The sequence below is a fragment of the Monodon monoceros genome, unplaced genomic scaffold, assembly GCF_005190385.1.
Source record: "Monodon monoceros isolate NGI ecotype Baffin Bay Population unplaced genomic scaffold, NGI_Narwhal_1 Super_Scaffold_20, whole genome shotgun sequence".
In the NCBI taxonomy this organism is placed as follows: Eukaryota; Metazoa; Chordata; class Mammalia; order Artiodactyla; family Monodontidae; genus Monodon; species Monodon monoceros.
Genome location: NW_021703777.1, coordinates 85,687,086 through 85,756,674, shown reverse-complemented (window position 1 = coordinate 85,756,674; position 69,589 = coordinate 85,687,086). Strand labels below are relative to the sequence as shown.

At 38.4% G+C, this 69,589-nt stretch overlaps 1 protein-coding gene across 3 annotated transcripts; it reads left to right on the top strand.

Annotated features, from left to right (window-relative positions):
- The first annotated feature begins 16,201 nt into the window (after positions 1–16,201).
- Positions 16,202–64,124, top strand: ZCCHC4 (zinc finger CCHC-type containing 4). 3 transcript variants are annotated; one of them, XM_029235936.1, is made up of 13 exons: positions 16,202–16,343; positions 17,124–17,242; positions 18,206–18,288; positions 34,339–34,614; positions 35,140–35,220; positions 43,186–43,258; positions 47,448–47,598; positions 49,161–49,261; positions 56,487–56,608; positions 56,854–56,929; positions 58,383–58,434; positions 58,945–59,089; positions 63,466–64,124. In XM_029235936.1, exons 1-13 carry the CDS (start codon positions 16,217–16,219, stop codon positions 63,599–63,601), a joined length of 1,542 nt encoding a protein of 513 aa, XP_029091769.1. In that variant the 5' UTR covers positions 16,202–16,216; the 3' UTR covers positions 63,602–64,124. The 3 variants fall into 3 exon arrangements, with proteins under 3 accessions (XP_029091769.1, XP_029091770.1, XP_029091771.1); XM_029235937.1 differs by lacking the exon at positions 35,140–35,220 and having other exon boundaries at positions 16,217–16,343; XM_029235938.1 differs by lacking the exon at positions 17,124–17,242 and having other exon boundaries at positions 16,253–16,343.
- The last annotated feature ends 5,465 nt before the right edge of the window (positions 64,125–69,589 follow it).

Below are 69,589 nucleotides of genomic sequence, written 5' to 3'. Positions count from 1 at the left end.
AGGGCAACCTGGTCTTCAGGGTTCGCGGAAGTAGCTGGTGAGAGCACATAGACCTGCCCTGAGAGAAGCTACTGGATATAGAATAGACATTGACGAGGGAAGGACCCTGGGGATAAAGGAGACAAGGTTCTGATACAGATAGAAGAGGGGACCAGATGAGACAATTCAGAAAGTACTAAGAAGGTTCATGAAAAACCATGTCATCTGGGAATTCCCTGGCGGTCCAGTGGTTAGGACTCAGCACCTGCACTGCTGGGCCCAGGTTCCATCCCTGGTCCAGGAACTAAGATACGGCAGGCCGAGCGGCACGGTCGAATAAATAAGTAAGAATAAAATATCAGCTATTACAAAAAGAATAATAAAAATAAAAGTTATCTTAAAAAAAAATGTTATCTAATACTCTGTAGTAACTACAGAAGAGGGAACCCTAGAACTACACAGCCAGGAAACTCCAGGCCTACCTCACCACCTACCCAGGAATCTTCTGAAAATATAGGAGGAAAGTATGACAAAGTCCATCTCACTTAAACATGACCACATCATACAATATGCTTTAAGAAAACAGGATAACAGCGTGTATCACATACCCACAGGAAATGAAGATATCCTAGAAACTTTTACAAAGCAGAAGAAAACAGTAATATTTGTTAAAATGCTGAAGAAATTCAAGAAATGATAGAACCTGAGAAAGAACAATATAACATCAAAATCAGGAAAGCTCAAAAGTTAGATGGACAAGCAACAGGAGGAAATAAAATGAGAGCTGACAGAGCTCAGAGGAAATATTGGAGTTAACAGTATGTTTCAGAAATAAACTAGAAGGAACCCAAGGGCAAATAGACAACATCCGCAGGAACTCTACAGCAAACATCATACTTAGTGCTGGAAAATCTAAAGCTTTCTATATTTGTTTTCTGTTGCTGCTGTAATAAATTACCACAAACGTTAGTGTTTTAAACAACACAAATTCATTATCTGACAGTTCTGCAGGTTAGAAGCCTGATACAGGTGTCACTGGACTAAAATCAGGGTGTCAGCAGGGCTGTGTTTCTTTCTGGAGGCTCTAGGGGGGAATCTGTTCCCTTGTCCTTTCTAGTATCGAGGAGCCTCACACATCCCTTGGCTTGTAGCCCTCTCCCTCCATCTCCAAAGCCAGCAACAGCAGGCTGAATACCTTTCTCATCACATCATTCTGACATTGACCCTTCTGCCTCCCTCTTGCACTTTTAAGGACACTTGTTATTACACTGGGCCCACCCGGGTAATCTAGAATAATCTCCCTATGTTAAGGCCTGCTTATATGTAACCTTAATTCCATCTTCAACTTTAATTCCCCTTTGCCGTGTAATATATTCAAAAATTCTGGAGATTAGGACATGGACATCTTTGGGGGCCAGTATTCTGCCTTCTGCACTTTCTCTCTGAGATCAGTAATGTGACAAGGGTGCCTACTTTCACAATTCATATTCAGTATTGTACTGGAGAGCATAACCAGTGCAGTAAAGGCAGGGAAGAGGTGAAAGGAATGAGGTTCAGAAAGAAAGAAAGAAAATTGTCATTATTTATAGATGACATAATTATGCATGTAGAAAATTTAAAAGAATCTACCAATAGCTATTAGAATTGATAAGTGAATTTTGCAAGGTTTATATACCAGCAACATTAGTTAGAAAAAGAAAATTTTAAAAGATACCATTTATAGCAGCAGCAAAACACATCAGATTTCTAGGGATAAGTCCAACCAAAGATGTGTAAGCTCTCTATACCAACTATAAAAAGAGTATTGAGAAAAATTCAAGATTTAAATAAATGGAGGGCAATACCACGCTTATGTATAAATAGTATTAGGATGTTGATGCTCCCAAGTTTGTCTATAGTTTCAACACAATCAAATCCCATCAGGATTTTTTTAAAAATTGACAAGCTAATTCTAAAATGTATATGGAAATGTTCTGGCCAACCTATGAGACAAGAGCAAAAGTTGGAGGACTTACACGCTACCTGGTCTCAGAACTCAAAAAGCTACAGCAATCAAAACAGTGGTAATTGGGGTAAAGGTAGACATAAGATCAAGGACACAGAAAAGAGAATCCAGAAATAAACCCTACATACATGGTAAACTGATTTTCAACAAAGGTGCCAAGGCATTTCAATAGAAAGGGAAGTCTTTTCAACTAATGATACTGTAATAGACACACATACAGTGAACTTTCACTTTCACCCCATACAGAGACCTAAGTATGAGAGCTAAAACTTATAGAAGAAAACAGGAGAAAATCTTAGTGACCTTGTTTTTACAGAGATTTCTTAGAGCACAAATGGCACAAACCATTAAAGAAAAAATTGATAAATTGGTCTTCATCAAAACTAAAAACTTTTGCTCTTCAAAAGGCACTTCAGAAAATAAAATTTCTAGTCACAAACTGGGAGAAAATATTTGACAAATACATCTGATAAAGAATTCCAGAATATATAAAGAGATTGCACAACTCAAGAATAAGAAGTAAAATAACCCATTTAAGAAATGAACATAGGGGCAGGACAGGAATAAAGATGCATACGTAGAGAATGGACTTGAAGACATGGGGAGGGGGAAGGGTAAGCTGGGACGGAGAGAGAGAGAGAGAGAGAGAGAGAGAGAGAGGCATGGACATATATACATTAACAAATGTAAAATAGATAGCTAGTGGGAAGCAGCCACATAGCACAGGGAGGTCAGCTCGGTGCTTTGTGTCCACCTAGAGGGGTGGGATAGGGAGGGTGGGAGGGAGACACAAAAGGGAGGAGATATGGGGATGTACGTATACATATAGCTGATTCACTTTGTTATAAAGCAGCAACTAACACAACACTCTAAAGCAATTATACTCCAATAAAGATGTTACAAAAAAGAAGAACAAAATATTTTACAGACACTTCACAAAATAAGATAAATGAATGGCCAATAAGCACATGAAAAGATGCTCAACATTACCACTAGGGAAATGCAAATAAAACCCACAATGAGTAAAGTTAAACTTACACCTATCGCACACCCAGCCATTCCTTTTCTTTTACCCACCCAAGAGAAATGAAAGCAAACGGCTACATAGAAATGTTCACAGCAACCTTTTTTGTAATACCCTAAATTGGGCACAACCCAAGTTCACCAACAAGTGAATGGATAAGCAAAAAATACATCCATACAGTGAAAAGGAAAAGTCTATGTGCTGGGCTTCCCTGGTGGCGCAGTGGTTGGGAATCCACCTGCCGATGCAGGGGATACGGGTTCGTGCCCCGGTCTGGGAAGATCCCACATGCCGCGGAGCGGCTGGGCCCGTGAGCCATGGCCGCTGAGTCTGCGCGTCTGGAGCCTGTGCTCCGCAACGGGAGAGGCCACAACAGTGAGAGGCCCACGTACTGCAAAAAAAAAAAAAAAAAGTCTGTGTGCTGATAAGCCCAACAACATGGATGAATCTCAAAACGATTATGCTAACTGAAAGAAGCCAAACACAAAGAGAATGTACCATGTGGTTCCTTTTATATAAAATTTTCTAAAATAAAAACTAATCCATTGTTAAAACAGTCCAGTGATTGCTTGGGGACTGAGGTGGATTATTGTGGGGGGGATGGTTAACTAGGGTGGCATTGTAAACAATGCTTTGCATGGGGGTCTGAGGAAATTTCAAGGGATGATGGAAATACTTTGTGTCTTGAGTGTGGTTCTGATTGCACAGGTGAGTACATTTATCAAAGATCATCAGATTGCACAGCTCATTGTATGTAAAGTATTCTTCATGAAACAATAAACAATGAGTTACCACTTCAAACCTATCAGATTCAGGCAAAAGTAAAAGCCTGACAGTTGGTAGAATCATTTTGGAGAGCAGTCTCTAGTAAAATTGGAGATGCAAGTACCTGGTAGTATGTGCATTCAAGGAAACATATACAAGATTGGTCAATGCTATAGTGTTTATAGTACTGAAAAATTGAAAACAACCTGATATTAGCAGGAAATGGATAAATTGTGGTATACCCATACAATAGAAGACCACAGAGCACTAAAAATCAACTGTAGCCACATGTATTGAAATGTACACATAAACTTGAAAACAACGTTGAAGGAAAACAACACTAAGTTGCAAAAGTATTTACACATCTCATTTATGTAAATACAAAACAGTACTACGATACTTTTTTATAGTTGCTTTTTGACATATGCATACATGTAAGTATATTAAAAAGTGGACAGGAATGTCCTTCTCCAGCTTCAGAATAGGAGGTAAGGAGGTTATAGAAGCAGATTTAAAGGTTACCAAGTACACTTTAAGTATAAAATTTTATCTCTTTAAAAAGTATCTGAAGCAAATATGACCAGATGGCCACATTTGTTAAAATCTGGGTGTTAGGTGAGTTGTCATATGTTATTCTCTGTTATTTTCCGTATGCTTCAATTATTTCATTTTTTAAAATAAGCTTTTACATGGGAGCACATTTATGTGAATACTTTGTCACCTTTCTTAATTTGCTATGGCTGTCAGGAAAAAATATCACAGAGTGGCTTTAAACAATGGAAATATATTTTCTCACAGTTCTGAAGGCTGGGAGTCCAAGATCAAGACGCCAGCAGGGTTTTCTGGTGAGGACTTTCTCCTGGCTTACAAATCACTGCCTTATTGTGTCCTCACATGGCCTTTTCTTATTGCACTCACATCCTGAGGACACGGTTCTATTGAATTGGGGCCCACCTCATTTAACTGTAATTACCTCTTTAAAGGCTGTATCTCCAAATATAGTCACATGGGGGCTAGAGCTTCAGCATATGAATTTGGGGGAGGGGACACATAGCACTACCCAAACTAAAAAACTATTAGGCACCTCCATATGCATTAGGCTCTCCGATTGCGGCCAGGCTCAGCCTCGACCTTGGCCACTGCTGCAGTCCCAGCCACCTCCTTAGTCATATCCTCAGTGGAACACTGAAATAATAAGAACACCCATCTGTAAATATTTTCTGAAGTGAAGTCTGAGAGGCTTTCTTCTTAATAATGTGTAGGACTTTTCAACCTGGATTTGTAATAATTATTTTTACAACTGAAATAAATGTCATGCTTACTGCCTCGCTCCTGGTTCTGTTCTGCATAGTTGTGAACCAGAACAGCTCCGTTTCTCAATCACGGCAGATACATGAATTTGCTTTAGCTTTTCTCATTTGCTAAAATCCCAACACCTGTATGGGCAACAGTTTGTACGATAGAAGTCACTCACCGAATTCAACCAACATTTATGGGTACTCACTGTACGCCAGATTCTCCAAAAGGCAGTAGGAAGACAGAAATCAGTAATATACAGCTTCAGCTCTCGGATTCACTCTTCAGATACTGCTCAAAGGCAGAAGGAAAACCGGAAAACGGTGATAGGTCTAAAATGAAGTATTTTTGAGGGAATAAGGTCTTAATCTTTGATCGTGTGTGCACATCTCTACCTTTGCCTCTTAGACTGTAAATTCTTTGCCTACAGGGGAGGGAAATGAAATGCTTTGTAAACAAAATGCTTCACTGGCTTTGACCTGAGCTGTCAACATTTTTCTTATTTATTAATAGAAGCATATTTTCAATGTCTAGGCTTGTCTTGTGGAGAGCGTGGCTTTCATTCAACATCTCAATATATTTAATCCGTTCTTTGGAGGTAAGGGAGTAGATAGTCCCCAAAGATGGCTGTCATCACTTCCTTCCCTCTTTGCAAGCATGTACTTTTCCACCCAAGAGGAAGTAGAATCTACCTCTCCCCCATTTCTATCTGGGCTGGGCTTGCAACTTGCTTTAATCATCAGAATGTAACAAAAGTGCAACTATGCCAGTTTGGGCTTAGTCTTTAAGAAGGCTGGCAGCCTCCACTCACCCTGGGAAATCAGCTGCCATGTAAGAAGTCAAATGGGACTTCCCTGGCGGTCCAGTGGTTAAGACTCCATGCTTCCACTGCAAGGGGCATGGGTTTGATCCCTGGCCAGGGAGCTAAGATCCCGCACACCATGTGGCACGGCCAAAAAAAAAAAAAAAAGTCCAACTACCCAGAGTCCGCCATGCTGTGAGGAAACCCAAGCTAGTCATGTAGAAAGACTACAATGAAAGAGAGGAGAATAAGACCATTCTACTTACCATAACATCATCTCTCCTAAATTAACAAAAAATTCCTGTTATCTGTTATATAGACCGTATCCATATATCTTTAATTATTCACCAAATATATATTTTATAGCTAGGTTTCTTTGAATCGAGATCCAATCAAGTTGTATACATTGCATCTGTTGTTCTAGCTTTTAATCTAAAACAGTTCCTTCACTTTCCCCATGACATTAACTTTTGGGATATTCCCCATACTGGATCTGTCTCATTGTTTAACTTGATTCTCTATCCCCTGTATTTCCTATAAATTGGAAATGAGATCCAAAAGCTTGAATAGGTTCAGGTTAAACATTTTTGGCAAGAATATTTCACACATGATTCTGTGTACTTCATATTGCATTTAGATCAGGAGTTAGAAAAGAGAGATTTAATTTTTATCAACGAATTCATCATGTTAGGAGAGGAAATCCCAAAAAAAGCCAGAGAGCTGTGGCAGCAGGAACTCTTTTAACAAATCAAAACATATTCTTGTGTATGGAGTGTGGTTAGATTTCCTCCTACCCCCATTTCTTTGAAAACGTAACTCTTGTCCCATCTTTTTCTGTCCATGAGTTTTTCTTACTTAGCTCTCTTTTTTGATGATGATAATGATGGTGAGTTGGTTTCCGTCAAGCAAGTCTACTAATCTGTCATAATATCAAAAAAATATTGTCATGAATGGTAGTAATTAAGCATAAAATCTGAGGAACAGAATACATAACTTGGAACAAAGTCGTGTATGACTTCTGAGAGCTTTTATTCATTGCCGCGAGCTATCTCGCTTTTACTCAGTGTTTCTCATCTGAAGATCCCTAAACGTTAAGTGGGCCCATGGATTGAACTGTGAAAGTATATAACGAAGATACATTTATCTAACAAAGCGCATTATTAACCAGCATCACCTTATCCAGTAAATTTTAACCTGCTTCAGATTCCATGTAAAGAGTTCTCTGAGAAAACAAATCCTTAAGCTTTGAAGTTTTTATTCTAAAGCCAAATAATACAATAGATTTAACGTTTGTCTTTTTGAAATACTGCAAACTTACGTATGTTCTAATATTGCATATCTTCAATAAGTAGAAGATAGGCCACAATTCCCTTTTGGCTGAGTCTGAGATTGGAATAGACCTGTATTTAAGTCCTGGCTCTGCTCATGAGCTCCATGCCCCTGGGCAGATCTTACAATCTCCCAGACCAGCTTTCTCTCGACCTGTAAAATACATGAGCTAACGCTAACTTCAAAGTTTTGTAACAAAGATGACATATAATGTCATTTCGCGTATTTTGTGAAAAGTGTGGTACAAATTCTGTTATGGATTCAGTTTTTACCGGAGCAGCTGTCTGTGTGTGTTAGTGGTACTTTTGGATTTTGGGTTTTAGATGATGAAGTAAAGCATACATCTGTGTTTATAGGTTTGGATTATTGCATAAAGTTTTAGATTGGATATCATCTTTCCTGGAGCATGGTGACAGATTTGGAACCAAAGCCTATTTTAAAGTTTTCTGTTGTGTGACACCCGGGGTTGATCTGGGGTTGAGAGGAAAAGGCACCTGAGGTCACTGGGTAATAGTGAGAGATTTGTCCGAACCTGACTCCCTGAGAAACTAAGCGACATTTCAAAAAGGTATTTGTGCAGAATCCTGACATCTGGTTCCAGCTGGTGAAATGCTAATCTGGCAGCCGGTGGCTGGTACCTCTGCAGGTCGCCTTGTGGGTTTTTTAAGACCTGAAAATGGAAAGCGTGTGATATTAAAAAGAAGCAGCTAATCTACTCTGTATGCAAAGAGATGTGTTTATTTTTCCTTTGACTCCAGGAACCCTGGCTGCTCCTTACCTCTGGTTACACAACTCCCACCTGACTGTTAAGACTTCTGAAACTATTGAAGCTTTCAGCAACAGTAGAAAAATCAGGTAGCCTTGCCTTTCCCAGGAGTCAGAAAGTTGTGTAAACATTTAGGGCTGATCCCCCGGCTGCCGGAACTGGTTTAACCAGGTTCAGCGATGCTTGTGCCCAAACGCCTGTCAGGGTGAAATAAGACTGCCTTTAATCTCAGTGTGGCTTTGGGAACAATCCGGAAAACTATTCTACCCTTCAAGTGTTTGTTTTAAATTGCAGCACTTACAGGTAACTGTATTTCAACCAAGGCACCGGTTTAGACCAAGGTCGCCACTGCCCTGGCATAGTTTCTAAGCAATGTAATATTCAGCTACGCTTACTCTTCATGCTGTAGATGAGGAATTGGATATGCTTAATTCCCTGAATCTCTCGCTTAAATGCTGCTCAATTACTGGGACAACATCCCCCTTAATATGTTTTGAGGGCAAATATTACTATCTTTATTTTAAAGTTTCGAAAGTCTGTGGCTCAGAGAGGGCAAGTTGTCATTGCTGACGTGGAAATTTGATATAATCTATAAAGGAATGCAGTAGAAAAAGCCTTTGAACGAAGAGACGGAAAGGTAGCAGAATATGCCACTTTGGTTTAAGGATGATTTGGAGCTCAAGGCAATTGAGAATCAGCAGATATAAGAAAAGCTCTTTGCCTTCCCCTTATTTGCCTAAATGCAGAACATAATTTGTAAAGATGCCCTCTTCCCCGCCACCTCCCCTCTCTATCAAGAAGAACAGAAATAAATCACCATAGACAATTCTAGACCCTTATTTACCATTAGTTTCCCCATCTCCTCACCTTCCCACAATTTGCCACCTGTAGGAGCTCAAAGTCCTTCTCATGTCATGTCTCTAAAAATATACTGTTCTTTTGTCAAGATGCTGTGTAAGCCTAGGTTCTAACGACCTCTTTGAGATACTCACCTCTAAGTGCTCCCATGTGTATGCTTGACACATGTTTATAAACGTCTGCTTGTTTTTTCTCTTATTAATCTGTTTTTTTGTTAGTTTAATTTGTAGGGCCTCAGCCAGAGAACCCAAGATGGGTAGAGGAAAGAGATTGTTTTTCCTTCCCTACAAGATCAACTAGATTCTAGTGGAGGTTCTATTCATACTTTGGGGAGATTTTTTGAGTTTCCCCTGTATGTATGTGTATGTGTATGTGTATGTGTATATGTATATGTATGTGTGTGGGTGTGTTTACTTATTTAGTTAACTGTGCTACCACTTATAAAGTTCTTACTTTGCCATGTACTGTGTAATCTTACTTTTCATGCTGCATAATCATCCTCTTTTTTTCTCCTCCAGATTTGCTCCCCACTTTCCCCTTCTGCTCTATGCTCTGGGAGGCTGACCTTTATGGACGCCATCAAAAGGCACTTCCACATCTCATCTCTGGCTGTTTTGTTTGTTTTGTTTTCCAGTAGGAGACACTGACAGATGAAAGATCTGAGGGCCAAAGGAGGAGACTGAGGCTGGATATTTATCCCCCCAGCTTCTTCCCTGTGGGCCTGTCATGGTTGGCTGAGGCCCTCTGCTGAAGGCCATCGCTCTGTAGGGCTGTTCCTCCCGTATAATTATTCTCTTTGGGTTTCAAGTAACTTCCTTGGCCCTGTAGACCTGGGGTGGAAATAACTTCCTGCTAGTAATAGCCCTAAGGGAATGCACTTTCCCTGGGTAGTTTAACTTAACTCTGCCCACAACCTGGTAAACAGCCCCCTTATGAAGCTTCCTTCAATTACCCCACGTGAATGTGCCATCTGTTTCCTGCCAGGATCCTGAATGTCACACATGTGCGTTCATTTCGTTCTTTCCGCAACCCAGAAGCCACGTGTATTATTACACATAGTACACCTGAGAAAGGCTCAGAGATGTGAAACAACTTGCCTGAAGTGACATAATTAATCTGTGAAGGGTAGAGCAGGATTCAAAGTGGGGGTGTGTATGGCTCAGCTACCCCCCTCATCAGGCTGAGCTGTACTGGATTACCTCTATGGTCCCAACCTTTTCCCCTTGTCCTCTTCTCGTAAAAAATACTTTGCCGACCCTCTTGACCCTCTTAAAATGAAATTCATAGACAATGTAATCTAACTAAACACCTAATTTCAAATAAAATACACAAAATACTTTAAATTTATTTATCTTTGGTGGTGTTGGGTCTTTGTTGCTGCACGCAGGCTTCCTCTAGTTGCGGTGCGCAGGCTTCTCACTGTGGTGGCTTTTCTTGTTGTGGAGCACGGGCTCTAGGCGCACAACCTTCAGGAGTTGTGGCTCATGGGCTCTGGAGCGCAGGCTCAGCAGTTGTGGCACACAGGCCCAGCTACTCCGCGGCATGTGGCATCCTCCCGGGCCAGGGCTCGAACCCATGTCTCCTGCATTGGCAGGCGGATTCTTAACCACTGCGCCACCAGGGAAGCCCACAAAATATTTTAAAATAAAAGGATGGTTACTTACAATAAAATGTGTGTCTCACACGTAAATGCTCAGCAAGACCACACTGTTACTTTATAATGAAGTTGTCAGGTGCACGTGCTTTCTTATAATGAATACACTTAGGTTCAAGATAAGTAAGACAAAACTGAATTTTTCTTTATATATGACATTTTGAAATCAGAGGTAAATTAGGATATTTGTGTAAAATCACTGAGGTGGATTAGATTTTGCTCAAAAATATTCACTCTGCCCTCCACCTCCATGGGAAGAGTGTACTTTTACTTTTCCACCCCTTGATTTTGGGCTTGCCAGTGTGGCCTGCTTTGGCCAAGTGGGAGAGTCAGGCAAGACTGAAGTAAGGCGTGAAATGTGCTGTGCAGTGGGACTTGCCCTCTTGTGCCTCTGCCATTATCATGAGAAGAACTGCTCCCAGGTGTCTGCTGCCCCTCCAGCCTGGGCCCACGATGAGACACAGTGAGCAGACCTGAGCCCAACGCAAGCTGGGAGCAGGCTCAGCTGACCAAGTGTGAAGGAGGACCACTCCACTGAGCCCAGCCAAATCAGCCAACTCCCAGCTAACCCACAGATGTATGCAAGAGAATGACTTGTTTTAAGCCACTATGTTTTAGAATAGCTTATTATACAGAAATTGCTGACAGACAAGCAATGAAGGTAACAGATTTAAAGGCAGATACAGATGGGGTGTACTGGGAATTCGGATTACTTGAGCCATGTTGTTGATCATGTGAGTTTTCCAGAGTGGTGAAGAATTTTTTTTTTCTGGACAAAGCAAAGTATAATTGACCCCTGATATACACAGTTGTTGCATTCCTGGCATATTCAGATATATTAAAACTGTAAGAAACTACTTTGTGTTTGTGTAAATTAAAGTTGGAGTGTAGATTCAAATAACTATAAACAGGTTGCTCACCTACATAAGTGTCTTTCCAGACTCCAGAGGAAGTTGTGCAGGATTGAGAGTAGTTAATTCTTCATTGCACAGGACTGTCCTAACCATTACAGATCTTTTAGCACAGCCCCTGCCCTCCACATTCCAGTAGCATCCCCCAATCACTGTCACAACCAAAAACACCTCCTGGCGTTTCTAAAATGTGCCCCCTAGGAGGTGACACGGCCCTTGTTGGAATCACTAGATGAGATGACACAATGGCTCCTTCCAACTCAAACATCCTCAGATTTTTAAAGACTGATTTTAGTTGTCACTTAATCAGTAATATGTATTAAATGTCTCTTATGTGCTAGCGCTGTGGATATAAGGATAATATATGATCATTGCTCTCAAAGGGCTTACAGGGTTAAGGGTGGCACAAGCCAGCAATCAGGCAATTAATAATGTAGAGTGATCATCAATACTACTGATGTACATTCAGGATGCTACAAGAGGACATAAGAGGAGCATCTAACCTAATCTTGGGGCTCAGGGAAGGCTCTCCCAGAGGAGGTGATGTCTAAGCAATCATGAGAGCGGACTAGGTGTTAACCTAGGGTGGCCTATCTGCTGCAGTGGTTGCTGAAGGAGCATGAGCCTTGGAGTTGGAGGGATCTTGGTTCAAATCCTGCCTCATCTCTAACCCTGAGCCATTATAATAATTCCTCACTATGTTCTAGGCACTTTGGTAAGTGCACTACATGAATTAGCTCTTTTTATCCTCCCAACAGTACCTCATCCCTCTGTATGCAGAATGAGAAACTGAGGCACAGAAAGGTTAAGTAACTTGCCTAACCTAGCAAGTGGTGGAGTGGGATTAGAACCAAGACCATCTGACTCCAGAGCCAGCTTTCCTCACGGTTGCTCTACACAGCCCAACCTCCGATCCTGTTTCCTCATCTGTAAAGTGTATATAATAGTATAGCTCCCGTGAGCTGATATATAAATGAAACATTTATATATTTAAGCACCAGACATGGTGGTAGAATATTTTTTTAATAGCTATTCAGATTGTAATCCTTCCATTTTCAAAGGAGGAGCATTATAATCTGGAGAGCATATAGTACATGATCTTAGTTACAAATAACATTTTTGAAACCTGAAGTGCCATTACAAAAAAAAAAACCCTATTTTAAAATTAAGTTTGATTATGTATCAGAGAAAACACAAAAAACAAGTGGCTTAAACAGACAAGAATTTATTGTCACATAAAAGGAGTTGAGTTTGATAGTCCAGTTCCTCCTATTTGGACCTCAGGGTCCAAAAATGACTGCTGGAGCTTCCATCACTGTATCTGCATTCCACCAGCAGGGAGGAGTAGGGGGAAAGAATAAGGAGATAAACCTCCCAGCTGAGTTGGTTCCCTTAAGAAGGACTCCTACTTAGTCTGGGCTTGGGACTGACAGATGGCAGGGTACAATAGCCCCCATCGCCCACCAAAGCAGGAAACTCCACGGTGCCGTCATGCACCATAGCTCCCTGTGCATCAGGCTGAGGCTGGACTCTGCCTCACTTCTACCCCTGCCTTCTCCTGCTTCTCTCACTTCCTTACAGGTTTCTCCTTCAAAAAATCAATTGCACAAGAATCTCCAACCTGGGCTCTGCTTCTAGGAACCCCACAGTATGTTCTTTTTCAGCCAAAATCTGCCTCCTCATAATTTCACCCAGGTTCTACCATGTTGAGTAATCCAGAATAAATGGAATTCTCTTCCATAGAGTAGCACCTTTATAGGTTGGAACATAGCTGTAAAAGAGGAACGTAATAATATGTACATATCACTTGGCTGTTGACAAAGAGCTCTTGTGTTCATTTTCTCATGTACTCAAACACTCCCTCTCCTTGACGGTAGATAGTACTATTTTTTTTTAAAATTCATTTTTGGCTGCATTGGGTCTTCGTTGCTGCACACCAGCTTTCTCTAGTTGTGGCGAATGGGGGCTACTCTTCATTGTGGTGCGCGGGCTTCTTATTGCGGCGCACGGGCTTTAGGCATGCCGGCTTCAGTAGTTGTGGCACACGGGCTTTGTTACTCTGCGGCATGTGGGATCTTCCCGGACCAGGGCTCAAACCTGTGTCCCCTGCACTGGCAGGCAGATTCTTAACCACTGCGCCACCAGGGAAGCCCAACAGTGCTATTTTTACAGATGAGAAAACTGAAGCTTAGATAGTGACTTCTCCAGGGTCACCTGGAAAGTAAATAGTGGGGCTCTGAGCAAGAAGGTCTCAAGACCAAGCCTCAGACAAGGTGCGTTAGTTTCCTAGGGCTGCTGTGACACAGTGCCACAAGCCAGGTGACTTCAAACAACAGAAATGTCTTCTCCTACAGCTCTGGAGGCTGGATGTCCGAAATCAAGGGGTCAGCAGGGCCATGTTCCCTCCAAAGTCTCTAGGGGAGGAGGAGACTTTCTTGCCTCTTCCTAGATTCTAGTGGCCCCAGGCGTTTCTTGGCTTGTGCCAGCATAACCCCAATCTCTGTCCACCTCTGTCCTCACGTGGCCTTCTTCTCTATGCCCTCTCCCCTTCTTATAAGGACATTCTCATTGGATTTAGGGCTCACCCTAATCCAGTATGACCTCCTCTTGATCATTAACTAATTACATCTGCAAAGACCCTATTTCCAAATAAGGTCACATTCAAGGTTCTGACTGGACATGGATCCTTTGGGGGACACTATTCAGCCCACTACCCATAGGATTTTAACTTTCAGAAGATTTATTTATCTCCAGGTTTCATTTGTATGTGTAGACAAGGAACAGTCACTTTCACGCACATAAATGCATGCTCTTTTTTGCACCTTGCTCCTGGCTCTCTCACTAGAGGGACATATGCAGGCAGGAAGAAACGTGGAGGGCCAGTCCCTTCAGTGCACTGATGGTATGCCTGCCGGGGTCCATGTCCTCTGGTCTGCATTGGCTTCTTAAAGGCCTCCTCCATAAGGGCTGCTGTCTGTCGTGTCCTGAGATGCATGCCAAGCCCGGCACATCAGAAATGACCAGTGAATCTCAGTAGCTTATTGAAAGGTGTCCTTACTTTCGGGGTGTTTGGTTCAGCAGGGTTGTTGCTGTTTTTCAAAGATGTGTGGAAGGCTACACAAAGCCCCTCTGTGTCCAAGTCCTTCCCCAACCAAGTTGTTACAGTTAAGGCTTTTCAGAGGTGGGGTGAGGTCTGCTCTCAGAATTTAAAGCAGAGATCAGAAGTCAAGGGGCATAATGAGTGTCTTAGTCAGTGCAGGCTGCTACGACAGGATTCTGTAGACTGGGTGCATTAAATATCAGACATTTATTTCTCACAGTGCTGGAGGCTGAGAATTCCAAGATCAAGGTGCCAGAAGATTCAGTTCCTGGTGAGGATACTGTTCCTTGCTTGTGGATGGCCCCCTTCTTACTGTGTCCTCCCTCACATGGCAGAGACAGAGAGAGAGAGAGAGAGAGAGAGAGAGAGAGAGGGAGAGGGAGAGCATGCACATTCTGGTGTCTCTTCTTATGAGGGCACTAATCCCATTTTGGGGGCCTACCTTCATGCCTTCATTTAAACCTAATTATCTTCCAAAGATCCCACCTGTAATACCATCACATTGTGGGGCAGGGCTTCAACATATGAACTTTGAGGGGGACACAATTCAGTCCATAGAAGTGACCCTTTCAGCAGGGGAGTCAGGATCCAGAACAAGAAAGCAGAGACTGACATGGTAAAGTCTTTTGTAGGATTCCTTTCTTGTCACCCCTGACAGTTTTCCCCTTAAAGAGAAGTAGGTCTGTGTGCTGATTTTTGGGCAGCAAGGCAAAAGGCAGCTGAGGAGACTGGGTTCCACCACAAGGGCCAGAAGGGACAGATTGGATGGAGGGGAGCATAGCAGGCAGACTGACAGGGATCGTAGCAGGGAGAATGGAGAGCAGGGTTAGCTGGTCTTGACTGGAAAAGGGAATCCAGGCATATTAATGAACAGGTATATCCATCCAATATTGTGCTGTGACCACAGAGCATTAGCGGACATTCTTGGTTGTGATAGAGCCAACCTCATCTCAAACTGTCTTAAGCAGACAGAGCAGTTTGTGACTCATGTAACTGGAAACTTGAGGCATGGTTGGATCTAGGTGCTCACATGGTATCGTCGTACATTCCTACCTCCTAGTTTTGCTTTCTCCTTATTGTCTTCTTGCTGAGTCAGGTGCTCCTAAAGTGGTGGGAAACGGTACCACCAGACACTTGGTTGTCCCAGTGAAGAGTGCTTTTGTGATAGACTGTGTCATTGGCTCCAATTCTTCACCCCTTTCTGACCTATGCCCTTTGCCATGTAACTCTGCAATGTTTGACCACATGACTTGCTTGAGCCAAAAGAATGAGGTAGAAGTGACAGTGGCAGCTCCGAGCCTAGGCCTTAAGAACCTTGTCTGTTTCTCCTAGTTCTGTTGTGCTTCTGTCATTCCCATGAAAGAAATGTGCCCAGGCTGGCCGGCTGGTTACAGCAGGAGGATGAGAGACACATGGAGCAGAGCTGAGTTACTCTTGCCAAGGTGAACCTAGATCAGCCGGTCACTAGACACATGACTTAGCTCAGGTAAGATTAGAGAGCTGAACCCCTCAGATACATGAGAAATCACTGAGATGACAACATGGAACTCTTACGGCTTCTTTCTCAGACGTTCCAGCAGAAGTTGGGTTTCGGGGCGTGACCTCTGCCCCAGTGGCCGAAGCTCCTCCTAAGCGAGCGGGGGCGCTCTGAGTCACGGCGGGTCATGGCGGCGCTCTTTCTCAGCCTCTTTGGTTCGGACTGAGGCTTTCGGGACGGCGGCGGGAAGATGGCGTCCCTCAGGGAGCGGCTTGGAACCGTAGAGGCAGAGGGGAGCTCGGGTCGCCAGGGGAACTCGGGAGTCGAGGTGGTGGTTTCCTCCGATCCCGCCCCGCCAGCCCCGCTGTGCCCTCACGGTGGGTCCGCGTCTGGGCTGAGCCTGGCTGTCGGGAGCCAAGGGGCGTGGGTGAGCCTGAACGTGCCGTGGGCTTTTAGGACTCTCGGATTCAGATCCTCCCCCCCTCTCTCCCACCGAGTGTGATATCTAGAAAACGCTCCTTCTTCGGGAAGTTGTGGTTTTCCACTTACTTAAGAAACCGTCATAGAAAGTCCCCACTGTTGTGGTTTTGGCTTTACGGCTGTTACATGTTTTTTGAAGGGACGAGGCAGAGGCTAGGCAAAAAGGATATGTGTTATTGAGTAATTCCCGTTGCCAAGTACTTGAAGATTTCATTTGTTGTTTTACTGTCTTTTCCATTAAAATTAAAAAACCGTTAGGGAGCACGATAGAATGAAATCTTGCTTAACTAGACCCAGTTTTTCTTGCGGAGAGAGAGTGCGTCCAACTCTAAAAGCTCAGATTTTCACTGAAAGGATAAGTGAGCGGAGGTGGCAGAGTGCTCGGTTGTTTGGACTCCGTCTTTGTTGTGTCAGGACCCAGGCCGTTCACCATGTGGACTGCAACTGTACTGACAAAAGCATTTTCCTTCTGGAGAGACCAGCTTTCAAAATTTATTTCTTAAGTAGTCTTTGCCTGAATGTTGTGACTTTGGAGGAAAAAAATTATTAAACAGAGTAGTGCATTTAATTGTGACAAATTGTGCGTAAAACTGAAACAAATTTTATTTAAAGGCGATGAAAACTAGGAACTTGAGGTAGATGACTGTTTGACTTATTTTTTCCTATTCTGGAACTAGGACCCACTCTTCTGTTTGTAAAGGTGAACCAAGGGAAAGAAGAAACACGGAGGTTTTATGCCTGCTCAGCTTGTAGAGATAGAAAAGATTGTAATTTTTTTCAATGGGAAGATGAAAAGGTATATCAACTTTTTGGATATATATATATATTTTTTTTTTTTAATTGTTGATGTCTGTGACATTTCATTGAGAATGTATGAGATAAATCTCTTGAGATGAAGATACCATGTTTTTTGGTTTGAGAGACTAGAGTTTATATTTACTCTGAACTTACTCTGATTACTGATGTCTTAAACTACTGTCTCAAAGTCTGAGTTCCCTTTAAAGCTTTCTGAGGTGTTAGTATTGGTTTTGCCAATATAGATTTCTCCCTAAAGAGTGCAGGTTATTATCATTCCAGGAAGTGCTTTAGAAAAACACTTTTTGGGAAGCATTTGCATTGACCATCCCTTATTCCGCTACTGGATGACTGATGAAGGCACTTAGAGATAGTTATGAGCTTGGAATTCTCTTGGACTCAGCTCCAGTTAGAGATTCTGAAAGTTTTTTTTTTTTTTTTTTTTTTTTTTTTTTTTGTGGTACGTGGGCCTCTCACTGTTGTGGCCTCTCCCGTGGCAGAGCACAGGCTCCGGACGTGCAAGTTCAGTGGCCATGGCTCACGGGCCCAGCTGCTCTGTGGCATGTGGGATCCTCGCGGACCGGGGCACGAACCCGTGTCCCCTGCATTGGCAGGCGGACTCTCAACCGCTGCGCCACCAGGGAAGCCCTGAAAGTTTTGACTAGAAAGCTTTCAGCTTTGTTAGGTTTGTTGGAAAACAGTCTGTATGCCACTCTTCTGTAGACTCGTTAAGATCACTATGTGTGAATTAATCCCTCAGTGCTTTAATATGTTGGTTATTGTTTCAAACTGCTCTAGAATTTTCCCAGGTTAATGTGTTTTGTTTTCCCGTGGAATGAATGCTTGTTTAGAGCTTATTAGTTGCTCGAATTTCTGGCCTCTTGATGGCAGAATGCGATACCAGTTTTTCTAGGATAGTAGCAAGTTTGATGGTTTATTAAGTTTATTTTGTGCTCTGTTTCAGTTGTCAGGAGCCAGACTTGCTGCCCGAGAAGCTCATAACCGAAGATGTCAGCCTCCTTTATCCCGTTCGCAGTGTGTGGAAAGGTACTGATGCTGTGTCATTTTCATTTATTATCCTATTGTTGTTTTTTTTCCCTCAGTGCCTTTAATTTTACTTTCAGTAATTAATTTCTTTTTATCATGGTAAAATATATATATAAGATAACATTTGCCAATTCAGTGACATTAATTACATTAACAGTGTTGTGCAACTATCACCACTATCAGTTTCCAAACTTTTTCATCACCCCAAACAACTTCTGCCACCAGTAAGCAATAACTCCCCATTCCACCTTCCTCCCATCCCTGGTAACCTCTAATCTACTTTTTGTCTCTATGATTTGACCATTCTGGGTACCTCAGATAAGCGGAATCATCAATATTTGTCCTTTTGTGTCTGGCTTATTTCACTTAGCGTTGTGTTTTCAAGGCTCATCCCATGTTGTAGCATGTATCAGAACTTCATCCTTTTTATGGCTGAATGATATTCCTTTGTATCCATATACCACATCTTTTTATTTTTATAAATTTATTTATTTATTCATTTATTTTTTGGCTGCATTGGGTCTTCGTTGCTGCGTGCAGGCTTTCTCTAGTTGCGGTGCACAGGCTCTAGGCATGGGGGCTCAGTAGTTTTGGCTTGCGGGCTCTAGAGCGCAGGCTCAGTAGTTGTGACACACGGGCTTAGTTGCTCTGGGGCATGTGGTATCTTCCCAGACCACGGCTCGAACCTCTGTTCCCTGCATTGGCAGGCAGTTTCTTAACTACTGTGCCACCAGGGAAGTCCCTGTACCACATCTTGTTTATCCATTCATCTATCAGTGGACACTCAGATGTTTCCACCTTTTGGCTATTGTGAATAATACTCAACACATGTTGGTGTATAGATATCTGTTTGAGCCCCTGTTTTCATTTCTTTTGCATATATACCTAGGAGTGGAATTACTGGATAATATGATAATACTATGCTTCGTTTTTTGAGGAACTGCCAACCTGTTTTCTTCAGTGGCTGCACCATTTAACATCCCCATCAGCAGTGTATGAGGGTTCCAATTTTTCTATGTCCTTGCCAACGCATATTATCTTCTGTTTTTTTTGATTATAGCCATCCTAGCAGTTGTGAAGTGGTATGTCTGTAGTTTCGATTTTCATTTCCCTCATTATTAATGATGTTGACCATCTTTTCATATGCATTTTGGCCATTTGTATATCTTCTTGGAGAAATGTCTATTCAAGTCCTTTGTCCGTTTTTAATAAGGTCATTTGTCATTTTGTAGTTGAGCTGCAGGAGTTCTTTATACGTTCTAGATATTACACTCTTATCAGATGATTTGAAAATATTTTCTCTCATTCTGTAGATTGTCTTTTCACTTTCTCAATGATGTCCTTTGATACACAAGAGTTTTTAACTTTGATGAAGTCCAGCTTTCAATTTTTTTTTTTCTTTTTTTTTTGCGGTACGCGGGCCTCTCACTGTTGTGGCCTCTCCCGTTGCGGAGCACAGGCTCCGGACGCGCAGGCTCAGCGGCCATGGCTCACGGGCCCAGCTGCTCCTCGGCATGTGGGCTCCTCCTGGACTGGGGCACGAACCCGTGTCCCCTGCATCGGCAGGTGGACTCTCAACCACTGCGCCACCAGGGAAGCCCATATATGGACCATTTTTAAAGTCTTTATTGAATTTGTTACAATATTGCTTCCGTTTTATGTTTTGGTTTTTTGTCTGTGAGGCATGTGGGATCTTAGCTCCCTGACCAGGGATTGAACCTGCACCCCCTGCATTGGAAGGCGAAGTCTTAACCACTGGATTGCCAGGGAAGTCCCTAAAAATCTGCATTTTTAAAATGTTTTATTGGGTAAACTGGAATTGAGTCATAGATTTAATTTTTTGGCAAACTTGTGAAAAGAATTCATCCCTCTCCTTTGTTATAGGCGTTGTGTTTTGTGTGCTGGGAGAGACTTCTTAAGAAGCCTCTGTCTGGGTTGCTGATGACAAATAGGTTTTCACTCTCATGATAACTCCTGCTGGTTACCTGGGCTGCTGTGTTTAGAAGGATTCTGAGGTCATATCTAGGCTAAGTGTAAAGGAATACTGGGATCTGTTAAAAATGTCTTTTTGAGCTTCTTAGTAGCTTTTAAAGTCCTTTGATAGGGGAGGCTTTTCTTGAGATAACTTGATTGCCCCTTAACTGCGGTACTTAATCAGTGATTAAGTCTACTTAATTTATGGGAATTAAATCAACAACAAAAAATGTTGAAAAAGGAATTAATGTAAACTGAGCACCACTGAGCTAGGCACTATGCGAGGTGTTTTCCGTGATATATTGTTTAAATCCTGCCAAGGTGGTTTACTTAGATGAGAAAATTGAGGACTTGGAGAAGTTAAGTAACTTCATCAACTTCATACTATTAGAATGAATGAGCAGTGACTCAAATTTATGTCTCCCAGATTCTAAAACAGTATTTTTAAGCATATGAGCAAATAGTAATTAATATATGATGTATAGTGATTTAATTTAAGGGGATATAAGGATATAAAACAAAGAGTTATATAGAGATATATTATTATGAGATTATTATAATGAGATAGAATATCGAAGATGCAGAAAGTAGAAAAATATCACTATTGGTTTCTCCCTTTGAACCCATCACCTTGGTCATTTTGTAGTCTTCCTTCTGGCCTTTTTTCCTATGCAAAGGTTTGTTGTACAAGATTGTGGTCATAATGTGGACATAGTTTTGTACTCTGCCGTATCACTTTTAGCTGATAAGCATGTACTTCATATTATTACATAAGGATATTGGTGATGTAGTTACACTCTATAAGAAAGTTTAGATGATCTTCTTTCCTTGTGTAATAAGATTTTAATCTGGAGCTAAACCACTGTGCAAGTCTTTGTACTACCAGAGTATGGTTTTTGATACTGAAGAATTTTTGAAATTCACATTTCATGTTAGTTAGAATTTAAAAACACTGGCTAGACTATGGAATATTAAACAATTTTCAAAAGGTTATTTCTTGGGGGCCATAATTTCATCTGTTATTTAGTGCTGATTCTTGAGAGCATGTCTTAATAAAGTCATTTTCAACATCCTAAATCATCTGTGACCCAAAACCTCAGATTTTGTTGTCCAAGCCTCCATCCATTCCATCCGTCCAGTCATTTATTCATTCTTTGTTGAGGGTTCAAAAAGAACTTAAAATGCTAGTAATGGAGTTGAGATATATTTAAACATAATACAGTGCAAAAGAAGAACGTTTTGTGTTGACAGTATTCATAGAAAAGATTGAGTGCTCTGGAAGGTCAGCAGCTTTACAGCTAACTTGTGCCTTAGCGGATCAATTCAGTTTAAGGATATAGTATTCGAGCAGGTTTTGGAGGGTGGGTGAAAGTTTTTGCTTTTGAAATGTAATATCACTGATTACACTGGATCACTTTATAATTGATGCTCTTATGCTTTCTTACATGCTTTCGACAAGAGTGAAAAGTTTGAAATCAGTCATTTCTCAAAATTAAAAATTTTGCCTTTTTAAAACCAAAGGCTTACTAAATTACCTCTTCTATGTTATTAATTACTCTCTTAGTGTGTCTTCAGCTTGAGACTGGCAGATTATTCTTGTGTGTAAATGGATGTAAGGATGACGTACTGTTACTTGAGATTATAATTATTTTCTAATTTAACTTTATACAACTCATTTATGTTATCTTATTAAATACTATATTTGAAAGTGTTAAAATGCATTAAAACATTATACCTATTCTATAAAGCAAACTTTTTATCTGTTACTGTGACGTAGCAATAGCTTTTCATTGACTGATTTAGTTTTGAAATTATTAGAAAGGAATAATGGTAGCTATTGAGATAAATTGACCTTTCTTACTTGATTTTTATTATGGAACTGGCAGTGCTGCACAGACTTCTAGGTTCTACAGAATAGGATTTGATATTCATTTTTCTAATTTCAACCATGCTTTATATTTCATATGTGTTCAGTTGACAGATTTACATTTTGTGTCTGAGACTTGACTTTCCTTATAGTTTTTAGCTGCCTGTCATGCCCTGAAATGTGCTATTCTATTATGTAGTATGTTGACATCTTTATCGCGACTGCTGAAGTCTTAGGGAGGATATATTTTAATGCTAAAATCAGCATTAATTTATGTGCATCCCGATAGTTTTGTTTAGTTGATATTTCATTCGGTTATGTTTTTTTCAGAGCTCATTTAAACTCAGATTTTCAAGGTCTGCTATTAGGGAAATGCCATAAACATAATTTGTCTTCTCCCGGAAAGTCAAATGGAACATCAAATGGAGATCAATAAAAATGACATTTCAAAATGCTAGCCTGCAATTTGTGAGTCATGCTGAGCCATGCAGCAGAATGAATTTCTTCTCCCCCCTGGGTATGTGTAGTAAGTACAAATGAGGAAGGAACACTGAGTAATCCTTAGTTCCTGAGAGTCTCAAGTTCTTCCTACCAAACTTAAGAAAAACCCCTTGTGTCTGAATGTTACGTTTAAAGCCATACAGTTGAATGATAATGATATAATTTTGAATAGAAATATGCACAAGATCTCAGTTGATCTTGTGTCAAGAGAAGGTTAATAAACTAGCAATGGAAGCTTTCTGAAGGACAGTTTTGACCAGGCACAAAATACATCAGTGGAGGTTCATTTAACATTGTTCTTTTTTTCCTTCATTTAAAAATAATTAAACTTAGTGCCTTAAGATAGTCCCATGTAGTGAGTGAATTGCCACACTAGCCCCTCGCTTTGAACTTTCATCTCTTCCTGGTGATTTTGCAGCTTCTGCTGCCTTCAGTTGGCTTCACTCGGTGTGTGATAGGCAGTCCTTCTGACCATATTTGAGTAGCAGAAGCTGGCACAGCGTTATCTATTTGGGGAGCTTCCTTTCTCCTTTTTCCTATAAAGCCCTTGATTGTTTTCATCATTCATTCAATGACAACTATTTACTTCTCTAATATCAAAAGTGTGCTTCTGCTCCATTTCTCTGTTTTGGTCCCTGAGTGCATGTACAATAACTTTGTGTTTTGGCACTGAGTCATAGGATAATAGCAGTGACACTCCACCTACAGTCTGGCTGATGGCAGTTATAAATCATGTCTCAATATCCTAGATGCTAAAATGTGAAAATGTTTGCATCTTAGAGGTGATTGGATTTTGCTTTGTGATCCAATCTGACAGGCTTTCTTTTTTTTTTAATTAATTAATTTATTTGTTTTATTTTTGGCTGCGTTGGGTTTTTGTTGCTGCGCGTGGGCTTTTCTCTAATTGCGGCGAGCAGGGGCTACTGCTGCTACCTCGTTGAAGTGAGTGGGCTTCTCATTGCGGTGGCTTCTCTCATTGTGGAGCACGGGCTCTAGGTGTGTGGGCTTCAGTAGTTGTGGCACGCAGACTCAGTAGTTGTGGCTCGCGGGCTCTAGAGTGCAGGCTCAGTAGTTGTGGCTCACGGGCTTAGTTGCTCCGCGGCATGTGGGGTCTTCCCGGACCAGGGCTCAAAAAATCTGTGTCCCCTGCATTGGCAGGTGGATTCCTAACCACTGTGCCACCAGGGAAGCCCCCAGGCTTTCTTTTAATGGGTGGGTTTAGCCCGTTTTTATAGCGTATATGACAGATATGCTTGGTCTTAGTTTTATTATTTTTATACTTCCTGTTTTTATTGCTTCTTTTTATGCTCTTTCACTCTGTGGTCTGTATTTGTTTTTCTTTTCTTTCTTTTTTTTTTTTTTTGCGGTACACGGGCCTCTCACTGTTGGGGCCTCTCCCATTGCAGGCCACAGGCTCCAGACGCGCAGGCTCAGCGGCCATGACTCACGGGCCCAGCCGCTCCACGGCATGTGGGATCTTCCCGGACCGGGGCACGAACCCGTGTCCCCTGCATCGTCAGGCGGACTCTCAACCACTGCGCCACCAGGGAAGCCCTGTTTTTCTTTAATTTTTTTATTTTTTATTTTTATTTATTTTTGGCTGCGCTGGGTCTTCGTTGCTGTGCACGGGCTTTCTCTAGTTGCGGCGAGTGGGAGCTACTCTTTGTTGCAGTGCGCGGGCTTCTCGTTGCAGTGGTTTCTCTTGTTGCGGAGCACGGGCTCTAGGCGCACAGGCTTCAGTAATTGTGGCGTGCGGGGTCAGTAGTTGTGGCTTGTGGGCTTCAGAGCACAGGCTCAGTAGTTGTGGTGCACAGGCTTAGCTGCTCCGCGGCATGTGGGATCTTCCCGGCCAGGGCTCGAACCTGTGTCCTCTGCATTGACAGGCGGATTCTTAACCACTGTGCCACCAGGGAAGCCCTGTTTTTCTTTTTTTAATGTGTGTTTCTTCTGTATTTTTGTTCTAATGGTTGCCTTTGTAACTTTTTAAACCATATTTAATTCTTTTTATTTTAGATTGCCTTCCTCCATCTAAAAATGAGAAATGATTACTTAATATGTTTCTTCTTCCTCTCTCTTTCCTTCTCTATAATTACTATCTGATTTTTTTTATTAATAATTATTTTTTAAATTTATTTATTTATTTTTATTTTTGGCTGCCTTGGGTCTTTGTTGCTGCGCGCAGGCTTTTCTGTAGTTGTGGCGAGCGGGGGCTACTCTTCCTTGCGGTTCGCGGGCTTCTCATTGGGTGGCTTCTCTTGTTGCAGAGCGCAGGCTCTAGACTCGTGGGCTTCAGTAGTTGTGGCACTCGGGCTCAATTACTCTCTGATTTTAGTTGGTTATTTCTTTTTAGGGTTAACCTTTATGCCTTTGAATATTGCTTATAGCTCTTTTACTTGGTTTTTCAGTTTTAAATTATATCTTTTGGCCGATGGCTCTAAAATATGAGAAAATCAATACACTTTTTGATTTCCCTTTCCCTTCCTCTTCCCATACCTGTTTTATTTGGTTTTATATTATTTACATTTTGTACTCTAACTGTAATTTTTCTGTCTTTAGTCTGTGGTCAAATAGATTTAGTGCTGACTGATAGCCCCTTTGCTGTAGTTTCTTCACTCATCTCCTATTTGGCTGAAATTCATCCTCTAGCAGTTTTAATTTTTTTAAAAAGGCTTTTATTAATCAAAAAAATTTAAATCAAAATATCTGTGTGGCTATTGTATGATTCCATTTATATAAAAATATATAAATCATAATAACTTCTTTCCTACACAGCTTTTTATTTTCCTCCTAGTTAATAACAGTTTTGAATTTATTTGTTGTTATAGTGACTGTTTGCTTAATTATTTATGTGCTTCAGAAATGATTCAACTGCAAACTCTCTGCCTGTTGTCTGAATCCTTTCAGAACATTCAAATGTAGCATAATCTATTGGTTTCATCTTCTTGGAGAAATTTGTCCTAGAGCTTTCAGAAATGTTCCCATCTGTAATGGTTGCCCTTTCTCCTTGGCATCCAGCTGCCCAGCAGGTTCTTCATGAAGGATCCAGGTAATATAACTATATAACCTGAGTTCTTCCAAGTCCAGAAATATTTAATTCCTTTATTCTTTTTTTTTTGAAAATTAGAAATTTGATCTCTTTATTTTTTCTTTTACATATATATTTTTTAAATTGAAGTATTGTTTAATTTACAATGTTGTGTTAGTTTCTGGTGTATAGCAAAGTGATTCGGTTTTCTCTCTCTCTCGCTATATATATATATATATATATATATATATATATATGTTCAGTTATATATTCTTTTTCAGATTCTTCTCCATTATAGTTTATTATAAGATATTGAATATAGTCTCCTGTGCTATACAGTAGGACTTTGTTGTTTCTGTTTTATATACAGTAGTGTGTATCTGCTAATCCCAAACTCCTAATTTATCTCTCCCCACCCACCTTTCCCTTGTGGTAACCATAAGTTTGTTTTTTATGTCTGTGTAACTCCTTTATTCTTGAATGGCACGGTACTTAAGTATAAAATTATTTGGGTGTATGTTTTACTTGGGGACTTTGCAGGATTGCTTCATGTCCTCCAGAGCAGTACTTCTTAAATGATCTGTGTTAAAGGGTCAGTCTTTTGCTTATTTGCTTGTTTTATGTTTTTATTTTTATTTCTAGTCCACTGGGATCAGATACTTCTGTAAATATAATAGAAATAAATAACTAGAAAATAAAATGGAAAAAAAGAGAAGACATACAAAATACAAGCCCGCATTTTTTGTTATTAGATTGAACAGACCTAAAAGTACTCTAATTGGTGTAAAAGTTTCTAAACATGTACTCTGGATGTCTGTCTTTGTCTCATCAGGAACTGGAAACATTTGGCGGCCAGCTCCAGTGCATGGCCCTCTTTGCGGAGCACTGTTCTGGAGTTAAGTAGGTACTGTAGATGTCTGGGGCCAGTTTGATTTTGACCACCCAGCAGTTGGCTTGATCTTTTTCCTGAATGCTTAAAAGGAAGTAAATATTTTGAGATCTTGCATTTCTGAAAATACCTGTATGCGGATACTTGATTTATAACCTATACAGATGATAGAATTCTAGGTTGGGAATATCTTTCCTTCAGGGTTTGGAAGGCAGTGCTCCATTTTCTTCTGTCTTCATTATAGCTGTTGAGAAGTTGAAGTTCAACAAGTTCATTCTTGATCTCTTATGTGTGACCTGTGACTTGTTTAATCCCTCTGTCAGTTTTTTAGAATCTTTTTATTCCTAGGGATGTCACATGTCATGATGATCTATCTGATGTAAGTCTGTTTTATTTTATTTTGCTTGGTGTTAGGTAAATCCTTTCAAACTGGAAACTCATGTTGAGTTCTGAGAAATTTCCCAGATTATGTCCCTATTGCCAAAGAATGAAAAACCAAGTCTCACATGATTTTAGGGCAGAGTACAACCCAGTTCTTGCTTAGTGATCTTCTGGAGTTGTCTTTGTTTTCTTTGAGTTTAACTCTTCCCTTTCCTTTAAAGCACTTCTTAATACCTTTTATTTAGGAAAATTTCAAGCATACGCAAGAGCAGAGAGAACAGTATACTAAGAACCTCCTGCACCCACACCCAGCTTCCTCAGTCATCAGTACGAGGCTAATTTTGTTTCCCCTGTACCCTCTACCCCGACCTCCAATCTGGACATTATATAGTTCTACCTGGAAACACTTCTCTATGTATCTTAAGAGATAAGGCCTTTAAAAAAAACATGATCACGATACTATTAAAATACCTAAAACATAAACAATTTTTTAATATTACGTAGCATGCAGTTAGCGTTCAGCGTTTCTCTGGTTACCTCATAAATGCCAGTTTATAATTCGTCTGTTCAAATCAGGATCCATAGAGGCTTTACACATGGCAATTGGTTGATATCTTTAATCTTTTATTCATTGAAGAAACAGAGTCATTTGTCTGATAGAAATTTCCATATTCTGAATTTGGTTGATTGCATCCTATAGTGTCAGCTAACATTTATTCTATCCCCTGTATTTCTTGGAAAGTAGAGCCGTCCCCAGAATCGAGTTCAGTTTTAGGAGCAACCTCTTCTGTAAGTTGTGTGGTCTGTTTCCTTTTATATCACATCAAAAGGCAGATAATGTCTTGCTGTTCACTTAGTGTGTTATAAGATTGGTTGTGTGTTCAGGTCATACAGGCATAGGCCAGCCTATACCATCCATTATAAAGTTCTATGTCACTGTTTCTTCTAATGATTTCAGCAGTAATTGATGATCATTGCCTAGAGTTATAAGGGTTTACAAATTCCTGTCATCGCTTATGCATTTATTAGCTGCGATTCTTTAAAGAAGAACTTTGTTTCATCAGCTGTTGACTTAACCGTGTTTACGGTTCATCTGGGAAGTCAAGATAAATGTTTAATTCTTCCCCTCTTATTGTTTGTTTTCAGAATAATGATTCGGTACCCCAGCAACTTACAGAGTTGACTTATCAGGGTCATTGTTCTTTTATTTTTAATATCACTATGAAAACATGTATTTTTAAAATTTAGTTATTTTTTAGTTAATTGAAATTATTCTTTTTGGTATAGCACCTTTTGAATTTGATTTAATTTTTACAATATGATGGAAGTAGGGTGCCCATATAATTTTAATCCAAGCCAGAATACTTTCTGTGAGTAAAAGGGGGCACTAATTAGATGGAACTCCAGGACAGCAGATGTAAACTGGGACTGTCCTGGGCAAACAGGGGTGTATGGGCACCCTGGAGGAATGTGGGTTGTTAGGGGGAAATTAACATTTTTTCCCCAAAATTTTCAGCTTTACTGAAGTACAATAATTTATGTACAATAAGTTGCATGTATTTAAAATTACAGTTTGATAAGTTTTGACATGAAACCATCTACTCATGAAACCGTCACCACAATTAAGAAGATGAACATATCCAGTACCCCCAAAAGTTTCCTCCTCTACCATTGTCCTATATTCCTCCATCCCCAAAGGCCGCAGATGACCACTGATCTGCTTTCTGTCACTATGGATTAGTTTGCATTTTCTAGAATTTTATATAAAGGAATTATACAGTATATAGTATTTTTTGAGGGGATGTGTGTCTAGCTTCTTTTACTTAGCATAAATATTTTTGATGTTCATCCATGTTTAAGTGTTTGTATCATTAGTTTATTCCTTTTTATTCCTGAATAATACTGTGTTGTATGGATATATTTTCACCTGTTTGTAAACATTCAGGTTGCCTCCAGTTATTGCCTATTACAAATAAAGCTGCTACAAACATTTGTGTATAAGGGTTTGTATGGACTCATGTTTTTATTTCTCTTAGGTAAATACCTAGGAGTAGAATGGCTGGATCATATGATAAATGTGTTTAACCTTACCAAACTGTTTTCCGAAGTAGCGGCATCATTTTACATTCCCACTAGCAATTTATGAGGTTCCAGTTTCTCCCCGTTCTACACAACACTTATTATTATTTTTTAAATTATAGTCATCATATTAAGTGTGATGTAGTATCACATTGTGGTTTTGATTTGCATTTCCTTTGATTGCTAATGATGTTGAGCATCTTTCCATGTGCTTATTGGCTATTTGTATATCTTCTTTGGAGAAATGCCTGTTCACTTCCTTTCGGGCTTCCCTGGTGGCGCAGTGGTTGAGAGTCTGCCTGCCAATGCGGGGGACGCGGGTTCGAGCCCCAGTCCGGGAGGATCCCACATGCTGCGGAGCGGCTGGGCCCGTGAGCCATGGCCACTGAGCCTGCACGTCTGGATCCTGTGCTCCGCAACAGGAGAGGCCACGACAGTGAGAGGCCTGCGTACCGAAAAAAAAAAAAAAAAAAAAAAAAATCATGATCCCTGTTCACTTCCTTTGCCATTTTTTAGTTGGTCTAATTCTTTTTATTGTTGAGTTGTAAGTATTCTTATGTATTGTGGATGCAGTTCCTTTACCAGATACACGATTTGCATACATTTTCTCGTTCTTGGGTTGTCTTTCCACTTTCTTGGCGGTATCCCTTGCAAAACAAAAGTTTTTAATTTTGATTAAGTCCAATTAATTTTTTCTTTTGTTGCTTACGATAAGGGTGTCTTTTGAAGAAAAGTTTAAAATTTTGATTTCCAATTTATTGGGTTTTTTTTTAATACTTTGTGCTTTTTAAGTCCTATTTAAGAAACCTTTGCCAAATACAATCATTATTATTTTCTCCTATGTTTTCTTCTAGAAGTTTTATAGTTTTAGCTCTTAGATTTAGGTCTGTGATGCATTTTGGCTTAGTTTTTCTTTTTCTTTTTTCTTTTCTTTTTTTGGCTGTGCTGCATAGCATGTGGAATCTTAGTTCCCTGACCAGGGATTGAACCCATGCCCCCTGCATTGGAAGCATGGAGTCTTAACCACTGGACCGGGAGGGAAATCCTTGCTTAGTTTTTAAATATGATATGAAATAGGGTCAGGCTTTTGAACTTTTTAAAATCAGTTTTTCAGTATCTTGAAAAAGTCCTGCTGAGATTTTAATTGAAATTGTGTTGAATTTATAGATAAGATTGGAAAGAATTGACATCTTAATAATACTGAGTTTTATAATCCATAGCCATGGTATATCTCTCCAGTTACTAAGTCATCTTTAATTTTTCTCTATGACATTTTGTAATTTTCAGTGTACTGGGGTTATATGTCTCTTGTCAGATTTATTCCTAAATATTTTATATTTTTAATGCTATTTTAAATTGTTATATTTCAGATTTCAGTTTCTGATTATTTATTGCTAGTCTGTAACAATAGAGTTGATTTTGTATATTATCTTTTATACTTGATAAGCTTACTTATTTAACAGCTTTTTTGAAGATTTTCTTAGGACTTTCTATATACATGATCATGTCTGTGAGTAAAGTTTTAATGTTTCCTTTCTAATCTGTGCCTTTTATTTCTTGTCTTATCAAAGTGGCTAGAATCCCTGGTCAGTGCTGAGTAGAAATGGTAAGCGTAGACATCCTTGCTTTATTCCAGTCTCAGGAAGAATGCATTCAGTCTTTCATCAGTGGTGTTAGCTGTAAGTTTTTCTTAGATGCCCTATATTAGGTTATGGAAGTCCCCTTCTATTCCTAGTTTTCTGAGATTCTTTATCACAAATGGATGTTTGATTTTTGTCAAGGGCTTTTTTCTGCATCTAATGAGATCTTTTATTTTTTTGATTTTTAATATGGTGCATTGCACTGATTGAATTCAGACATTAAAGCAACCTTGCATATCTGGGGTCAACTACACTTGGTCATGATGTATTACCGTCTTTATATATGTGTTTTTGATTGACTAAAGTTTTGTTAATAATTTTGAGTTTGTGTTCATGAAGTATATTGGTGTTTAGTTTTCTTATAATTTTTTTTCTGGTTTTGGTATTGGAGTAATGTTGGCCTAATGAAATGAAGTGGGAATTATACCCTCCTTTCTGTTTTTTGGAAGAATTTGTACAGAATTGGTATTGTTCCACTGTTTTCTAATTTCCAGTGAGAAATCTGGTATCATTCTTATCTTTGTTCTTCCATGTCTTTTTTCCCTCTGGTTTCTTTTAAGATTTTTCTCTTTATCAACTGATCTTCAAATAATTTTATTATAATGTATCTTATAGTTTTCTTCATTTCTTGTGCATGGGGTTCACTGAGCTTCTTTGATCTTTGAATGTAATTTTATAAAATTTTAACCATTATTTTTTTCAAAAAATTTTCCTCCCCCTCCCCCCTTTCAGGGGTCCATTTTCATGTATTTAGGCCCTTTGGTGTTCATTTTGGATAGTTTCTAAGGCTGTGCCTTCGAGTACACCAATGTTTTTTTTTCTTCTGTAGTGTCTGAACTGCTGTTAGTCACATCAAGGTTATTTTTCATTTCAGACAATTAAAAAATCTTTATAGGTTTGATTTGGGTCTTTTTATATTTTCCATGGCTTTCCTTAGGCTCATGCTTTCCTCTACCTTCTTGAACATATGGAATATAGTTATAATAAAATGGCTTGAGTGTTTTTGCCTACTGATTATATTATCTCTGTCATTTCTGAGTTGGTTTGAATTGATTGGTTTTTTGTTTTGTTTTTTTCTCTAATCATGGGTCATGTTTTCTTGTTTCTTTGCATACCTGGTTATATTTGATTCAGTGCTGGCAGTGTGATTTTTACCTTGTTGTATACTGGATATTTTTTATTCCTTTACCTATTTTTGAGCTTTGTTCTAAGATACAGTTAAGTTACTTGGCTAATGTTTGATACTCTTGAGCAGGAGTTGGCCAACGACAGTCTGCAGGCCAAATCTGGCCATGCCTGTTCATTTCTGTTCAGGTTTGTGGTTGCTTTTGTGCTGCAGCGATGAGAATGGATGGCCTGCCAAGCTCAGAATATTTACTGTCTGATCCTTTATAGTCCCTTGCTTTTGAAGGCTTATCTTTAAGCCTTTTGGAGGACCAGAGCAGCCTTGGGGTAGGGCTGATTTCTTCCCACTCCTGAGGCTGTATGTCCTGAGCGCCCTACCTCATCCTTGTGGATTCAGAGGTTTCTCACTCTGGGCCCTGGGTGATTGTTCTACCTGCTCATTTCCAGCAGTCCTCTCTCTCGGTAGGTAGTCTTTTCACGCATCTGCTAATCAGTGCTCAGCATAGACTGGAGGGGAATCTCAGCAGGCCTTGGAGCACTAGCTCAGTGTCTGCTGTCTGCCTTCCGTGTACTCCATGCGTACCATCCAGTGCTCTGCCTTGTGGATCCAGCTGCCTTGGCCTCCACGATTTCAAAACTCTACCTCATCAACTTGTTGTGCTGTGTTTGGGGCCTCCATCCTGTGCAGCCAGCTCTCCACAGGCAGGAAGCTGAGCAGCTGTACTGCTCACTCACCTCTTCCCTTCTCTCGGCGTTCGCTGTTTGGGCTGCCAGTTGTCCGATATCTTTTTTTTCCTACTTTTTTCTTTTGTCCAGTATCTTAAAACTGTGGTTTCATATATTTTATCAATTTTTTTGAGGGCCAGGATGGTAAATCTGGTCTCTCTTGCTTTTTCGTGGCTGAATGTGGAAGTCTTCAACAATGAACAGCTACTAATGAATGGTAATAGTAGTAAATTCAGTGTGTCTGTTGCCAAGGAAGGTGCTGGTTCCTTCCACTTGCATCTCATGTCTTAGGGGCCCTTTTCTCTACTGACACTCTTACTTTGAATTACTATTAATGTTCCTTCTAATATCATGCTCCTTTTTCTTTCCAGTCATAGATAAAGCTGTCAAAAGAACAGTTATCATAGAAATAGAAACAAATTACCAGCATGATGAGCTTATTTCTTGCTATTGCCATTCAGAATACCTATTTCTCACTGCCTTGGGTGCTTTGAAGTGAAACTGTGCTTATATACAGAAAGTTTTAATACCCACTTTGATTCTATGTTAAGTTCACAGTTTTTACAGTGCAGTTCAGAGTTTAGTTCAACTGAAATCATATGACTGTTTTCAAACTCTAAGAATTCTTTAGTGCACTATTTGACATGCTTAGATCTAGACATTTCTGACCCTCTATGAGCCATGATAATCTTACTTATTTTTCTTTTGTTTTCTTATTCTGCTTTCTTTTTTTAAATTTTTTAAAATTTATTTATTTATTTTTGGCTGCTTTGGGTCTTCATTGTTGTGAGCGGGCTTTCTCTAGTTGTGGTGAGCGGGGGCTACTCTTTGTTGTGGCGCACGGGCTTCTCATTGCAGGGGCTTCTCTTGTTGCGAAGCAGGGGCTCTAGGCGCGCGGGCTTCAGTAGTTGTGGCACACGGGCTCAGTAGTTGTGGCTCGCGAGCTCTAGAGCACAGGCTCAGTAGTTGTGGTGCATGGACTTGGTTGCTCCACAGCATGTGGGATCTTCCTGGACCAGGGCTTGAAGCCATGTCCCCTGCATTGGCAGGCGGATTCTTAACCACTGCGCCACCAGGGAAGTCCATCTTACTGTGAATTCTTAGCTGGATTGCATATACAAAATCAGCAGTTTTAAAAACGTACTGTGATTGTCTTCTCTGTTTAATCATCAGTAATAAAATGGAAAGAGGGGGGATAAAACCCAAAGTAGTGGCTTTGAAATCAGATATAAAGATGACTTGAAAGGGATCAAATAGGCTATCTGGTATCGTATTTCTTAAGGCTTTGATTATTGTTTTGCTGCTTTGGGGTGAGCTTCTCAGAACTGCCTCCATCAGTACTGCTAAGAGTAGAGGAACTTTGTGGGAACATTTTTTCTTTTAGGAGGTAATTTTTCTTGCTATGTATGCCATAAGAAATTGAAGAATGATCTTAATTTCTCATTTGAAAATGACTGTCTTACTGAGCCAGACTGTTTAACACCTCCAAGTTAGAACACATGGATTTGTCAATAAATTTAAAGGTGATAGTAGTCTCCGTTACTACTAGGTTGTTTGAATAATATATTATATTCACATTTTAAATGGATATTGATCTTCAGCCAGTGACTAAATTGGAGCATCTCAATTTTTAAGAAATCGCTGATTCTTTTCCACTTTGTAGGTATGCAGCCAGACATAAATCCTAGCCAACAGTCCACAGATTGTTTCGTACCTTTGCTTCTTCATGCAGTACTCTTTAGGAAGTAATAATACTTTTTGCATGTTAAACCTGGAGAAAATCAATTGTCTTTAAAGCAACAAACTTAAAATGTATTCCTTTGTGTTTTGTTGTGTCTTGAAGGTACTTGAAGTTTATTGAGTTGCCCTTGTCTCAGAGAAAGTTTTGTCAAAGATGTCAGCAGTTGCTGTTGCCAGATGATGAGGAAAAGCATCGCAAGCATCAGATAGTGGGTGATATTTCTATCACCCAGCTAAAAAGGCCCAGTCAACTCCTTTATCCACTGGAAAACAAGAAGACAAACGCCCAGTATTTGTTTGCTGACAGGAGCTGTCTGTTCTTGGTAGACCTACTCTCTACCCTTGGGTTCAGAAGAGTACTGTGTGTCGGGACACCGAGGTATGTTATATGGTATTTTAAACATTCTCCCATCACCACTATTTAAACTGTAAGAAAATTTATTAAGTAGTTATTTATTGGGTTGGCCAAAAAGTTCGTTCAGGTTTTTCCGTAAGATGTGGAAAACCCAAATGAACTTTTTGTCCAACCCAATACTATGTGCAGGTTACGACATGAAGCTTCAAGTGTACAAAGGAAATATAAAGCATGGTCCCTCTCTGAGGAGTTTGTAATCTTTATTCCATTTGAGAGAAATCTTTGTAGATTTCTGGTACATGATAGGAGATTCTTTCTGATTTGATTCTTAAGTTATTTATTATTTTAGAGTTTTCTGTTTCAGATGAGATCCATCCACTGTTTTAAAAATATTTGTGAAATTTACACCTTGCTTATACTTGCCAAATTTTCTTCAGTGTTTCACTGAAATATTAGAAATATCAGGAGAACATTGATGGGTTTTTTGTTTTCTTGTTATCTGTGGCATTTGTAATTTCTTATTAAATTTGCTTTCACTAATTGCTTTAGGTTGCATGAGCTGATCAGGTTGAAAGCATCAGGTGACAAGAAGTCTAACATTAAAAGCCTTTTATTGGATATTGATTTTCGGTAGGTTTACAAAGTATAATATTTATTCTCCTTCATTGTGTTCTGTTTCTTTTTAATGTTTTCGTCTTATTAATCCTGTTACAATCCTTTACTTAACATTTAGAAGTAGTGATTGCTTATAAGGTATCATTTTAGTCATATAGACTCAACATGTAATCTTCCATATTTCAAACAGGGAGGTGGTAGATTTCTCCTTTTGCTAGTGTGTTTCCTAAATTTTCTCTGTGAATATGTCTAGTTGTCTTTGGCTTATAATTTAGAGATACATTTCAATTGAGTGAAATTTCTTCTAATATACTTATTTTTCAAGGGTAATTCCAAATTTCCTCCAGAATTTTGTTTCATCATGATGTTTTAAGTGGGATAAGACATGTATTTTAATATTTTTACTGGATGATATGCATACTGTCTTTCACTGGACATGACCTGAAGTGAAGGGAGCGCTAACTAGGAAATAGAAAAGTCCCGAGGCAGAGGATAAACAAACAGATAAGCTTTGTGGGAGAGGGTCAGAATTAAATGGCACCTGATGTGTTGGAACAAACAGGTGAGACAGTGGACCACATCTTGAGTCCCCCCTCTGGTGGTAATTGAGAAGATACAGACGTTTGATTTACAACACAGGATGGCAAATGTGTCCATCCTCAGACTCTCTGATTCTGTAAACTTGAAGTACTCTTCCTAGTGTCTGTAATTGTTTGATTTCCAGGAGTTCATGGTGAGTCTGTAAGACACCGTGTTCTCAGTATATTTTACTTGTTCTTGAGTGTATTGAAGGAATCGGGCTTTGAGTTTCTTTTTATTTAATCTGATAGAGTCTATTTGGCCAATATTCCAGCATTTGCTGGATTCTCTCTAGTATTATTACTCAGGTTCTCTATGAAATTACATATGCTTTTTCTCCCTAAAAACAGGCAGACAGATTTTTAAAGTGTAGAAAGTCACAATAAAATGTACAGCTTTCGTTATTTATTTTTCTTTAGACTTCCAAGTCAACTTTAGGTTATCTAATATAAGCACATATGTTTCTCAGAAATAACCCACACTTTCTGTAACCCTCATCCCATATTAACAGGACTAGCACACACTTTACAAATACCTGCTTGATGTGAGTAATCCTCGGGAAAATGGAATTCCATAAGTGATAATATGGACTTCTTCTTAAACTCAAATTCTTTTTTTAAGTTGAGTTATAATTCACTAAAATTTACCATTTTAAAGTGTGTATTTCAGCAGTTTTTGGTATATTCACTAGGTTTTGCAGCCATCACCCATGATTCCAGAACATTTTTAATCACACTACAAAGAAACTCCTTACTTCCCCTAATAACCATTAATCTGCTTTCTGTCTCCATGGATTTGTCTATTCTGGATGTTTTATATAAATGGAATCATACAATGTGTGACCTTTATGTCTGGCCTCTTTCACTTTAGCATAATGTTTTCAAAATTCCTCCATGTCATAGCATATAACTGTACTTCCTTTTATGGTTGTATAATATCCCATTGTATGAATATCTCAATTTCTTTTTTAACTACCGTGTTTCTTTCCTAAAGTATTATTGTTAAATTATTATAAATGTATTATTTTAAAGGTAGAAATTTAACTTTTGAGGTCTTATAATAACAATATTAACAATAACTAGTATTTAGTGAGTACTTGTCACTTGTCAAACCCTATTCTAAATCCTTTGATCCTCACAACAGACCTATAAGGCAGATACTATTAACATTCTCCTTTTCCTCAGAATAGAAAACTGAGGTACAAAGAAATTAAATAACTTGACCAAAGTCACAGTTTATAAATGTCCAGCTCAGGATTCAAACCCAGTCAGTCTGGCCCCCAAAATTAAATTATCCTCTGGAAATAACTTTGCTTTTGGAAGTGTATATAAGCCTTTCTTATATAGCCTATATTTCTCTCTGGTCATCCTTCTAGGTTGCCCTTTTTCCACCTATCCCCCTGCTTTGTTCCACAATAGTTTTCAAATGCGTTAATAACTGGTTTCCAGGTTATTCATGTATTTAGAGTCAGGCATTCATATTAGTCAGGAATCTTTCTTTCTTTAGAGTCCCAGAAATCCATTTATGTCACTGGGAATGTATTGGCTTACACTGCTGGAGTCTAGGGTATAACAGGCTTCAGTCCAGTTGAGATCCTGGGCCTCACAATTTTTTAGAGCTCTGTCTTTCTCTCTCTCTACCTCTCATTCTGTGTTTCTGTCTGTACTGGCCTTATTCTTCAGACAGCTTCCTTCATTCTGCCAAGGACTTTGGTGGGCAGCAGCTTTAAACTTACATAGTCTCAGCTGAACTGCCCAGTAGAAAAAGAATCTTTCCCAAGAGCTCCAGCAGCAAAACTCCAGTGAGTACTCTGCCTACCTTGCCTGGGGTTACATAGCCATTCCAGAATCATCACTGTGGCCTGGCAGATAGAGCGCTATGGAGTGGGTTCTCCATAGGAAATAGACGTTTGACTGAAACAAGGGGAGATATAGGTACTAGAAAGACCAAAAAAAGACAAAAAAAAAGATGTCCACAACTGAATTATTCAAGACAATATATGTCAGTTGTCAGCAGCACATACGTTTTCATCTCTCTTGGGTATTGTATTAATTTGCTAGGGCTGCCATAACAAAATACCACGGACTGGGTGGGTTAAACAATAGAAATTTCCCACAGTTTTGGAGGCTAGAAGTCGAAGATCAGGGTGTCAGTAGGTTTGGTTTCTTCTTTTTTTTTAAAATTTATTTTATTATTTATTTATTTATTTTTGGCTGTGTTGGGTCTTCGTTGCTGTGCGCGGGCTTTCTCTAGTTGTGGAGAGCAGGGGCTACTCTTCGTTGTGGTGCACGGGCTTCTCATTGCAGTGGCTTCACTTGTTGCAGAGCACGGGCTGTAGGTGTGCAGGCTTCAGTAGTTGTGGCACACGGCCTCAGTAGTTGTGGCTCGCAAGCTCTAGAGTACAGGCTCAGTAGTTGTGGCGCATGGGCTTAGTTGCTCCATGGCATGTGGGATCTTCCCAGACCAGGGCTCGAACCTGTGTCCCCTGCATTGGCAGGTGGATTCTTAACCACTGCGCCACCAGGGAAGTCCCAGGTTTGGTTTCTTCTGAGATCTCTCTCCTTGGCTTGCGGATAGCTGCCTTCTGTGTCATCACATGGTCTTTCCTGTGTGTGTGCACATCCCTGGTATCTCTTTATGTGTCCAGATTTCCTCTTCTTATAAAGATACCAGTCATATGCATTGGGGCCCACCCTAATGACCTCCTTTTAACTTAGTCACCTCTTAGTACACCTGAAATTAACATAACATTGTACATCAATCATATTTCAATTAAAAAAATTTTTGAAAGATAAATGCTTAAAAATTAATTTAATTACCTCTTTAAGGGCCCTCTCTCCAAATATAGTTACCTTTTGAGAGACTGAGGGATCAGTGCTTCAGCATATGAATTAGTTGAGGGGACACAACTGAGGCCATAAATATACCTAGGAGTAGAATTGCTTGGTCATGTGGTGATTCTATGTTTAACTTTTTGAGGGACTCCCAAACTGTTTTCCAAGGTGACTGCACTGTTTTAGTTTACCAACAGCAATGTATGAGAGTTCCAATTTCTCCACATCTTTGTCAACACTTGTTATTCTCTGTCTTTTTGAAGTAGTGTCTCATTGTGGTTTGTTTTGCATTTTATTGGTGGCTAATGTTGTTGAGCATCTTTTCATGTGCTTATGGCCAATTGTTTATCTTTTTGGAGAAATGTCTATTCAGTCCTTTGCCCATTTTTAAAATTGGTTATTTGTCTTATTGTTGAATTGAAAGAGTTCTCAATATATTCTGGATACTAGACCCCTATCAGATATATGATTCGTAAATATTTTCTCCTGTTCTTTGTGTTTTTTCACTTTTGATGGAGTCCAATCATTCTGTTTTCTTTGGTTGCTTGTGTTTTAGGTGTCATACCAAGAAACTATTGCCTAATCCAAAGTCATGAATATTTACACTTGTTTTCTTCTAAGAGTTTTTAATTTTAGCTCTTATATTTAGGTCATTGATTTCTTTTGAGTAATTTTTATATATGGTATGAGGTAGGGGTCTAACTTTATGCTTTGCATGTGGATATCCAGTTGCCTTGGCACCATTTGTTAAAATGATTATTCTTTTCCCATTGAATGGTCTTGGAACCTTATTGAAAACCAAACGACCATAAATGTATGGATTTATTTGTAGACTCTAAATTCTATTCCATTGATCTATGTCTGTCGTTATGCCAGTCCCACACTATCTTCATTATTGTTGCTTTGTACTGAGTTTTGAAATTGCAAAGTGTGAGTCTTTCAACTTAATTCTCTTTCAAGATTGCTTTGGCTATTGTGGGTTCCTTGCACTTCTATATGAATTTTAGAATTACCTTCTCAGTTTCTACAAAAAAGCCAACTGGCCTTTTTATAGGGATTGAATTGAATTTATAGATCAATTTGAGGGGTATTTTCATCTTAATATTAAGGGTTCTGGTTCATGAATATGAGATGTCTTTCCATTTATTTAGATATTCTTTAAGTTCTTTAAACAATATTTTGTAGTTTTCAGTGTGCAAGACTTGTACTTCTTTTGTTAAATTTGTTCCTAAACACTTTATTCTTTTTGTTGCTATTGTAAATAAATTGTTTTTTAAAATTTTATTATCCGTTGTTCATTGCTACTGCCCTGTTTACTTGTTCTTAAAAAAATTACAATAAAGTACACATAGTAAATATAAAATTTACCATGTTAAACATTTTTTAAGTGTATAGTTCAGTAGTGTTAAGTAAGTGAAGTACATTCATATCGTTGTACACATTTTCCAGAACTCTTTGCATCTTACCTGATGTACTTTTAATTTGAAAGATTTATATGGCCCTTTAACTCTTTTGCCTTAAATGCCATGCCTTGAAGTTTTACCTTTCTTGAGCCTGTAGTTCAAATCCCCTGGTCAGAATAGGGAGTAGGGGATGTGGATAAAGTTGTTTTATAACCTGTGGAATACACAGATGCTTTTTTTCTTTGTGTCTGTAAACCTGTGTGTGTGTGTTGCAGACAAAAGCTGAAGGTATAGTACTGTGGTATCCTAGCATAGCTTCCTTGATAGCTACTCTGTTTCTGAGTCAGTTCTGTAAAAGGTCAACATTGGGTGCTAAGATAGAGCTGGTTTATTGACATATGTTTGTAGCCAGAATGAACTCAGCCTGTTGCCTGTATTTACACTATGATGGAGTGTGGGGTTGGCTCAGATTTCTCACAAGGACCACAGTTAAATCAGGGAAACATTCCTTTGTGGTATAAAGTGGTACTGAATAGTTCCTTCTGGCACTTTGACTTTGGCTTGTTGTTGCCCTACGTAAGGTCTGTGCAAGGCTGCAGAGAACTGCCTCAACTCCAGGGCTGCATGTAAATGTGCGGTAAATGTCCTTTTCTTGGGGTCTAAGATATGAAGTTAACATTTGCTAAGATGGATTTCTATATGCTCTAATTTTAGCATGAAAGATATGAAACACTGTTTGGCAAACTATCATCCAAATAAAGTTGTATCAAAAAAATGTATTTTTTAGGCTTATTTCATGAACTAGTTTTATTCAGCTCTTGATTACATTTCCTTTGTGTAGAACATGTTTCATACTTGGTAACTGACTGATTTAAAGAGAATGAATGGCCAAATTAAATGAATGTCCTTTTGAGCAGTTTTCAAGTGCATGCATTTCTGATTGGTTTTGTTTGCCTTATTCAATGGAGAGAATAATTCTTTGTGGCCAATTTCATTCTAAGAGGGTGATATTGAGTGAGTTTTCATAATTTAAAATATGAATAATTATGCTTCCTTGTTTGTGTTTGATGGAAACTTAGAGCTGAAATCTTGGCTTTTTTCTCTCTCTGGCTCTGCCCACTGCTGCCCAGAACATTTTGGATGAGTGTGCTATGTGAATTTTATGTAAATAAAATTTTTTTTTAGTTTTAAAAAATGACTATTGCATCATGAAGCAATGAAAATAAATGGAGGGTGGTAGAAATATATTTAAAAAGAGATTGTATTTTCCCTTGCTCACACAAAGCAATGCAAGAGCGAAGAACACTCTCAAATGATGGTTGATCCACAGCTGTACTAGTATTAATATATAGGTGTAAATTAAGTAACTGATATAGCTATATTATCAGCTATTTGGGATTTGGTTAAAGAGGAAGACATTTGTTTATTAATGGTAATTTACATTGTCCCACAGTGTTTTGGAATGTTCCTTGGGTTACAGTATATAGTTTAAATATTTTTCAGTTATTCAAACCTTCTGTTTATTTCTTCAGTGCAAATTTGTTTTATGAAATCATCAGATGTACTAACAGTATCTTAAGTGATATTAAAGGATATTGTACTGAGAATGGCGAACAGCTGCTCTTCCATCTCCACAGAATAACAAGAAACGGATTTAAATTATAGGAGGAGATATCTTGATTGGGCATAAACGTAATTCCCTAACATTGGAGTCACTGAGACATACATCTTTATAGCTGGTATTTATTAAAATAATGATACCTGACATTTCAGTATATGCTGTGTAACTGGCATTGTATTCAACACTTTACATACATTATCTTATTTATTCTTACCAAGTCCTATGAAGTATTATAGAAACTATTTTCCTATTTTGTAGATGAAGAAATTGGGGCTCAGATAGGTTAAATAACTTACTAAGATTACACAGCTAGTAAGTGAGAGACCCAGAGTTTGAAACCAGACCACCCGACTGTACAGCTGTACTCTTAGCCTCAGTGTAATAGGAAGAGGATAAACTAGGCTTGTCCATTGTATTAAATACTCAGCATGGTTGGTGATCAGTTATAGATGGTCATAAATAACTTTGAGTAGAAGTAGAAGCAAAGAAGCGCCGTATCGTGATTTGGTTAAAGAAGCTGTGTAAGTAAGGATGTGTCCCTGATTTTTTCTCAGTCTTTCTACTAGGTTATGAATTCTGTAGAAGGATGGTGTGGTTCATATGTGAATTGTTTATGACAAAACTGTGGAAGTTCAAAATCCTATTGAGGTAAAAGAGGTTTCTATATTATACAAAAAAAAACTCAGAAATCAGCAAGAAAGACATTAAGGCCCATAGACATAAATGGGAAAAACAGACCTAGGCAGTACAAATAAAATTAAGGAATAAAGAAAACTCAGTTTTGTAAGAAGTCAAATAAATGCAAATTTAAGCCATGATGTGGTATGAATTTTGGCTAGTAAATTAGCGAAAATTTATAAAATGTTAATACCCGAAGCTGGTACTCTCATTCATTACTGACTGCATTTTAAAGTAGTATGTTAGAAGAATGAAATGATTCAATCAGTAAATAAATATCCTCTTTCCTGGCACTAATTCAGTATATATGAAATGTGCGTACTTCTTTTCTCTAACATATTGAGAAGCATATTTTATTAAGCTAATTCACAATAGACAAGAAAAACTCTGTATTAAATACCTTTTTTTGTTAACCACGGAAGAAAATAATTAACAGCTGTTGAGAAGAAATGTTGATTCAGTATTTTCCTTAAAATTATTAACTAGGAGAGATGTATTTTAATTGCCAGCCCATCTCAAGCTTAAGTTGCATAATAATCTATCAGGGACATGATTATTTATGTAGAATCTTCTGGTCCGTAGGAACCAGAAGATTATATGTGTTTTTTATATATGAGTGTTCTGTAGTTTCGCCACTGGTTTATTAAACTTGGGACCATAATTTAAGTTTGTTATTCATCCTCTGTTGCTGACTTCTTGAGATTTTGGGAAAGTATTCTTTATTTCAAAAGACTAAAGGATGATGAAATTGATTTTATTAAAGGTGTGATTTCATAGTTTTAAAATTTAGTTTACATTTATTTATTTATTTATGTATAACTATGACCAGACAAGTAACTGCAGTAATAAACAAATTATCTTACAGGTATTCACAGTTTTATATGGAAGATAGTTTTTGCCATTATAACATGTTTAACCATCACTTCTTTGATGGAAAGGTAAGAATTATGACAATTATCTCTTTCTTTTATTGTATTTTCTTCATTATTTTTCTAGGGTCCCTCAAGAGCAAATGGTGGCTTTTCTACCATTCATTGATATTTATTTTTGTTCATTCACTGAGTGTGTATTGAGCACCTAGAGGTGATCATGTTATTCATCTTTCATGACTTTTCACTGCTTCTTGGGTGAAGAGCGACTTTCTCACCAAGACTCACGTAGCTGTTTGTGATCTGACCCCTGCCACTCTCCAGCCTGTCCTCTCCCTGTTCCTGCTTTGCTGTTCATGTTCAGGACATATGACCTTCATCTCAAACTGACCTTTCCACCACAGGAGCTTTTGCCCATGCTGTTCCCTCCACCTTCTACTCTCTCTTTGCCTTGTTAATGTCACCTCATCCTTCAGAACCCTGTTCCAAGTCACTTTCTTTAGCCTCCCCTGGCCCTCAGACAAGGTCAGGTTCTCCTTTGTAGATTTATGATGCTGTAATTAAATAATTCTGTAGTTAGTTGTTTGCTGTCTGCCTTCCTGATAAATTTCATGTCCCAGTTAAGGGGATTTATGGTTTTATTAAACTAATCCTTAAAAAATAGACAGTGTCAAGAGTTAACTCCAATCTATGAACTCTGGGTGATAATGTGTCAGTTTAGGTTCATCACTTCTAACAAATGTCCCACTCTGGTGGGTGCTGTTGATAGTGGGAGCGGTTATCCATGTGTGGGGCAGGGGGTATGTGGGATATCGCTGTACCTTCCTCTCAATTTTGGTGTAAACCTAAAACTACTCTAAAAAAAAAATAACCTTATAAAAAAGGGAGAGTGGTTTAAAAAAATCTTCTTTCAATATGATGTTAATAACATCATTGTGAATAAACAACATAGCAGAGCTGGTATTTCTACTCCTAATTTGAGCTCTTTGTCAGTCCCATTACAAAATAAAATCTATAACCAACCAAGTAATCACACCTGACAGGAGGTTGGTCAAAAATGTTTGAAACTATCAAGACTGCTTGAAGCATATCCATACATATATGTGATGGGTATATATCAATTTTTAAAGAATTGTGAGTCATGTTTTAAGTATATATTGTGCTTTAAGATACTAGCTAATGATAGAATGAAAACCAAGCAAGACTAAAAAACTAAGCATTCAGGAAATGAAAATAGATTCTAAATTGTTGGTTGGGATTGAAAAAATGAGACTTATTGAAAAATGAGATTTAGTAAGTATAGCCAGTGATGTACTCCTTCCATCAGAATCCGTTTAGCCTGGGGATACATATTTTTCAGCCGTGAAAGCTATGAAAACTAAGTAGTGAAGTAAGTAACAGTTAGAATTAGACTTCACTGTTTCCCAAAGCGCTTGTGTGGTTGATAAGCATTAGAATTTGAGAACTGATTCGATGAGCATGAAGGAGAATGAGGAATTGAAAGACCGCTTGACAGAAGATGAAGAGGGGCTTCTCACCTCGGACAGTGACAGTGGGGAAAAGAGAGGAAAGAAGTGGATTCTGAAGGCATTTCCCATATGGAAACCAGAAGACTTGGTGTAATTACTCTGTGTACACCTGAAACTAATACAACGTTATACGTCAGTTATACCTCAATTAAAAAAAGAAAAAAAAAGAAGACGTGGTGATAAGTGTACCGGGGGTGAAGTCAAAGATGACATGGGGGGCTTCCCTGGTGGCACAGTGGTTGAGAGTCCACCTGCCGATGCAGGGGACAACGGGTTCGTGCCCCGGTCTGGGAAGATCCCACATGCCATGGAGCGGCTGGGCCCGTGAGCCATGGCCGCTGAGCCTGTGTGTCCGGAGCCTGTGCTCCGCAACGAGAGAGGCCACAACAGTGAGAGGCCCGCGTACCACAAAAAAAAAAAAAAAGATGACATGGGGCCGTGACCTGGATTCATCTTCCATTCTTCAAAACAGAGAGTAGGGAACTGTGGAAGCGACGTTTGGAAATGTTGAGTTTGTGGGGCTGGCACGACATCGACGTGCAAGTGTCCAGTGTGGTCTCTTGAAACTGTGGGGCTTTGAGCTCAGGGGGGTTGTCAGCACTGGTGACACAGCTGAGGAAGGAACTGAGTTCATATTACTGCTTGATGCTGCAGTAGTGGGTCAGGTATTTGTTTATTTGTTTTTAATACCAGACCATGATTTTGCTTTTTAATTTGAACAATAAAGACAAGAGTAAAATTACATTTACATACCAAAGAGTTGGCTAGCAATTTCATATATCTTAAGAAAGTAACATGTAAGTAGCCTTTTCTAGGAAATTCTATGTAACTTTTATTGAGAGTTTATAGAATTACCTTACAAGTTTCTAGAATAACAGTTGGAATAAGCTGCCAAGACTGAGCTCCATGTTCTGTTTCACAGAAGAAAACAGTCATCCAGTTCAGGCTCTCCTTTCTCTGTATTTTAGGAGCAGCCACTAAATGGCACTGCAACTGTAGAGAATGACCTACAGAAAACTATTGTTTAATGATTTTACTGTCTCCCCTTTTTCTACCTACTTACGGAGGCAGGGTTTTCAGTAGAGATTACCATCTACTAATCAATCACCAAAGCATTTAAGTGTCTACTAGGTGTCTGTCTGTGAAGGCATATAAGCCTTTGAGGTACCATGTGCCTTTGAGGATCTAAGCCTCTGCCACTGCACAGAAGCTCTTCACAGTTCATGGGATTAAAAAGTAGGAGTTTTCTGCACAGGAGTTTTTTCATAGCAAATAATATAGTCTTTTGGGTAATAAAAAATGTCATACGCCTTATTGGTAAGGTGGTTAAAGTGTGTACAGAGAGTGGCTGTTTAAAATGCCGAGCACTTTTTTATTGATGACTGAGATGAAGAACAGAGTTAAGTCAACCTTGGTGGCGTAAGCAAGTGTCTGTTTCCCGTAGGTGGTCAACATTAGGACCCTCAGCAACCTAGAACGGGACATCCCACCATTGATTCTTACCTGGGAAGATATTCTTTAATTTCTTTTTTAATTTGGTTAAGAGTTCAGGCCTCGTTCACTGATTTTCTTTTTTCTACTTTTAACTCTAAGGGGTTTTAATTTATTTATTTTAAAATTTGTATTGGAGTATAGCTGGTTTACTCTAAGGAATTTGAAGTTTCTCAGTGACATCATCTGTACTTTTAGTCCTTGTTCGTGTAGGCAGGTTAAGGAAGTGCCAGGCAGCACTTGAAAAATGATTAACCTTCTTGACACCATCCTTTGCTGTAGGACTTTCAGGAGGAAGTTAATAAAGACTTTACTAGAGAAAAGGGATTAGGATGTTGTGATTTTTTTCCTTTCATCAGTTGGGTCTTCTAAGTTGATTTAGTAGTAAAGCAATATATATTTTATTATAAAGTACATATAGGTTTATTAAAGTTTAAATGCCATTAAGCTTTCAAATCTTCTGCCATTTTGTATACTGTGTTGATTTGCTTTTATAGATAAGTACTTGAAAGCAACTACAAAGTCAGTAGATTAGAGCTAATATTACAGGTCTGTCTCTTACTGACTTCTCCCAAAGCAAAGAAGTGATAAATATCCTAGACAGTTTTTAATGTTAACTTTGCAATCACTAAAAACACGTCAGCTTGCTGGGAAAATGTGTTAATGGCATGGTTTCATGGCCTGGATAAGCTTTATTTGTGAGCTTTCATTTATTTACTTTGCATGTTCAAATGTGCCTGTCATTTACCTGGCACTCAAAAACATGTGCATGTTTAACTGGTAATTTGGCTCTCATTAACCTGAACTTATGGTGGTGGACAAACCAGACAGGAAAAAATATGTCTTATTCGTCTTTGTGTCTCCAGTGTTTAGCACAGTCCTTGCTTCTGTTTGTTCAATTGAATTTAGCATTTTAGATAGTCCTCATGGGTAATGAGTTTCTCTCTTTTAGGTTACTAAATTTAGTTTTTTAATTTAACCATTTGAATGTGTAGTCCTCTGATAGTGATGGTGTTTGAATTTGCAATTTTAAAAACCCACTTATCAAGGAACCCAAAGATAAAATCTTACGGGGGCTGAACGAGAGAGGCTTCAGGATGTCACTGAGGGACTCTGGGGTGGCAGGGTGGGTGAAGTTCACTCCGAAGAGCGAGACTGAGCCTAATGCATTCTCCTCCCAATAGGATGAAGTACCTCCCTTTAGTCCTAATTTAGAAATGAATTTCTGTTTGTTCCAGGCTGCCCTTGAAGTATGCAGAACATTTTTACAGAAGGATAAAGGTGAAGGAGTCATTATGGTGACAGATCCTCCTTTTGGTGGCTTGGTTGAACCTCTGGCTGTTACATTCAAGAAGTTAATTGCTATGTGGAAAGAAGGTCAAAGCCAAGGTGTGTAATTTATTACTTACTGCAAAATAAACATGTATCTATGTATATACTTCCTGTCAAATATTAGCAGAGCTCAGTGAATCAGAGCACTGATAAAATATACATGTCTTGCGTTCTCTTCTTTTTTAAAAAATAGACTTATTTGATAATAACTTTATCGTCATGATACACTTCGTGTTATTCTAATCATGTGTTTTAAAAATGGCTCATAGGTAAAGTATTTGTTTTTGGTGGGCATAAGGGGACATTATGAAGAATAGCAGTGAACTGTTGGCATTTCTTCAGTAAATATTTCCTGAATGGCCACTATGTACCAGGTACTGTTTAGGTGCTGGGAATGGAAGGGTGAACAAGACAGACACTTATCTCTGCCCGCTTAGACCTTACATTTCCTCTTCCAAAAGTCTTGCCCAGAACTCTAGGAAGGCACCCAGCCTCTGGTCCACAGCTCTAAACTGTGCCAGGATTTGTGTGGGAAGGTTGGCTGTCCAGGCGCCTAACAGTGGTTATCAGTGTCACATGGATACCCAAGCTTAGAAGTGGGTTAATGACTGGGGGATATTCAGCTTAAAATGGCTTAGGACTTCAAAGTATTTTATGTAATTATCTAATTAGTCAGTATAATCATTTTTCAGTTTCCAACCTGCAAGTTGATAAATGTAAGAGTGTCAGGAATTTGTGATCAAGCTTCTCCATTAATTGTGCTATATAAATAGTGTGCTTTGGGGACAGGATGCAAATGAAATTTAAAACATGACTCACAGTGCTAAGTATTCCACTTATTTTTGGTTCTGAAGTCTACTTATCAGAGTGGATAAAGTCATTGTTGTTGGGAAAGCAATAAAAAGCTTTGTGAGCTTGAACTGATTCTGCTGCTTATTAGCTGCATGAATTTGAACAAATTGCTTAAATTTTGCAGCTTCAGTCTCCGCATCTGTGAAATGAGATTACTATATTAACACCTAACTCCAGGGGTTATTTAAGGAGATAACATACAGAAAGCACCTAGCATTGTACTAGCCTGTATCAGGTGCTCTGTAATTAATAGGTATGTTCCCTGTCTCTCATAAAAATTAATTTGGATAAAATTGTTCATAAGAATCTTGCATGATTCAGAAAAGATGGATTCACCCTGAAAGCTGGCATAGTGAGTTATGGCAGAGCTAAGATTCAGACCTAAGGCCTTCTGCATTTTGGTCCAGGTTTCCTTCTACCATATCACAACCACCTTTGTGCTTCAAAGTGATGCTCATTTTTTATCTCCCACTTTTTTTGTAATATCTTTGCCTTTACCTGGACTATAGTGATATGCATGTAAAGATAACTTTTACATACCATGTATAGCTGTGTTTAGATATAAAAGAATGTTTCCATTGACTTTTGGGAAAGGTCAAGTTGTAAATGGTACCCTGGTAAATCATCTCTTCGTTTGTATGATTTAAATGTATTGAAGGATTACAATTTCTCCCAATACCATATATTTTCAGTAACAGCTTTCTACTTTATTTTTTTCTTTAATATCAGTTTCTTATTTTCTTTTCTCTTTTTTTGTGATCCATTAGATAACAGCCACAAAGAACTACCCATATTCTGGATTTTTCCCTATTTTTTTGAATCCAGAATTTGTCAGTTTTTCCCAAGCTTCTGCATGCTGGATTACCAGGTATAGTAAATATTCTGTTTTCTGACATGGTTGGGGAATGGATATTCTGCTTAAATAAATATTCTGGTAAGATGATTCATCGGTTTTAGTAAATGCAAACACTATAAGCTGCATGAAACACTAAAACTATATCATATGTCACTTAGTGCAGTAGTTCCTAAATGTCTGTAATCTCTAGGGTGCTTACTAAAAATATAGATTCTTAGGTACCAAAATAAACCTACTAAACCAAAATCAGAGGGTAAAGCCCTAAGAAAAAATATTTTACCAAGTTTCCCGGGTGACTCTGAACTGTAGCCAGGTTTAGACCAAACGATCTGATCTTTCAGCATCACCAGAAGATTGTGCAGCACCCCAGGGTCATCATTGTGAACATGGGTTTTCTCCATTCGGAGGTTGTAGAGAAGTAAAGTGCTTTTTCTGGTGGGTGGAACGCCATGTACACTTAACTTTGCTGCTCAGAGGATGCCAGGATCTCTAAGGAGGGGCGTGCCCAAGGTTGTGGCGTGTCAGAGAAGCAGAGATGCTGAGATGTGGGTGTGCTGATTCAGGGCAGACTGACTGGACCTCCTCCTTTGCATCCTTGTCCTTCAACTCCTTCTGTTTCAATGTCCACTCTCCTGGATTCATTTCCTTGGGTTCTGAGGTTAACCCTGTTGTCGCCATCACTATGTGTGGTCACCAAGTGGGCACTGCTTCCACTTTTGTAATGACATTTTTCTATTTGATTTTTCTGAGCAGTTGACTAGCCTCTGATTCAGGCTTTTCAGCCCTAGAACTGTAAACGTCTTCACTAGTTGTTCCAAGATAGCACTTGTTTCTTTTTTTTATATATATAGTTGATTTACAATATTGTGTTAGTTTCAGGTGTACAGCATAGTGATTCGGTATTTTTGCAGATTATATTCCATTATATGCTATTACAAGATAATGGGTATAATTCCCTATAGCACTTGGTTCTAATCTTTCTAGTCTTGAAGATATACACTATTATGAAAATTATTTAGAAATAATGAAACAGTGTTACCAGAAATGAGGGGATAGATCCTACCTGTGATTCTACCTCACATAGCAAATATTATAATTTTGAGGTCCAGTTGACTTTTGAACAACAGGAGGATTATGGGTGCAGTTGAAAGTTGGTGTATAACTTATAATCAGCCCTCTGTATGTGAGGTTTCTCCGTATCTGCAGTTTCACATCTGTGGATCCAACCAACTTTGGTTCAGTATTTACTATTGAAAAAGATCCACGTATAAGTGGACCCACGCAGTTCAAACCATGCTGTTCAAGGGTCAGCTGTATTCACATCCAGTCTTTTTAAAAAACACTTTTACATATTTGTAATCATAGAAGATGAATATGAATTCTGCTTTCTTCATTTCTGCCTTATATAAGTGTATATTTTAAAATGTAGCTACATAATCTTATGCTTTTAATAAGTAAATTGTTCCATCAATAGGCTATGTTATCATTCTCTTCTTTTTGGACTTAGAGGTTGCTCCCACCTTTAAGGTACTATAAATAACACTGCCATGAACATCTTTTATTCATATAATTTCTCCATATTTTCCATAACTCCCTTAAAATAAATTTCCAAAACTAAAATAGAATTATAAAAGTTACATTATCAAATTTAATGGACTTTTTTATGGCTCTTGAACCATATTAACAGTGTCCTTTCCAAAAGTGTGTAGCACAAGTCATTTTAACCTTGACTTCTTGAGCTCTGCTTTAGGCAAATCCATACCATATATCTTCTCAAAGCTGGTTTACTTTCCTTTTTAGGGCATCCAGTTTTCTGTTTCTTATCTGAAGGATGCTTCTAATATGGACATTTGCAATGCAGAGATAGCTGACATATCCTAAAGACGTTAACTAAGTAAACTATTTCTGGTTTCCAGGAGCACCTGCTGCCTTTGACAGTGAATAATCATCTAATACAATGTTTGGCACGTAGTAGGTGCCCTGTACATGTTGAATGAATATTTGAATGAAAAAGAGCACGAACTCTGGAGTTGAAAAGGAACTGGGTTATAATGCTGGTTCTGCCACCTACTAGCTAGTCCTACACATTTTATCTAACTCTCTGAAACTCATCTTACCTGTTAAATGAGCATAGTAATAATATATCTGCTTCATAAGGTTTTAAGAATTACTTGAGATAATACATTAAAAGATTTAGCCTCATCCCTGACACACAGCAAATACAGAAAAAAGGTTATTGCTATAAGCATTGTCGTAACCATCACTATAGTCATCATTCAGATGGCCCCAGAATGGGGGTAAAACTTTTCTTCAATTTTTATGTCAGAAAACACAGTATTTTAACTGCAAAACACATCGTTCCTCAGAAGACTGTTTCATCCACATTTAGAGATGAGTTTTCACTGTGGGCAAGAGTTTCAGTTGGTGAGGAGGCAGAAGAAGGCAGATCCAGAATAAAGCAGATGAAAGCGATTATTAATGTGTAGTAACCAGTTATTGTTTGTTTAGACAGCCTGTGTTACTAGGAAAGAACTTTTGGAAATACTGTAGTTCTAATTTTAAGAACTAGTTCCAAGGTCCAAGCTTACTGAAAGTAATCATATGATTCAGTGCATTGGTGGAAAATGTTCTAATTAGGCCACGTGTATCAGGGTGAAAAGCAGTCTTTCCAATAAAGAGAAAGCCAACCTTTGAGAAGAAGAATTAGAATAAAACCTATAAAACAAAAAAAAATCTTCATTTTTTCATGATTCCTATTAAATATAAGAACACTACTGCCCATTACATGCTCAGTGGGAGAAACTGATTTTGCCAGATCTCCTAGGGTATATGTAAACTTTGTTTGTTGTACCTCCCCTTTGATGATTTTTCTACTATTTTTTTTTTTTGAAACTCTCTCTGGACTTATTGTCCTTTCTGAGCCTTTTGCATTCTTTTTTTTTTTTTCTTTTGTTACTTTAACTTCATTTTGTGGTAATTTTTTTCCTTTTATATTAGCCACCTTCATCAAAAGAAAAATTTGAAAGTTTCCTCTCCTCCTTCACAGGTCTTTTCCCATAGACCTTGATTAGGCCTTCTTTCTGACTTTGCCTGAGATGATTATAAGCCCCAAAACCACAATGCAGTAAAAAAAAAAAAAATCACTAAATCTCTTTTTTTGGAAATACTTTTTAGGTAAGAGGAAGGCGGAAATGCTGCAAATCTTCATAAACTATAAATCATGTAGACTCTTCAGTGATAAAGCACTTGATGAGTACAGAATAAAATAGCTATCAAAGACGTAGAAAACCAAGAGCTTTATTAAGGGCAGATTAGAAAGGAAGGATTTGGTAATGAAAAGAAATTCTGATTTAGAGTCAGAAGAAGTTTGAGTCTTAGCACTGCCTTTTAGAAGATTAAATATAATCTTGAGGGAAGTCACTTTATCTTTCCAGGTCTCTGTTTCCTTACCTATAAAATAAAATGACTGAACCAGAAAAAGGATGCCGGATAAGTTTTACTTTTAGACTTAAGCCTGATAAATTGGTAGTGACTTTCTGGAGAATTTGTTGAGAATACCAGGCTCAGTGGCAAAGAGTAGCGTGACTGATTAGTGATGTCTGCCACAGGGTCAGGGTCAGGGAGTGATGGCATTCAGGTCCTGTATTTACCATATCTGAACTAGATCTTCTCACTTCCCTTCCACCTTGAACATGCTTTGATCTCTTGTTTCTGCTTAATCTGGGACATTTGTCTGGATTGTTAAAAGTAGAGATCTTTGCTTTTTTTTAAAGCTGTCTTTTAAAAAATCGTCCTGTTTAGAAAACTGTTTGTTGTTCGAGTCTGGTTTCATGTTCAGAAATGAAGAGGTTTTGACAGGAATTTCTGAGAAATGATTGTAAATTATAAGGTGACACGTGAAATTCTCAAAATTCAATAAACATAAAACATTTAATGGATTTGAAGTGATGAGGAATAACACACACACATATATGTATGTGTATGTCTGTGTAATACATATGATATTTAAAATAAGAGGTTACATGGAATATGGTGTGACTAAAAAACCTTATTGCTATGGTAGAAGTTGATTGATGGAGCTGAAGAGTTCACTTGGAATCTTTTGAATATATTGAAATTAAACAGAACACACTTTAGGGATTTATGAAAATACAAACATGTACTCTGTTTTATTTAAGCTTTGTTTCCTAGCATGATACCTGGAGCATAGTAGGTGCAGAATAATAAATGTTTGTCGACTTGAATGTCTTGTTTTCCATATAACTAGTTTCAGTCTCATGTTGCAGAAGAAATTTGTGTATAGATAAAATTAAAAGTTAGGAATTGCAGAGATTTTGTGCTTTCCCTCATTTCTATACAGTACTTCATCACATTAATCAGTTCCATGGGAGAAATTTTCTATTCAAAAATGCCTCTCATCATCATTGTGAGTGAAATGTCAGGGATAATGATGGGAAAATGGTGTATCAGCTCTACCACTAGTGATACGCAATTTGCAAAATTGTGTTTGCTTTACAGCACTTCCATAGGAGGTTTATTTGTGTGGATGAAGCTATGAAATATGGATGTATGTTAGAGGTACATTAATTTACCCTAGCAGCATGCATTTTACATACCATATGTTTATAGTTAATTAGCACAACAAACCCACATTTAAAAATAATAATAATCTCAATTAGGTTATGCAAAATCAAGTAATCAACCAGCTCCCTGACGCACACATTCTCTGACTCCTTAGGTAACCATAAAGAAATTCTTTTTTTTCCCCTCTCTTCCATCTGCTATCTATTATATTGCATGGACTATTCCATTTACTAAAAATCTTTCTGAGATACTCTTTTCCAGCATTTGAAAATCTTCATAAGATTCTCTTGGGAAGAATTTTTTTTTCTTATGACACTCATAAATGTTCAAAATATCTTTGTTGAATTTAATATGGTACCATATATTTACTGAATACATAGAGAAGGTGCATTAGGGAAAAATTATGAATTTAAATCATTTTAAAAGAAAACTACTTAAGGTACTATTTTACGGTGATTTTGAAGTAAAATCTACTTTTGTATCTTAGCCTCTAATAGGTAACGTATATTCATAGAATTTTAAAGTTGTAAAGATGCATAGCCTTAACGTAGGCTGACTTCCCAATGTAATAATCCTTTCCACTAAATTCATGACAAGCAGTCATCTAGTCTCACTTGAATGCTTTCCCTGAGCAAAGTCCTACAGCCTTACAAGGCAACTCAATTTATTTAATAGCTCTAATCGTTAGAAAATTTTCTCATATGGAGATAAAATATGCTCCCTATTAACTTCTAACCATTGGTCCTACTTCTGTTTTCCGAAGCAATAAAGGATAAGTCTAATTTCTATTCCACATGACACCCCTTCAGTTATAACATAGCTATCAGATCCTCCCAGTCTTCTCTTTTCTGAATAAACACCCCCAATCTGTTAAACTATAAGCCCTATTTATTCCCATTACTTTCAATAGAAATGAACTGGCTTTATTAATGTCTCTCTTAAAATGTAGCAGCTGAATGGAGGGCTTCAAATGTGATCTAACTTCATCTCCCTTCCTTGTTACGATATTACAAGTTCTGTGTAAGCCGGCTGTGAGCCCACACCAGTCTTACACCTTTGTGATAGACTGTGGACTCCCCACGTTGGACTGTGCGTGCTCACATGTCAAACGCCCTAGGGCTTTTTTTTTTCCCCACTGTCTCTCATTTAGCTGAGTCTCCTCATCCTGTACTTATTTTTTTCCCACTGCTGAAGCTTGTTAATCAGTCTTCCTAAATTTGTTCACCTGTAAATCTGGCAGGCATTGGCATAGCCATGGAGAGAGCTTAGGAATCTCCCTCCCATTAAAGGCCTCTCTTTCCATTGTCACCGATTCCTTACATTTTTGTAATTCTCTCATTAAATAGCTACTTTGCAAGTCAGTTCTGTTGTAAATTCTTAAGTGTAACCTTATTTAGAATCTAAAGAATTTATTACAACTTACTTGAAAGTTGCAATCTACCTGTATTAACCTTATAAAAATCTCATGGTATTCTTGTGGGTCATGTAAAGCCGTGGCTCTCAAACTTTAGTGTGCCAGGAGGGCTTGTTAAAAATAACAGATTGCAGGGTCCCACCTCCAGAGTTTCTGTATTATTAGGTCCTAGGTGGGGCAAGAATTTGCATTTCTAACAAGGTCCCAGGTGATGCTGATGTTGCTGATCCAGACACCAAACTTTGAGAATTACTGATCTGAAGATGGATGGACTTAGTGGCCAGGTGGATTCATGGCAGGTTTAAAACCAAATTGAGAATGTGTATGGATGATAGGGTGGAGGAGGAGACGGGAGCAAGAAGCTAATAGAAATCATGCTTGTTGGCCTCAGTTTACTTTCCAGATAATCTGCAGAAATGGAAAGTTGAGTTAGGGATCTTGAGGAGAGAGGTAAACATTCGAAATAGTCATTGTGGGGAAAACAACTATAGTTATATATTTCCCTCTGCACTCCATCCTTCTATCTGTGTCTACCATTTGCCGGGTCCTGAATTCAGTGTTTTACATACATTGTCTCATTTAACTTTCATAACAACTCTAAGGTAAGTATCAGTAACCTCCTTTTCCAGATGAAAATGATGCAGACTTGCCTGAGGTCACATAAAAAGTGAGTGGCAGAGCCACTGCCTGGCCCCCACAAGGAAGTGACCATCGCAAAAACCAAGACAGGTGTTTCTCAGTGGGGAAGGAGGAATGCTGGGTTGGCTGTGTCAGAGAGTGATGGTGGAGGGCCACACCGAGGCTGCACTGAGCCTTGGGGAACTGAAAACGGGCATGCAGTGAATTTCACAGGCAAAAAATGAAAAGCCCTATACAAGCTGGCACAGATCATCAAAGGTGGAATGTTTTAATGCCCAAAGCTAAAGTCTTAATTATATAAAAGCCTTTCCTGCAAAGTCTATTGCATTGGATAAAAGATTAGAGTTGTTTTTTGAATCCTAGGTAACATGAATGTGTCATAACAAATTTTACCTTTTTTATAATGAAATTTTACTCTCACAGAGGCCCCTCTGAGGCTGTCGATTAATAAGTAAACTCTTGCCTTTGAGAACTTCTTATTAAATACTCTGATTTAATTTGTACCTTGGCATCAGTTTGTTCATTTATTGGTTAAAGAATCTTAACGAATGATGACTCATTTGAGAAATTTTTCCTTTTTAATTTTTTTAAACTTTCTAGGTAGATTATGATAATCATGCACTTTATAAACATGGAAAGACAGGACGGAAACAGTCTCCTGTGCGTATTTTCACCAATATCCCACCCAACAAAATAATCCTTCCTATTGAAGAAGGGTACAGGTAAGAGAGACCTTGAAGTACACAAGTCACTGAAAATAAAGTTCCAAATATCTAACACCAAATGCCTTTCATACTGACTCATGTAGTTCTTTTATTACTTTTAAATTTGGCCTATAATGTTATATTGAATTTAATTTGAATTACACCGAATTTTTGTAACAAATGCCTTGTGAACTTTTATCTACCTTGTGAATCTCAATAAGTATATGCAGCTGATTTCTTCGAGTCTTTTCTTTTCTCCTTAGATTTTGCCCTCTGTGTCAACGATATGTTTCTCTAGAGAATCAGCACTGTGAACACTGTAATTCTTGCACATCCAAGGTACAGTTTTCTTTAGAATGTGTTTTTACTCAAACATATTAGTTTATTTTAGGTTACTAGTTTCATTACATTTGTTTAATGTTATTTTGTTAATATTTTAATTTGTATTAATGTATTATCATTTATTAATTATAATTTAATATAATATTTTTTCTCTAATTATAAAGTATGGCAGGCTTTTAAAATACTTAGTTGCCTTCATCATCATTAACAACTATTTGAGTTATTTTTATATGGTACTGTATGACTGCTAAAATTATTAGTGTTTCAAATAAGGCACTAAATAAGGGCTAAATTTTGTTGAGGGCAAAATTAAGGTGTTTCGAATAAGGAATTGAACTATTAGATACCATCACTGTTCTGATGAAGCAATAATTAATAACATGTGCTGTGTATTTACTCCTCACAGCACTAGTAGACAGGGCTTTTTACAGATGAGGAAGGACTACAGGGGACATACCTCCTAGTTATTTTTTTAGGAAGGTGGGATCACCTTTAGGTTACTCGGTTATTTTAACTAAATCCAGTCAGAAAGAACATGTGAAGTTTAGTTGCCTGATATGCACATATTATTCGCCAGAGGAAAGGCTATATTTTTATAACTATTGGAAAGTACATTTTTTATAACTTTATAATTATATTACTGGTTATACTGGTTTTTAACTATGGTAACACATCTGATTTTATATTTCCAATTAGTTTAGAAATTATCTGTATTCTTCATTAAAAAAAATTATGCTCAGATCATACAAAGTACAAAATGAGGAAAACAAAATTTTATTATTTAGAGATGCACACGTAAGTGGAAAAAATAAACAAAAGCAAGGAAGTGACCATCACAGAAACCAAGATAGGTGTTTCTCAGTGGGGAAGGAGGAATGCTGGGTTGGGAAGGGGCATGTGGGGAAGTGTCTAGAGTACTGATGGTATTTTCTCTTGACTTGTTGAGTTCATCAGTGTTCACTTTATAATACTCATTAAACTGGACATATGCATCTCATGTACTTTTTTAGGTATGTTTTATTTCACAGTTTTTAAATTACTCAAATAGTAATCTCTATCCTTCTAAATTACATTAAGTTCTCAAATATGAATGTTATTAAGGATTATACCAGCTAGACACATAAAAACTATGAATCATTAATTCTCTTGAAATTTTCATTGAGTCCTTCTTTATGCAGATTGGGTTGCTCGATCTGGAGTGGACTTTCAAGATCATTTAGATAAATCCTCCAGTTTTAGAGTTAAGGAAATTGGGGCCCATCAAGGAGGCGTTTGAGTTGAGTAGAGAAATGCATAAATTAAAATCAAAGTATTTAATAGTAAAGCCCAGGAAAGTGAGAAATAAGGAATGAATAATTTACACAGATTTTAATAAGACATTTTAATTTTTAATTGTGGAAATTTGATTTTTAGTGACAAGTTAAACATAATTTAAAAATTGTTTTTGTAGGATGGCAGGAAATGGAGTCATTGCTTTCTCTGCAAAAAGTGTGTAAAGCCTTGTAAGTATTCAGACTTAAGTGAGATCTTCTGAAAATATTTGACTTTTTCTTCATCTAAATAGGGTTTTTATTTAACTGTACTTACAAAAGAAAAAAATAATAGAGACTTGCCTTAATTTACTTGCTTTTTAGTTTTTACACTTGCCAAAATGTACGTTCTCTCCTTCAAAGAGAGACATGACTTTAACCCTGTTTCAGTGTTGCATTTGCTTTGGCTTGTTTTAACAGGATTTTGTATCACTCAGCCAGCCCCCATTTTGTCAGTGGCTCTAAGCTCATGACTCAGGGCAGAAGGGCTGAATTTGTTGCCATGTATCAGAAAGAAGTTAGCTGGTTTACATGGAATTCCAACCTCTTAACCTTGGCCTCTTTAGCCAAATTATAATTAGCTATGCAAAGCAATCACAATATTTGAAGTAAACACTATTCACGCTTCCTTATCATAAAGGTTAATCAAATGAAAAATTATATTAAATGAACCTCTTCTAATACCTAATTTTTATTTTACAGCCTGGATCCACTGTAACATTTGCAATCACTGTGCTCTTCCAGATCATTCTTGCAACGGCCCTAAAGATGGCTGCTTTATTTGTGGTGAATTAGATCATAAACGGAGTACTTGTCCTAACATCTTCACATCTAAGAAAGTTAACAAGTTAGTTGAATTCTTTTATTTACTAGAAAAAATTTTCCTTGTATATTTGTACAGAGCAATCCACAGAAGTACACAATAATCAGAGGATCCAGAAATGCTAAATGCTAAATTAATTGTTGCTTTCACTGTTAGGTATTGTTTGCATAGATGGGGAGAGGGAGGATATGAAGGTGAGTCAAAGAGCTTAAAATTTTACAGGTAAGGCATGAAAATAACCAAAATATAAGGTAGAAAGTGACTCACTTCCTATATATTTGTGTAATATAGCTGTGTAATTCAGAGCAAAGTTACACCAATGACAATAGTATATTTAGAAAAACTATTGGTATTTCAACTGGGCTAACTTGAATGTTACACTTTTTTCCTTTTAAACTGAAGGGATTATAGCTATTGAGTCCTCTTGTTTTACTGATGTGAAAACCAGATAGCCAAGTTTAACATTATATGACCTTTGAGATCAGGATAAAAATTTTGAGCTATCATATGACTTGTGATGAAAAAAAATCTATTATTATTAGAAGTATCTGATGGTTTAGTAGCTACTTGTGATTGTATTAGAATTCTTTTCCATTTGTTTTTTTTTTGGTCAGTAGAAATCATTTTTTTCCGTTAAAGCCCAGCCACTTGAATTCTGCCTAGTATTTAAACTACCTTTTCCATTACTTTTTATCAAATTTACTTTAAATAATTATTTCCACTAAGTAATCTAGGGTAGAAGTGGAATTTTAAAAATTAATTAAAGAGGTGTATTGAAGAGTCTTATAAAATAATTTTTTATAAAGCTTTAAGAATAGAATACAACCTAATAAAGGATCGATCTGGGGTTGTTGCACTATTACAATGTAATTCTGCTTGCAAACAACATGCTCAGCCTTTGATTCTGTCATCTTATGACACGTGGAAACTGAATTTGCATTTTGGTAATACAATGTAGGCTCTTTATTGGTTCTTAAATAGCCCTGACTAGTCTATTTGATAGTAATATGTTGTTTTCATTGAGGGAAATCATGTAGTATCTCTTAGTACTAGATTTTATCAATTTTAATTCAAGACCAAATTCCTTAGGATGTGGTATACCTGATAGTTATTAAATAGTACCACTTTCTTCTCTTAGAGAAGACTCCTAAACTGTGAACAGTGACCTTCAGATACTGCTTTCAAAAAAATTTTACAATGAAATTGACAATGCAAAAGTTTTTCTTTATAATAGTAAAAAATAATTTTAATAGCTTTTTTAGCATATATGGCATACAAGATCTTTTCATCTTATATGTTTTATAGTTGTCATGTTAATTTGGTTTTCCTTGATATTAATTTTCCTGTGGTTGTGATCTGGAATGATGCTGGCTCCCTCTTGTGGTTAGAGCTCATTTTATCAGTTACGTAAATACCTATAATTTAGAGGACAAATACTAGGTCAATTTAATTTTAAGGCAAAATGAAACAATCAGTTTATTATACTCAGTTTATCACTGTTGAGAGACTTTATCTCTGGAAAGTTTTGTTTATTCATATTAAAAATGAACATTTTCTTTCTGTTTTTGTTTACTGTATCTTCTAGTGAAATCTGGTTCATGTTTAGTTCTTCTTCTGAGTGGACAAACCAAAGAAAATTGGTTTAAATTTTGTATACAGACATGCATAGCTTCATTGACTTTGCCATCAAGAGATTATACTTCATGAAATTTTCTAAATCTGGGCTTCCCTGGTGGCGCAGTGGTTGAGAGTCCACCTGCCGATGTGGGGGACACGGGTTCGTGCCCCGGTCCGGGAAGATCCCACATGCCGCGGAGCGGCTGGACCTGTGAGCCATGGCCGCTGAGCCTGCACGTCCGGAGCCTGTGCTCCGCAACGGGAGAGGCCACAGCAGTGAGAGGCCCGCGTACCGCAAAAAAGAAAAAAAAAAATTTGCTAAATCATCATTTATCAGGACATTATCCTACTTCTAAAAAATGGCTGGAGGGAAAGGAGATTTATGTAACATGCACAAAACAGTATAAAGATGACTGTTTTATTTTGAACTTATAGGATACCCCAGTCCATGGTGAAAAATCTAAACATGGAAAAATATAAAATTGCCAAGCAAAATTCTGAGTAGTAGTCATGTGGAGCTACTAATAATAGCTAATATTTATTTATTAATTACTGTATGCTTAGCATTTTACATACCTGAATAATTTATAGTAGAGTATGTAGTATCAAGGTAATTAAGAACACAATTTCCTGAATCAAACTAGTTCTGCCACTTTCTCATGGATGATTTCATAGCCTCTGTTTCTTCCCCTAAAAAAAATAGGGGGAAAGAAAGGGAAGGGTGACATCTGCCTTGGCTCAGTCTCCCAGCTCCTTGAAGTCAAAGACTTTGTCCATTCATTTTTCTATTCCCAACACTTAACATATATACTGAATGAACAAAAGGAGAGGCTGAGTTTGGTCCACTAGGAGATTATATACTGTTTATGAAGCTCCTTTCCCAGGTTTTGGTTCTGGGAAGATCAAGAAGGAGCCTTTCCGTAGGACTTGTGGTGGTTTAGGAGAAGTGAATCTAACAATTGATATTGCTGGGAAGCCATGGAAATGCCCAGGTTTGCCATTACTGGCAGCCCCAGCCCATCCCTTCGTTCATGATATGATAAATGGCATGATTCTGCTAGCTTGGAGAAAGTGAATGGATAGACCAGTAATCTTCCTCAGCTATAGATTGCCTGTAATGTAGTTCAGAGAGCACCTGAAACAAAGGATCTGAGTGGTTTTTTTTGTTTGTTTGTTTTGTTTTGTTTTGTTTTTTTTGTTTTGCGGTACGCAGGCCTCTCACTGCTGTGGCCTCTCCTGCTGCGGAGCACGGGCTCCGGACGTGCAGGCTCAGCGGCCATGGCCCACGGGCCCAGCCACTCCACGGCACGTGGGATCTTCCCGGACCGGGGCACGAACCCGTGTCCCCCGCATCGGCAGGCGGACTCTCAACCACTGCGCCACCAGGGAAGCCTGATCTGGGTGTTTCTTTTTCCTGGTGTGATTTAATGTTTTTTAGAGAGTGAGTTTCAACTTGTTCATTTTTTTAAAAAATATCTTTATTAGAGTATAATTGCTTTACAACGTTATGTTAGTTTCTGCTGTACAACAAAGTGAATCAGCTATATATATACATATATCCTCCCTCTTGAGCCTCCCTCCCACCCTCCCTATCCCATCCCTCTAGGTCATCACAAAGCACCGAGCTGATCTCCCTGTGCTATGCAGCAGCTTCCCACTAGTTATCTGTTTTACATTTGGTAGTGTATGTATGTTAGTGCTATTCTCTCACTTCATCCCAGCTTCCCCTTCCCACCCTGTGTCCTCAAGTCCATTCTCTACATCTGCATCTTTATTCCTGCCCTGCCACTAGCTTCATCAGTACTGTTTTTTTTTAGATTCTATATATGTGTGTTAGCATACAATATTTGTTTTCCTCTTTCTGACTTACTTCACTCTGACAGACTCTAGGTCCATCCCCCTCATTACAAATAACTCAATTTCATTCCTTTTTATGGCTGAGTAATATTCCATTGTATATATGTGTCACATCTTCTTTATCCATTCATCTGTCGATGGACATTTAGGTTGCTTCCATGTCCTGGCTATTGTAAACAGTGTTGCAGTGAACATTGTGGTACATGTATCTTTTTGAATGATGGTTTTCTCAGGGTATATGCCCAGTAGCGGGATTGCTGGATCGTATGGTAGTTCTATTTTTAGTTTTTTAAGGAACCTCCATACTGTTCTCCATAGTGGCTTCAACTTGTTCATTTTGAAGCTAGTCTTCAAGAAGAGACCACAAAATGTGGGCATCTTGTATGGCACTTGTCAGGACTTTTAGATCTACTGAGGAAAGGAAAATTAGCTGTAGGACTATAAGATGGGCCTCTTTAAGTCTTTTCAGTTTTTTCCATTGTGCTATTTCATTTTTCTACCACTGCTAACTGCCAGTGTATTGGTCTTTTTTCTGAAAAATGTAATTCAGGGATTTGGAGATTGAAGTGCTGAGTTGAGCAGTACAGATGTACCAAAAAAAAAAAAAAGAAAGAAAGAAAAACCAACCAAAAAACCTCCCAACTCATTGGCCTGACTATTTACTTCTGTGGTGTGTTTGTCCTGAATAGATTGTTCTAAATTTGTAGTCACCATGTTTCAAAGAAATTTCTTTTCTCAAACATTTTGCTTGGTCAGGACTCTATCTCCTTGTTATTATGGTTAGGATTCTGAGGATTTATGCTTATAATACAGTAAATTCTTTCCCTTCTGTTTTCTTATTTGGTTAGCTAGTTAATTAAACTTCAACATAATTACATAATTCACTGTGCTTATTCTACAAAATAATTTAGCACCTTGTTTTTCAGAGCTGTCAGAAAGCAGAAGCAAAGAAAGAGCAATAAGATGAAAATGGAGACCACTAAAGGACAGTCCATGAATCATACAACTGTTACAGGGAAGAAGAAAAGAAGAGAAAGAGCTCATCAATATCTGTGCTCTTAAATGTCCAGTGGCTTGCGAATAAGAAAGATTTATAGATTTATTTGATGCCATTTTCTGAAAGTGCCTCACTGGACTTAAATTCTGTCGCTTTCAAAGGTATGCACCTCTCTAAGCTTGAAAGTAGGCAGGTGGTATTTCCTGGTTTATAGACCTCCTCACCCCCAGCAGCCCCTCTGGAGACCTGGGGAGTTGTTTCATCCTTAGCTGGTTTGCCAGCTCTCAGTGCCTTTTTTCTCTCTTTAAATCTCTTCCAGTCATATTATTTTAGCCTCTTTTATCTGAAAAATGGGCATAAAGCGTCCTTTTGCTAGAAGAAAGAAGAAAATGAGAATGAAAACCTGAGGTTTTGTTTACATTGAACATACGAGTATGTTAAGTTCGATATTTTAAATATTAAAGTATTGTACAATGGCTTAAACCCCACTTGTAAAGAGAAATACAATGTTTAATTTTTTTTCGACAGACTCTGAAGATGATGGAAAGAATTTTGACAAAGGCAGTCTAAAGATATAAAGATTATGATTATGGTTACATTATTAAATATTTATTTTTCAAATACTTTTTGCAGTTGTCCTTTGATGGTATAGAATCACCTAAATGTTTGTTGAATGAGCGAGGTATTTAGAATTATGACTTGCTCTGTCATCTTAGTGTCTTTTAACCTAGGCAGTACGTTTCTGTCTTTGTACAAGTAGTAGCAGAAGGCAGGATATTTTGGTGATCATTTTGGTGGTCCTCATTCCTATTCTAACACTTCCTGGTTGTATGTCCTTAGCCAGGTCATTCATTCTCTAGAAGCTACTGTTTCTTCGTTATTATAATGGGGACAATAATAGTTAGACCTCAGGTTTGTTTGTGGTGAAATTAAATGAGGCACATGCCCCTGGCTCTCAGCTCTCCTGCTACCCGTGAGAAACGTTAACAAATGAAGATGGCTACGAGCACTAATGGTAATCACCGGGTGGTCAGGTATTGTAGCATGGAAGGGAGTAGTTTGAACAAACAGTTCATCGTCTCCTTAAGACTTAGTAGTTTAGAATGGCTTGCATTTGACAACTCTCTTAGTAGTTTAGAATGGCTTGCATTTGCACAATGACTCTTCTCTCTTTCCCAAATGACTGCTTTAGAGCAGGTTTGGAGGCATCTCTGCTTGGGCTTAGCTAGAGCCCTGAGAGTAAAGGTAGAAGAACTGCACTCCATCTGGTATTTAAATTCCACCTGGTATTTAAGTTAGGATGGTTTGTTACCTGATGTGGAATATGCACATGTGGCCCTGATCAGTGTGGTCCTGGTAGATCAGGCTATATCAAAAAATGAGCTAAGCTCCTGGACTTAACAAGCATCAGAAAACTCTTCTCTTGCCCCCTCTTTAACATGGGTTCCTGTGGTGATAGGAGGGGCAGATTTTGATGTGATTGGATGAGATATGAACCTTGTACAATCATTGTGAGAGTTCCCCTCTCTGATTCAGGCATAGATGTGGACATTGCCTGACTTTCATGGTGTCCACAATACCGTGGTTAAAATCTGTTGAAATGTCCCCCGAAACTCAGACAGCTGCGGGACCATGACTGCTGAAGAATTGGGTCCTGATGGCCAATGGTTTTTATCACCATATTTTCTTAGTTTTAAGATACCATCAGTTGTAAAATGCATTTTCGATGTAATCATAGCTTTTCAGGGAGAAAACACCTTTATCTCATTAATTGTATATATTAAATTTTAGATGTCTCTTTTTTAAGAAATATTGAAATGTGAAAAAAATGTCCATCTTAGTATTGAGCAAATAGGGTATTACTTATAATCAGGAATTCTGTACTTAAAAACTTCATTACCTCCTTAGAGAGTTAAAAATAGGAAATTTGATGGTTCTGGGTTTTTTTTGTTCAATTAATACTAATTTTAAGGACTTAATCCCTTTCTTTTCTCAGAGGATAAACTAATAGAATGTAAAAATGTCTCTGGGAGGTAAAGTGTGATGGGAGATGAAGTCATTTGTTCTAATTAGAAATCTGCCTATTTGAACATTAAGATACTTACTCAAAATAGCAATAGAAGAAAATCCCTGAAATTTGACAGATAAAACTTTCTAAGCTTTTTAAAAGGACATGTTTCTTAAATAACTACAGCTAAATTTCATTCTACTTCTTGTTTATATTATAAAATGTAATGAAATACAGAGTTACTTTGTAGGCCCTGGATGATCAGATTTCAGTTTTTTTCCCTACATTTAGTCTGATAGACTAATTTATTTCTCCAGTATGCCCCAATCTTTTCATCCTATTCTCTTCCTTCTGTTTGGAACATTTCCCTCCATACAGCCGTCTGTTAAAGTCTTATGGAGCCTTTAGGCCCTGGCCCAAGTCCCACTCTCTCCTGGGAAGCCTCACATGAGTCCCTGATAGCAGCCAGTACCTTCCTCTCCAAACCCCTTGCTACTCTGCGCCACATTTGAGGCACTTTTCATGTATTATTCTGTGACTATATTGACAGATTCTGTTTCCCCGAAAGGTTTCAGTTTCTTCAGGTCAGTACCCACTTCTTACACTCTCATGTCTTTCTTATGTATTGTAGGTGCTCAGTAAAAAGTTGATGAAAACATGGAATTTTCTAGAGGTTTTCAGGTGGTAGGTGTATTCATTTGCTAGGGCTGCCATAACAAAAAGTCACAGACTGGGTGGCTTAAACAACAATAATTAACTTTCTCACAGTTCAGGAGCCTGGAAGTCCAAGATCAAGGTGTCTGCTGATTCATTTCCTGGTGAGATCTCTCTTCCTGGCTTGCAGATGGCACCTTCTCACTGTGTCCTCACATGGTCTTTCTTCTATGTGTGTGTATTCCTGGTGTCTCTCTGTGTCCAAATTTCCTCTTTGTATAAGGATACTAGTCAGATTGGATTAGGGCCCACCCTAATGGCCTCATTTTACTTGTCATCTCCTTTTTAAAGGCCCTGTCTCTGAATACAGTCGCCCTCTGAGCTACTGGGGGTTAGGACTTCAACATGCAGATTTGGGGAGACACAATTCATTCCCTAACAGTAAGCATGCCTAAGATATGGAGAGGACTTGCTTTTTTCTCTTTCTCAGAAGGACTGAAAAAAGGAAGACAGACCTAAACAATATTGGGAGGAATTCAGAGCCAACAGGAGGGTTTAAATGTTGGGATGTGCTGTGTGAGCGAGATCGGCAGCCTTATCTGGAAGTCTTTAAACTTAGAATAATTCAGCTTTCAAGGTTATTTTAAGAAAAACACTTAAGTTGATTTCTGCCCTTTTTGAAGCAATTTATAAAATACTAGGCATCTGGGAGAAGCTTGACTATAGGCAGACATCAGAGAAATATTGTGGGTTTGGTTCCAGACCACCGCAATAAATTGAGTATCTCAGTGAAGGGAGTCGCATGAATTTTTTGGTTTCCCAGGGCATCTAAAAGTTACATTTATACCACACTGTAGTCTGTTAAGTGCGCAGCAGCATTGTCTAAAAAAAAAAAATCCACATACCTGAATTTAAAAATACTTTATTACTAAAAAATGCTAAAACATCAGCTCATAACACAGGGATGCCACAGACCTTCAATTTGTAAAACAAACCGCAATATCTACGAAGCACAATAAAACAAGATATTTAATTTTTAAATATAAAATCACAGCCTATAAAAAGGTGCTTGTCTGATACCACCTCCTTCATGATGTCCTTGTTGGTGTCTCCAGTGGAACAGTACGTCTCTTACCAGTGAAATAAAAATAGGTGTGTGTCTGTGTGTCTTTTCATTTCTACTTCTTTTCAGGTACTTAAATCATGCCCTGCATTAGAACAACTCTTTGTGCTTGTTTCCCCTGTGTAGATTAGAAACTCGTTGATGGCAGGGGCCTGTGGACATCATCGTGAACGTTCACTGGCTCCCAGAGCCTGTGTCTTGCACATGGTGATATCAGAGACAACCAGTTGCAGTATGCATGGCCTTATTCCTCCTCCCACAAGCCTGGGAAGCAGGCGCCCAGGCTAACACCGTTCTCCACCCTCCAAGTAGAAGCTGCTCCTAAATATGGACCGGGTGAATGGAGATGGCCACTTACGCCTCCAAACCCAACTGTGCTGCCTGACAGTAAGACGCTAATACACTTAGAGCTCCCCAAGGAAGAAAAGCTTAAAAAAATGCAAAGGAAAATCCAATTTGACTTACTTGATGCGGTTTTAATTGGAACATTAGGACATGGGTTAAATTACTTGAGGGTCAGCTAGAAGGTCACTGCAAAAAAGTGAAGATAAGAACTCTACTATTTGATTTCAAGTGACTTAGTATAAATGTTAATTCAGCAAGACTGAGGGGGAAAAAAGCACCAAAAGTAAGCAAGCAGATCGCAGAGATCTGAGGGGTGAGTTTTATCCCATTAGCTGGACAGTCACAAGATTCTCACACTACTGTGTTGCTTAGTAGCCCTGCAGACTAGCAGTGTGACATCCGGTGATCTCTAAGAAACGAAGCCTGATTAGATGGGCCAGCTTCTTCATCTGAAAATGTGGAGGTGAGGAAAGGGAGAAAACTAGAGATAGACAGCCTAAACATTCCACATGCTTAGAGGACAAAAGGAAATAAAAGTTGCTGCCTGCTAACTTTACAATTAATACATGAGCCAGGTGAGTCAAATAAAATGAAAAGTAACTCTAATTCTACCACCCAGACATAACCGCTGTCACACTTACGTGTGTGTTCTTCCAAAGATTGTTTCTTGTGTAAAAGCTATATAGACACTCTAAAATTTCCCCCACAAAAATGGAACTATTAAAATATACTGTTTGTAATCCTCTCCTCATAAACATGTTGTGAACATCAATTTATACCTATAACAACGGTATTATTCTTCAGTATGCATGTACTGTATTTAATCAGTCTCTTATGGTTGGACATCTAAATTGTTTGCATTTTTCACTAGTGTAAACAACTCTATAGTGAACATACTTATACTCAAATTTTTTCTTATTTCCTTAAGGTAAGTTCCTATACATACAAATACTGGTTCTGTAGCTCTTAGAACTTTTTTTCCAGATGGGAGTCACATGAGTTGGTCTCCGAACAGCATCTGAAGTGGTCGTGGGAGACAAAGCACCACGAACTGATAGGCTAGACCCACATCTCCCAGACGCGCTTCAAACGTAAAACCACCCTTTGAGTAGTAATGATTGATTGTCATATTGAACACTATGGATGGGCCGCTTTGCCACCATCACTCCCACCCGTTCCATCGTGTGCCTGCTGTGGGATTTGGGAGAGGGTTGACTGACATCCGCTCCAGCTCTTGGGGAGGACTTTTTATAGGGCATAATTCCACCCCCTTTACCTGTGAGTGATTTCAGCGAGGCTCAGGATAGGGGCTGGTCTAATTACAACGCAGCTCAGCACTTTAGTCTTGTGACTGGTGAAGAGACGCTCATTCTTCCTTCTGAATGAGGAAGCCTGTAGCTCCAGGTGCTGTGGGCAGTCTTCCAGCAAACACATGGGGAGCCAGCTTTATGGTAGTGCACACCTTCAGCTGGGTCCCTGGTGACTCCAAGTTGCTGGATCTAGTCTGCCCTGAAGTTGGCCCCATGACTGGACTTGTAATTTACATGAGCCGACACATTCTAGTTATTACTTGTGCCACTGTGACCATGGCAGGGCAGAGAGAGTCTATCACTAACATTTATTTCTTTTTCCAGCAAATCCAGTTAATTTGCTTATTTTGTATGTTTCACTTATTTTTTGACTTCAAAATAGGCCTCTCAAAATAACAGCCTTTCCACCTGGCCTAGATCAGTCACATCCCGCACAACTCCATCTTCCATCCCTGTACACTGTGAGTCCCACATCTCTGCTCGGGCCCTGACCTTTCCCCTTCACACCTGCCTTTTCAGCTGCCTTTTGGCCATCACAGATGGATTTTCACACCACACCTCCACCTGAACTCCTTTGCTCTGGTCTACTTTGCTCAGTCCCCACTGAACTCCT

Bases quoted from the DNA above. Each gene is read 5' to 3' on its own strand.
- ZCCHC4 (XM_029235936.1), top strand. From the start codon at position 16,217: ATGGCGTCCCTCAGGGAGCGGCTTGGAACCGTAGAGGCAGAGGGGAGC. The intron at 16,344-17,123 runs GTGGGTCCGCGT...TTCTGGAACTAG, and splicing joins AGCCCCGCTGTGCCCTCACG to GACCCACTCTTCTGTTTGTA. The intron at 47,599-49,160 runs GTGTGTAATTTA...GTGATCCATTAG, and splicing joins GAAAGAAGGTCAAAGCCAAG to ATAACAGCCACAAAGAACTA.